Source organism: Cornus florida, unplaced genomic scaffold, assembly GCF_030987335.1.
Source record: "Cornus florida cultivar Cherokee Brave unplaced genomic scaffold, ASM3098733v1 CherokeeBrave_3.0.0_Hap2_Chr07, whole genome shotgun sequence".
Taxonomy (NCBI): Eukaryota; Viridiplantae; Streptophyta; class Magnoliopsida; order Cornales; family Cornaceae; genus Cornus; species Cornus florida.
The window spans coordinates 36,555,322-36,626,278 of record NW_026775577.1 but is presented as its reverse complement, the minus strand read 5'-3'; the positions used below and the strand labels follow the sequence as shown (position 1 = coordinate 36,626,278).

At 35.8% G+C, this 70,957-nt stretch overlaps 7 protein-coding genes and 3 long non-coding RNA genes across 17 annotated transcripts in view; 4 read left to right on the top strand and 6 right to left on the bottom strand.

The window, feature by feature from the left end:
• LOC132267050 (uncharacterized) overlaps positions 1-2,026 on the bottom strand; it is a 2,082-nt gene extending 56 nt beyond the window's left edge. The window contains exons 1-2 of one of the 2 annotated variants that reach the window (XR_009468835.1): positions 1,473-2,026; positions 1-295 (exon numbers count right to left, since the gene is read on the bottom strand). The exon at positions 1-295 is cut by the window's left edge and continues 56 nt beyond it. This is a non-coding gene — a long non-coding RNA (uncharacterized LOC132267050). The remainder of the gene's footprint in view (positions 296-1,472) is intronic. The other variant, XR_009468834.1, reaches the window with a different exon arrangement.
• A 4,123-nt stretch (positions 2,027-6,149) lies between these two features.
• On the top strand, positions 6,150-15,174 carry LOC132267049 (uncharacterized). Of its 2 annotated transcripts, none has more exons than XR_009468832.1 (2): positions 6,150-6,276; positions 14,321-15,174. It is a non-coding gene; the product is annotated as an uncharacterized LOC132267049 (long non-coding RNA). The 2 variants fall into 2 exon arrangements; XR_009468833.1 differs by having other exon boundaries at positions 13,908-15,174.
• On the top strand, positions 8,357-13,897 carry LOC132267048 (agamous-like MADS-box protein AGL61). Its single transcript, XM_059768099.1, has one exon. The coding sequence runs from the start codon at positions 12,256-12,258 to the stop codon at positions 12,868-12,870; it is 615 nt and encodes a 204-aa protein (XP_059624082.1). The 5' UTR covers positions 8,357-12,255; the 3' UTR covers positions 12,871-13,897.
• Positions 15,175-16,729: 1,555 nt separating the features above from the next.
• LOC132267047 (cytochrome c oxidase subunit 6a, mitochondrial-like) lies at positions 16,730-20,984 on the top strand. The gene is made up of 4 exons (XM_059768098.1): positions 16,730-16,909; positions 17,254-17,360; positions 17,591-17,633; positions 20,689-20,984. Exons 1-4 carry the CDS (start codon positions 16,798-16,800, stop codon positions 20,724-20,726), a joined length of 300 nt encoding a protein of 99 aa, XP_059624081.1. The 5' UTR covers positions 16,730-16,797; the 3' UTR covers positions 20,727-20,984.
• A 1,244-nt stretch (positions 20,985-22,228) lies between these two features.
• Positions 22,229-25,880, bottom strand: LOC132267046 (uncharacterized). Its single transcript, XM_059768097.1, has 2 exons — positions 25,610-25,880; positions 22,229-24,434 (listed from the first exon to the last, which is right to left on the bottom strand). Exon 2 carries the CDS (start codon positions 24,353-24,355, stop codon positions 22,403-22,405), a length of 1,953 nt encoding a protein of 650 aa, XP_059624080.1. The 5' UTR covers positions 24,356-24,434; positions 25,610-25,880; the 3' UTR covers positions 22,229-22,402.
• Positions 25,881-27,498: 1,618 nt separating this feature from the next.
• On the top strand, positions 27,499-29,261 carry LOC132267045 (cysteine desulfurase, mitochondrial). Its single transcript, XM_059768096.1, has one exon. The coding sequence runs from the start codon at positions 27,615-27,617 to the stop codon at positions 28,980-28,982; it is 1,368 nt and encodes a 455-aa protein (XP_059624079.1). The 5' UTR covers positions 27,499-27,614; the 3' UTR covers positions 28,983-29,261.
• Positions 29,262-33,025: 3,764 nt separating this feature from the next.
• Positions 33,026-35,724, bottom strand: LOC132316579 (uncharacterized). Its single transcript, XM_059815054.1, has 4 exons — positions 34,671-35,724; positions 34,446-34,522; positions 33,831-34,356; positions 33,026-33,762 (listed from the first exon to the last, which is right to left on the bottom strand). Exons 1-4 carry the CDS (start codon positions 35,722-35,724, stop codon positions 33,026-33,028), a joined length of 2,394 nt encoding a protein of 797 aa, XP_059671037.1.
• Positions 35,725-41,441: 5,717 nt separating this feature from the next.
• On the bottom strand, positions 41,442-50,089 carry LOC132267043 (putative disease resistance protein RGA1). 5 transcript variants are annotated; one of them, XM_059768094.1, is made up of 7 exons: positions 48,029-50,089; positions 47,668-47,747; positions 47,282-47,457; positions 45,364-45,436; positions 43,232-44,392; positions 42,381-42,437; positions 41,442-41,739 (listed from the first exon to the last, which is right to left on the bottom strand). In XM_059768094.1, the coding sequence occupies exon 1, from the start codon at positions 50,084-50,086 to the stop codon at positions 48,038-48,040; it is 2,049 nt and encodes a 682-aa protein (XP_059624077.1). In that variant the 5' UTR covers positions 50,087-50,089; the 3' UTR covers positions 41,442-41,739; positions 42,381-42,437; positions 43,232-44,392; positions 45,364-45,436; positions 47,282-47,457; positions 47,668-47,747; positions 48,029-48,037. The 5 variants fall into 5 exon arrangements, with proteins under 5 accessions (XP_059624077.1, XP_059624075.1, XP_059624073.1 ...); XM_059768090.1 differs by lacking the exon at positions 41,442-41,739 and having other exon boundaries at positions 41,751-42,437; positions 43,232-43,357; positions 44,282-44,392; XM_059768092.1 differs by lacking the exon at positions 42,381-42,437.
• Positions 50,090-50,299: 210 nt separating this feature from the next.
• Positions 50,300-51,471, bottom strand: LOC132316578 (putative disease resistance protein RGA1). Its single transcript, XM_059815053.1, has 2 exons — positions 51,169-51,471; positions 50,300-51,112 (listed from the first exon to the last, which is right to left on the bottom strand). Exons 1-2 carry the CDS (start codon positions 51,469-51,471, stop codon positions 50,303-50,305), a joined length of 1,113 nt encoding a protein of 370 aa, XP_059671036.1. The 3' UTR covers positions 50,300-50,302.
• A 579-nt stretch (positions 51,472-52,050) lies between these two features.
• LOC132267044 (uncharacterized) lies at positions 52,051-66,798 on the bottom strand. Of its 2 annotated transcripts, XR_009468830.1 has the most exons (6): positions 63,101-66,798; positions 62,912-62,970; positions 62,521-62,579; positions 62,041-62,247; positions 57,091-57,391; positions 52,051-52,471 (listed from the first exon to the last, which is right to left on the bottom strand). It is a non-coding gene; the product is annotated as an uncharacterized LOC132267044 (long non-coding RNA). The 2 variants fall into 2 exon arrangements; XR_009468831.1 differs by lacking the exon at positions 57,091-57,391 and having other exon boundaries at positions 63,101-66,796.
• Positions 66,799-70,957: the final 4,159 nt, after the last annotated feature.

Here is a 70,957-nt window from a genome sequence, read left to right as displayed (position 1 = left end):
AATTAAAAACCCTATAGATTACACAATCATGCATGAAAATATTTATTCTCCAATAATTAAATACAATCAAACCAGTGTGCTAAGCTAGAGATACATCACAACCCTAGCAAAGCGTTTAGCCAAGCATGACTAGAGTAGAATTCTTCATGGTTGAGGAAGACATCTTCACCGCCATAGATCGATCTCTTCTTTCTTTTGAATGCTCCCCTCTGATCTCAGCTTAGCTCCTCTGTATATATCCTTCAATGTTATAGAGGACTCCCTTTAAATAATAAAAGATCAGCCCTAAAGTTCCCTTTTTCATATAAAAAACATACATAAAAATTCTGTCAAATAAGGACTCCAAAATTCGTACAGACTTCTAGCCCAATTTATTATAGCATATTGATTTTCTTATTTAAAAATTCAAACAAGAAAATAATTACACAAATTCCAAAGATTATGACTTATTCTGATTATGATTAAGATATTAGAGCTTTACCATTTAGCGTTGTTCTGATGTGAATGATTGTCATAAGCTCAAGGGCCACTAGCAGGTTAAAGAAAGTAAATGTGATACCAAATTCCTTAGTATTGGGTTTTTAATGTGTGTTTTCGTACTCAAGTTGGTGTAAGGTGGATAATAGATTGGAAAACCCTCCACTAAGAAAAATGACTAGAATGCATCACATGGTATGTTGTATATGTATCAGGAATGTTCGCTGTTATCTTTTATTATTTTTGTATAGAATCAAGATTAATTTTTTTTATTTTTTATTTTAAGCCTGAAGAAATAACTGTTATAATGAATGATTTTTTTGAACCTGGGTCGCTTGCACCAACTGGCTTATACTTTGGTGGCTCAAAGTATATGGTGATCCAAGGTGAACCAGAGGGTATTCATAAGTTTTATTTGCCTTCATCAACAGAGATAGGTTGACATGCCCTTCACAATTTTTAAGAAAAATGATTTTAACATCACAATGGTTGAATCTCAATCCCAGTTTATTTTCATCACATAAAAACTGCCCCAACAAAAACCAATCAACAATGCCCATTCTCCATCAACAACACAACAAATATAACAAACAAATTCAAATTCAATTCGGCCCCAACCACCATTCAAAATACACTACTTAATTTTTTAGAAAATTCAAGGACTAGCCCTTCACAGGTTTTTCAAAGAAAAATGCAGCTTCATAGTGTATTGCATTCACAACCCAAGTAAAACTGCCCCTACTCCATTCAACAATTCCCAAACTTGAATTACAGAGTTTCAGCCCAATCCCCTTTTTAATTTAAAATCACAGTCCAACAATCAAGTCCCATTGTTCAATTTCAGTCCAACATTTTCTTTTTAGATTTCAATTTTTCAGTTTTTCAATTTTTTCAATTTTTTAGAATATCAACTCAACAAATATTCATATATATACTGAAAATGAAAAACAAAAATGAAAATAAAAATAAAAGATAAAAGATGCAGATTGACATACCGAGAGAAGAATCAGAGAGAAAGGAGATGGAATTCGACGGAAAACGCAGAGGCTATGGCGCTTGATTAGACAAAAAATGTAGATACGGTTTGATTAGACACCAAAGTGTCCTTCGAATGGGAGGTTGGAGTTCGGGCTTCGAATGAGAGAGGAAGCTAGGGTTAGGGCTTGGAGAAAGGGCAAATCCTCTGGTTTTGGATTCTCATTCGGTTTATCCTCTTTTTTGGCTTCCTCTGTCGGCTTTTCATCTTATTACTTCTCTTCCGGTTCTTTCTTTTCATCTCCTTGCTCTGCTTTCTTATCTTCTTCCTTCTCCGGTGACTTCTCCTCGGCAACAGGCGGCGGTGGAGCTTCCTCCTGCGTTGCTGCCTCCGTATACATTGATTTAAAGAATTTAAGAGGCCATAGACTCTGAATCGTGAACCAGATCGAGAGAGGGGTGGCCGGCTTTTGAGATATATGTTTGTGTTCTGTAAATGTGTTGTATGTGTGTGGTTTCTGTACATGTGAGCAGTATATATATTTTACACAAATATATATATATATATATATATATATATATATATTGACACTAGCGGGAGTAAGACCCGCCAAAAGGTAAGTGTAAAAATTTCACTTTCTACCATGGTTTTAAAATAACACTGTAGAAAGAGCCATCTAAATTGCATGAAAAATAATTCTTTTTCTACCATAGTTATAAAATAACCGTGATAGAAAGACCTGTCTAAATTACATTAAAAATTATTCACTTTCTACCACGGTTATTTTATAACCATGATAAAAGAATATACTTGCTACGACGGTTATTTTAAAACCGTGGTAAAAGAATATTATTATTTTAAAACCGTGATAGAAAGACTAGCCTAAATTACATTTAAAAAAAAAAAAAAAAAACCCATTCAGGAAAAAAAAAATAAATTACATTAAAAATTAATTCACTCTCTACCATGCGGTAAAAGAATATACTTTCTACTATGATTATTTTAAAATTGTGGTAAAAGAATATACTTTCTGCCACGATTGTTCATTAACCGTGGTAGAAAGGGTCTTCTACCATGAATGGTAAAAAAGTGTGATAAAAATCTGTTTTTCTTGCAATGTCTCTCAACCAGTATTCTCTCTCTATATTCTCACGAAACTCTATTATCATTGTTAGATCACCGCCGTTGTCGTCGTCAACCATGGCGTCGTGAACTTGTTACCGTGAGCCATACCATCGTGGTTGTCGTCAACCATGGTGCCTTGAATTAGTCGCCGTGAATCACGTGGTTGGCAAACAGCTGCTGCCATGAACACATTATTGCCGACGTTTTCTAACCCAAAGAGAAAATGGTAAAATAAAGGGAAACAACCAAGAAAATTGATGAAAAATATCAACAATTTGGGATTTGAATTTTGAATTTTCCTGTGGGTGTGCAAGGGATGTGAAGGAACATGTGATTATGGGGTTTCGGATTAGGGATTTGAGAGATACTGTATATATATATGTGTGTGTGTGTGTGTGAATTGGGTTTGATTTATTGTTCCTCTTGGTTCAATTAGGTTCGTCGTGGGTCAAACTGGGTGGTGATTATGGTGGTAGAAGTGGTGCTGGTGATATATATATATATCACCAGCACCACTACTACCACCATAATCACATATGTATATATATGTACAAAGATCGAACTGATCTGGTGACGGCTTCCTCCATCAAAAAGGTGAAAGCCCAGAAGTTTCTAAAGCGAACAAATCGAAGATTCAGATTCGGCTGCTGTTTGGCGGTTGGCTTCTTAGTCTCGGCAAAGTCATCTTTCCATTGATGTTCTTGGAGACAAAAACTCAGTAGTTCGCCGGCGTAAGGGATCCCAGTGAGGTTGTGGTAATTAAGGGGTTGTTTGAGGGTGTGGTAGAGGAGGAGGGAGGTGGAGGGACGCGGTGGCACACGGTAAACTCTGCAGTGGCAAAGGAGAAATTCTGTGTTGATTTGATTTTTTCTTAAATGGAAAGAAAATTAAAGAAAAAATTAAAAAGAAAATTATCAATCTTATAGTTATGCTAGTTTGCTGTTGTTTTTGTTTTTAAAAATAATAATAATAAAAAATTTAAAATTAAGCTCAGCAAAGCGGTTGCATTAGATACAGTTTATTTTTGCATCTTTGTTTAGTAAATAAAAATAGAAAATAAAATAATAAAAAAAAAGTAAAAATTTGTTCTTTATATCTTTGCGACTATCACCTACTATTTTTAATTTATTGCAATTAAAAATTTAAGATGATTTATCCTATATATTCTCTAATTATTTATGCCCATTAATTGATTATCCAGATAATTTAATTTTTTTTCAAATATTATATTTTTTTCTTTTATTCTCTATTAATACCCCAAAATAGAAAATGAAAAATAAAAATAAAAATAAAAATAAAAATAAAAATAAAAAAAATTGTTCTTAATATCCTTGTGACTCTCACGGTCACACCTGCTATTTTTAATTTATTGCAATTAAAAATTTGAGATGATTTATCCTATATATTCTCCAATTATTTATGCATCTTAATTGTTTATTCAGATAATTTAATTATTTCCAAATATTATACTTTTCCCTTTTTCCAAAATTTCTAACTAGCTACACAGATTCGTGAGGAAAGTTATCAAGGGAGGGAATAGATTAGTTGCAAATGGGTTTGATATAAAGTTCGGATGCAAAAACTTTTTTTTGTAGGGGAGGGGTATAATCGTCATATTGAAGGATAATTTTGAAATTAGATAAAAAAAAGTCTGAATCACGTGCATCACCATATCACTGGAAAGAGGATTCCGGCTTTTGTAGGGGGCAAATTGCTCTATTTCAGAATTACTATGACTAAGTTGCTCATTTTTTCACTTCAGGAGGATATTTTACTCGATGGAGTAAACCTCAGGGGAGTAATTTGCACGATTGCCTAATTTATAAACAAACAAACGCATCGCATGCATGTTGTGTTTGTTATCTGAGATAAATAAATAAATTAATAAATAAAAACTGTTGAATCTGATCATTTAAATAACTAAACTTAGTTATGGGATGGCTAATGTCTTTTTAAGCTCTCGCGTTTACGTGGACTTTATAGGCCAACTACTCCCATGAGCTACTACTTTGACGGATTGAATTAAAATTTCATTAAAAATTTTAGAGTGCTGTAATCTCGAGATGTTAAAAAATTTCTCATTAAAACAAGTTAATCATTAAGACAAGTCATTTGTCACATCTTTATCGCTCTCTTTCTCTCTCTAAATCATAGATATAAGACCCATATCAACATATCATTTCAGATTGTTCAAAAAATCAAAACCCATATCTTTTAGTTTCCATCACCCGCTGTTCCAATTCAGGTTCGTTGTTCGCAAGCTTCGGCCACTGTCACTCAACTCTCAAGCTTGCCCCTCTCTCTCTCTACAACTGCTAACTTATGGCTGCGGCGGCAGCAGAAGGCGAGGGACGACGGCGGCTGAGGGCGATTGACAGTTGTGGCGGCGGTGGCAGTAGAGGGGACGGCGACAGAGAGATAGAGAGAAAGAGAAAGAGAAAGAGGAAAGGAGAGAGAAATGAGAAAAAAATATATATATTTATTACGGGTTTCAGATTGGGTTCGGGTTGAGCCCGAGCCTAACCCAACCATGTTTGGGTTTTGACAAAGCACAACCCGAACATGAGCCCGATTTATGAATTTTAAGCCCAAATTTCAAAATTTCTGGGTTGGGGTTGGATTGGGCTGGGTTAGCCCGCCCAAGTGCAGCCCTATGTGGCAATGGTGGGTGTGGCATTGTGGGTGTGGCTGTGGCACGATGGCATGTGGTTGCAGCGGTGGGTGCGGTAGAGTGTGGCAATGGGTGTGGTTGTGGCAGAGTGTAGCAGTGGTGGGTGTAAAGGTTTACAGGGTTAGGGTTATTTTTGTCAATTAACAGGTTCAGGGGTAAATACAACTTTTGAAATCTCAGAGGGTGTCAATGTAAATTAGTGTGTTGACAGTCTACTGAGTGATATTGACTCAAACCTCAGGAGGTGTGAGTGCAATTTACCCTAAAGTTTATATATGTATATATTTTACCATTAAAGTTTAACAAAATAAATTTTTAATAATTGAAGGCTAAAAAAGGTACTTTAGTAGTTTTTAATTTTCTCCCTCTTATCTTACGCACAATTTTGGACCGATGAAAAAACATGAGTCAAGAGAAATGCTTCATTCCTCTTTTCTTCCTCACTTTCTTTTCTTTCTTCCAACAAAGGATGGAAATTATTAAAAATAACCATTTATGTATTATAAATATTAAATTATAAAATTGAATAAATTCAGAATAAAAACAATTACAAAATATAATTTTTTCCTGGGCAATCATAAAATATAATTTATTAAAATATTGTTAACATTTATATATTATTTAATTAATTTTTTTCCAAGCATTATTTATTTTAATCAGTCTCACCCTTTTCAATTAAAATTATGTAAATTTAGACTCTTATATATATATATATATATATATATATAAAGTCTGTCAAGTTAGAATGAAAATTGTTCTATAAAAAATTATATTAAAAGTATTTTGTTGAAAAATGACAATACTAGAAAAAAATAGGGTTGGTTTGTTATTGCAATTGAAAAGTGGGATTAATAAGTAATTTTTGATAGTTTTTTTCTTTGCTTCAGACCATCACTTTGGTATAACTTTGCAAATCAAAGTACATTTTGGGCAAAACCCTAGCTTTTTTCAAACTGATCGTTAAGCGGTTCTGAACTAGTACTACAGAGAGCTTTTCATGGAAGGCTCGCAGCAAACGCGTTATTCAGTAAGATTCACTCTTTTGATACCAATTATCACTCGAAACTGTTAAAATGTCCGTTGTATGTTTATATATACATACACATATATATAGATGATATATATATATATATATATATATATATATATATATATATATAATGCTGTATTCCTTACACTCTCTTTGATCATATATGCATGTATACATATCTGAGAGTTTCGCATCATCTGTGCTTGGAATATACTTTGCAATTTATAATTTTTGAACAATGGGCTTAAAATTGTAGTCCAAATTGGTTAAATCTATAAATGTTTCAATGGCCATTTCCAAATCATTTGAAAATAACTATAGGGTTCAAGGAGATAATATTACCATTAAACTGAAATTTGGGTGGGGGGGGGGGGGGGGGGGGTCAAACTTGTAACTAATAAGGACAATATTGAAATGAAAGTCATCCTAGTTATGTCGGGTGGGGGTTGACCTTTGTTCGTTAGTTAGGAGGTGTTCTTGTTGGGTTTTTATCTAAGAAGCATAGACATTGACACAGGACACGGGCACGATACGACACTGGTATGCTGACACGTCAAATTCTAAAAAAGTAGGACACGGACATGGACATGGACACGGCGTTGACACGGCTAATATAAATATGAATATTCATTTATATATTTATTGATTAATATAGTTATTGAACTTTAATTAATTTATAGTTTCTATACTAAAGTTACATAAATTTAAAGATGAAGCTTTTTAAATACTGTGTTGGATGACATGACACCTTCCTAGAAGTGTCTGTGCTTCTTATGTTTTTATTATCAAAAGTAGAATGGTTCAAGTTTTGGTTAGATTGAGTGCTATATATGTTAATCCGTATTAATCGCCCCATGTTCTAAATTTTCATCCAATTACTCAAGTTTCCATAACTTATTTTTGAATGAATCTTAGTGTCGAGCCCAAAAAGAAAAGAAAAGAAATTATTAAATGTCCTTGTGCAACGATGTAGCTCATCAATGCAATGCCAGACCATGGCATATGTTCCCGCCTTATCAATCAACATTTGACTTGTACTTCACATCATGGTTCAACTCCTTGAATTTTTATCTTTTGTCTTGGCACTGATTCATCTCATTCGTGACACTCAGAAAATTATAAATCATAGGAAATGATGTTGGTGCTCCAAGATAAAGCAAGGCACTCCAAGTGAGAGTGATCAATATGAATTAAGTTAAGATGACCTCAGTACAAGATGGCTGTGGGTGCCTGAAGCATTTTCTGGAGTCTCAATATCATCTTCTTAAATCATATAGTATAACATTTAAAAAGGGAAATAAAATAGTGTGTGATTTATAGTAAAAGCTAGCTACATCCATCATTGTGCTAGATTGTCAATCCTACTTCACAGGTTTCATTAGTAAATGCCAAGATTGTTGCAGAAAGTTTAAAAACCTAAAGCCAAAAATCCTAGATTTGACAAAAATAACTAAACGTATGGTAGAGAATAGTGGAAATCCAACATTCTCTTAGATGCCCAAACATTCAATTAGAAATTCAAATCCATATCGTGTGACAGTTCTATTTCAATTTTGGTGACCAAAAAAAAAAAAGTTCAAATTTATGTGGAAACTTGCTAATACCATTAAAAGGTTTAAGTTCAGTTGTATTTTTCCATGTGTCAATCGACTAGGTTATTCTTTTCGTTTTGAAAAGAAATGAGAGATAAGAAATATCTATTTTGCTACGATCAAATGGAACAATCTTGAATAATAAACCAAGATCAATTTCAGGTCATTTCTGAAAGAACATGATCTGCCATATCCCCTCCAGCTCTGATTTTCCTCCGGGGGTTGTTAGGGCTGTCTTGCATAAACTCCTCCATAGTTCTCCGACTAAGGGGAGACAAGGTGGCCCACTACCACTCTCTTTCTTCCTAGGAAGCATGGATACCGTTACAATTTTGGTGATGTTGCTAGCCACTATATTTTTATGTAGCAGTGGCAAATCATTTATGCACCCTTAAATCAATTGTTTTTTTTTTGAGAGACAGAGAGACAGAGAGAGAGAGAGAGAAGGGGGGGGGGGGGGGGGGGGGGGGGGGGGTGTTGTTTCCAAAAAGGTCTCAATACAATGAATTCTAAAACATAAGGTTATAAACTCAAGTAGTCATAATTATTACTTGTTGGCAGTGTAACTCATTTCTCCAAATTGAGGTAACTCTTGATATGTTAATCATTCTTTTCCCCTCCATTGTGATGCTTTTCTTGCTAGTTTTGGAGGAAAGTATTTTCTTTTTTTTTTTAACGTACAATTCTAGGATCTATTAATACTAAATGCATATCCAACATGATGAATCATGGCCTAGCTCTACAGAACCTTTTTTAATTATTAACCATAATCTCTCCAATTATGTTTCTTGCCGCAAATCTGAAAGAAAAATAAAAAAAAAATTCAAGGGTTACAAGTGGGAAAAACTGTCAACAAGATGTGTCATTTGCTGCTTCCCTCAGTGTTATCTGATAATTACTTGGATGCTTGAGATTTAGAAGCATGAAATCTAAGAGAAATCCTTGTTGGCATCTTGCTTAAGGACAAGGCCCTTTAGGCTCCATCATCATATTTCTCACATACACTGTGTTTGTGTTGTTGCCATGATATTTAACTTATATTTCACGATATGCCTTCTCCAGTATTTTGGAAAAAGAATGGCAAATTGGCTTTAAGAAACCAGTGTTTTGGTTAGAGACAGATGGGAGACAATTACATGATTGAATAATTTTAGAAGATATTACAAAGGTGTCGTATGTAAACAAAGTAACTACCATATCATGGTTTCTCATCTTTATTTATACTCAGAATGTGTTGTGTTTCTCTACTTAACAATAATAGTTGTAATAATATACTCCCTCCGTCCCATAATAGTTGTCCATCTTTCCTTTTTGGGTTGTCCCAAAATACTTGTCCACTTTCCAAGTTTAAACAACATATTTCACATCTTTCCATAAAATACCCAAAAAATTTTAAAAAAATTCAAACTTGATTGTTTATATATTTAAACTTGAAAGGGTATCTTTGTAATTTTCAAAGGGGACAATGCAATATTTACATGTCCCCCTAAAAAGTTCTACTCCCCAAAAGGGACATCTATTATGGGACGGAGGGAGTATTATGCAATTTGAGGAAATTACATTCCGTGGATGTGTTTTATTTATTTATCTGTGTTATTAATTTTTTTTTTTTTTAATTAATTTATATCTTTGGAGGTTATTGTTTGGTGCAATGGTCATCCTCAAGTTGACAAACGAGACCTAAGAAGCATGGACACAGACATGATGCAACCTAGATACGTCAACACTTCAAATTTTTTAAAAGTAGGACATGGACACAGTTTGGACATGGCTAATAAAAATATAAATTTGCATTTATCTATCCATTGAGTAAGACAATTTATTATAATTTCTATACTAAGTTACATAAGTTACGAGATGAAATTATTCGAATATCAAATATAACATGTTATATTAATATATTATAGTGTGCTCTTATAATATGTTTTTTTTGGTTACATAGTGTGACATGCAATTTGAGAAAATTACATTCCGTGCAATGTTAATTTTTTAAAGAAAAAAAGGTTGGACACTTTGATGTATGTTCATAATTGTTTCCAGGACTATCATGGATAGGATGTCCTAGGTGTGTTGGCCAAGTGTGCCAGATGTGTTGGCCAAGTATCCGAAATAATAATAAAAAAAAATTTAAATTATGAACACAACGATGAAGTGTCAGTGACATGTGTAGGAATGTCCATGAAGTGCCAGTGTCCGACACAGATATGACACCTTCATAGAAGTGTCCGTGCTTCTTAGAATGTAAGGATGTGGGCTCAAGTCTTAAGAAAAGCCACTTTGTTCAAAATAATATCAAAGGTTCGATTTATTGTCCTCCAAACATTTTGCATTGGTGGAACATATGCTTGGAAATATCATATTCATTTATTTATTTTTATATTTAGACAAGGCTTGACAGCATGGACACCACTCTTCACTTCAGCACCCACTCTGCTTCTCCAGGGATGGAGTTAGGAATTCTGTTTAGGGGGCCACAATGTAATAAAGAAAAAATTGAGGGGGCAGTTTTAAAATTTTAAAAATTTATACATACAAAACTGAAATTTTTTAAAAGTTTAGAAGAGGAGGGGGGACACATGCCCTCCGGGCCTTAATTGACTCCGTCCACATGCTCCTCCATAGAAGGCAAGATTTGAAATAGGTAAAAGGTAATATATTAGGTTTCTAAGAACACTGTTTGGTAGGACGGAAGGAAGAGGGAGGGAGTAAGTGTCGACTGTTTGGTAAAAGGGAGAGTTAGATGGATGAGACATCTCTCATGGAATGTTTAAGCTCTTGCGGATGGTTAAAGATACAAAGAATAGGAGATAAAATCCACGTTTACAAAAACCCCCCAAAGTAATCTATAGCACACTATATAAAGGATTTCAGATCATACTGTGATTGTCTGAGTGACTAACGGTTAAAGACAGAGAATTGGAGATAAAGTTCACGTTTACCAAGACGTCCAAAGTAATCTAGAGAGCACAATATAAGGGTTGTCATATGATTGTCAATTGTTAGATCAAACTATGATTACTTGAGTGATATAAAGTATATAATTTATTTAAGTGGAAGAAAGTTATTTATTAGGTTTCAGAGAATACACTCTGTTTGGTAGGAGGGAAAGAAACGGGAGGGAGGGAGCAAGTCTCGGTTGTTTGGTAAAAGGGTGAGTTGGATGGATGGGGGTTCATGGGTCATCATTTTCTTTCCTCAAAATTAGATGGAAGAGAGGAGGATGGGAAAAATAAATATGGTATATTATTTAAAGTGACACTATTACCCTTCATCAATTTTTCGCAAAATTATATAATGAGGGCATGGTGTTAAAAATAATATAAATTCCCTTTCCTCTTAAAAACAATTGAAGGTGTCACCTCGTTATACACCATTCCACTCAACCAAACAAAAATGGGGAATGACACATTCCGTTCCCTAGGGATGCCTTGTCCATCCTTTTGTTTTTTTGTGTTTTGGTGGGGTGTGTGTGTGTGTTGTGGTGGGGGGAGTAAAAAAATTGGCAAGTAAAGAAAAATGAAAACAAAGTTAACAAAGTCTTGTCCATCCTTCATATCCACTTTTTCATCCTTTGTGTGATTCAAGGACGATAAGAATCAGGTCTCATTAAATTGGACCCGCCTATCGCGATCATGTCAAACATTGATTGCAAAGATATCCTAAGTGCTTATTTTTGCATGTCAAACACCTAAATTAAAAGAAAATTACAACATGCAAATGTAATATGACATTACTTTACGCCCTGTTTGACAGCTCTAACTTTGATATGTGTATTTATTACTAGAAACATGGACTATCCACGCATAATATATAAATGCATATAATGGTAATGGTTACTCGAAGAGGCTCTACACCTAAAGTCAACATATGAAGAGGACTATCTGTAGCTGTTTAATGAATTAGTAGTTTTACTCAACCCTTATATCGTACTCTCTAAATTACTTTGGGTCTTGGTAAACGTGGACCTTATCTCCTATTCTCTCTAACTTTAAACCGTCAATCACTCAAGTAATCACAATATGATCTGACGGTTGATAATCATCTGACAACTCTTTTATTGTGTGCTCTAGATTACTTGGGGGTCTCTGAAATCGTGGACCTTATCTACTATTCTTTGTATCTTTAACTGTCCCCAAGAGCTTAAACATGCCAACCAAATATATTTAATATTCATAACGTTCATACATGTACACTAGAGGGTAGTCAGATTTCTCAGGATCTAGTGGACAAATATGGTATTATGCACCTACCAAAAATAAATAAAAATTGAAGTTTATATATGGAAAGAAATGGAGCTGCTTAGCCTTTAAATTGGGGCTATTCTTCTTAAACGTTTCACCAAATCAGGAAAACTAGTTTTATATTTCTCTTCAATAATTTTGCAATGGTGAGGCCCGTGAGGAAGAAGAGCTTGGGTCGCAGAAAGATCCAAATGAAGATGATTCCAGAAAAAGATGCTCGCCAAGTTGCCTTCTCAAAGCGCCGATCTGGCCTCTTCAAGAAGGCCAATGAGCTTTGTACCTTGACAGATTGTGAGGTTGCTGTCATTGTCTTTTCACCAGGTGGGAAGGCCTTCTCATTTGGCCACCCTTGTGTGGACACAATAATGAAAAGGTTCCTTGGCGAAAGCCCCATGCCGATTGCTGATAAGCCGGAGCCCTATTTGTCTGCAACTTCTGAAATTAACCAGTATTTCAGTGACTTGAGTGAAGAAGTAGTAGCGGTGAAGAAACGAGGAGAGAATCTGAAGGAGATCGAGATGGAGAGCAACAATTTTGGCTGGTTGGAAGTACCAATTGATGACCTTGGCATGGCTGAGTTGGTGAAATCCAGGGTGCTTATGGAAGAACTTAGGAACAAAATAGCCAAGCGAGTTGAGGAGCTTTCCATTGAGGGTTCTGTCCCAACACCATCTCCATCTGGGAACTCCATTGGAGCTATCGATCTGAATGTTCCTAACCCAGATGAGATGAATGATTCTGTTCATTTTTGGCTGTAGTGAACCAGTCAGTTGGAGAAGGGTCTGTCTTAGCTGTGGTTTTCTGTGGATGTGCGTTTTATTTTATAAAATAAATAATTAATTAATTATATGAGTAGCTACCTGGTCTGTATGTTGTCTCTCTTTGGCTTGGACTGCTGATTAGTAATATCCATGTGTTCTCGTTTTAATGCTTTCAGTTACAGATTAAATAAAATAAACTCTTATCGGTGATTTGATTAGACAGTGGAATGTTCAATTATATATTTCATTGTTTTTGCATCCTTCAAATATTCAATTGCCATTTTTTTTTTTTTTTTTTTTTGTGATTTGGGAAGGAGTCCTTTAGAAATCGTATTCTATTTAAAGATCAAGGCACCTTTGCACTGGTTAAAATTTAGAAAATCTATCGACTGTGCTATGGGAATTGAGTGAATTGACGAATTCGATGGAGTGAAAACTCACATCTTTCAAGGAATATAAGTGCAATCAAACATATTTTAGAAAGAGGGTGGGGGCAAATCCAAATTTAAATTGGTTGTCTGGATATTGAAACTTGAGGAAAACTGTGGCACTTTGTTCCTTTATTAAACTATTTAGTTGATTATGTTCCATGATTGCCTCCTTTAGGGAAATAGTTTGATGAACATACTTCTTTCTTCTTGTTATGCAAATGCATTGAATTAAGTGTACTGACAGTTCAATAATCATGGTACACTTTCAATCTTCTCTTCTTCTTTTTCTTTTTTTTCTTTTCCCCGGTAAGGAACTTTAAATTGTCCATGTTATTTGACGATGAAGAATTTTCAGTCTATAATTAGTGGATGCATGATTCCTCTCTGTCTCTAAACTAAATCAGAGTGTTTGAAAATGTTAAGAAAAAGAAGATCACATCTCAACAACTAGTATTGTTAGGTTTTTCTAAAGCACAGAGATTTAGTTTTGTGGTCATTTTATATTGTAGCAACTAGCAAAAACTTCATTATAAATGGCCAATTTTTGCCATAAAGCATTTGGTCAATTATCGGTTTTTTTTTTTTTTTTTTTTTTTTTTGCAGTTAACCTATCTGCTACAACTTGCATCTTAAGATACCTCGTGTTTCTGAATTATTTCTTGTAAGATTTTCCCTTTATGACTGGAGTATTTAGCTATCTAATTTTCCATGATATGGAAAAGAAAGAATTGTGGGTGTTGATTTAATCCTCAATCATACCTTCTTAGATCACTCTGGTCATATGATCCATACAATATACCCGAAACCAATTGTCAATGCTCTATAGGTTGTCTCTGGCATGCCAGTGGTGTTGGAAATGCATTGGTAGAGCCTACTATGGTGTTTGAAATGTATTGTTAGAGCCTATACGACAGTATAATTTATAAACTTAGGTAAAAAATCTCTTTATGTTCTTTGATTTAGTGTTCCATGGTTTACTTCTGACTTAGCAATTTACTTGGTGAATGGAAGTGGAGGTGGTTGTTTTATACCAACTGTTCAAGCCAACATGAAACATCCTATGAAGATTGCTCGTTGAGTCAAGATTCAAGAATATTGTATTTATACTGCAGTAGTGCTCTTGGCTCCAACTGTGGCTGGTCTGCCTTGCACAGCGCCTCCTGATTCCTCTGTCCACATGAAGAGATGCCCTTGAAGCTCAGTCTTCTGTGAGATACTTTGAGCTATGTTTATCTATCTTTAAGACAGTTGTGCCCCTGTGAGGGGATCAAACAATTAGGTAGTTGTTTGGCAGCCAAGAATGAATATCTATGGCAGTGAATACCTATACAGTACATCCTAAATGTCACTAAACTTGGCATGGACACTACCACAGACAATACATGGATTGAGCAAATGCAGTGAGCAATCTTCGACAGCATCTTGAAGGTTTTCACGCACGGTAAGGACATAAACCTTGGCTTTGATTGAGATTAATGTAATGTCACACCACCATGTACGCAAACTGTTGTGCGAGGAGGTAAAATATTAAAGCTGACATCTCTTACTGCTATGGCTTTCCCTTTCTGTACAAGTGTATTCAGCCTTCAATGTTATTGCCAATCAGGCAGGCTTCTCTGCTTATCCACGGTTTCGAGTATGTCCTGAGCAGCTGAACCTTTAGAAGGATAGCGTCCTCTCAGTTTACCCGGCCTTTACGAATTACTTTCGAACTTATTGTAAGATTATGATTTTATTTCGATTTATTTATCAATTGCTAGTGCTGTTTACACAATGTACTGGGAAGGGAAGACAGATTTTAATGTTTGCTCCCTTTTTGGCACAATTTGGCTGCAGTTATCTTCAATTATGTGAATTTCAAGTTCATTTACATTAGCTGGTGCTTTTCTTTTACAAAGCATTGCAGTGTAGTGGAACTATAATATGCTCCATTTTGACTTGTGCATTTTCTCTTGTTTTCTGTCAGTGTTCAATATCATTACAGCAGTGTTGCACTGCATTTGACAGTTCACAATTCTCATAGGTGTGAGCATGCGTGAGATTTGTGACCGTCAGAAATGCAGCACAACCACTTGTATTATGCTACAGAGGATCCGGATTCATTCTTTTAAAAAATTGACCTTTTGTTATTGAGTAACTAGTTGTTGATGTGGTACTGGTACCAAAGTCTTTTTACTGCTGGTTTGATTTTGTAGTTTATGCTCAAGTAGTAAAGTGTAGGATATGAAAGTAAATTGGATTTAACTTGAGATCCAATATGATTTGAGTCATAATTTTACCGAGTTTTGGACTTCAATTTTTAATCTGAATTTTAAAAATAAATAAATAAATGAAGTGGAATATTGCTGTTCTTGTAAAATATCTTCATTTAGGAGTTGGAGTCAAATTGAAGAACTTGTTTGGATTTTTTATATCCTTTTAATTATCAATTGAAATTCCAAAAGCATAATTAACAAAAGGCCTGGCTGATGTTGAACTAGGAAATATAATTTACATGTCTTCTTCTTAATCTTTCCTTTATCTTTTTTCTTAAAAAGTCTTCCTGTGTAATTGAAATATTAGTTTAATTTTTTTTAAACCATGCAATTATTAATTAGAATTCTAAATGTGTCCTTATTAAAGGACTATTCATTGGAAATATGAAAAATATATTATATTGAAGTAACTTTTTGTTTTTTGTTATTCAATTTTGAATTTACTTCATCTAATAAGAATCCTGTGTTACGTGGTGTGACATGGTTTTTTTATGGGCTTCTTGGATGGGCCTGCTTGAGCCCAATCCAATCTTCTAACAATTTGAACATTTTTTTTCTTTTAAGTTTAGGTTAAAATTTTCTCTACTGCAAATGATTTCTTTTAAATAAAAATCTTGAGAATAAATTTGAGGAAGACTCAGCCACGTCGAAAATTGAATTAAATTTGAACTTATACCTAGAATTTTGTAGGTTGAGTTCAGATTGAACTATTACTCGTTAATCAATTTCATCGATTATTTTATACAATTGCATGAATTACGTTTCTAACTTCACATAACATGGTTAGAGGTGGACAAGATTTAATTTAGTTTGGCTCAGTTTTGAAATGAATCACAACCAACTCCGTTGTAATAGTTCCAAAAATATTATAATTAAATCTAACAATTAAAACTAATGAAATCAAAGACAAATGATCTATTCAGTCGATTTTAATGCTTTGTTTGATAAAAAGGAGTAAAATTTGATGAAAAAGAATGTTAAAAGAATAGTTTATTTTGACTTTAAATAAAAATTAAATTGTTATCAATTGTCATCTTTAATTTTTAAATAATAATTTAGACATCGAATTCTATAATTATCAAATTTATAAGTAGAAAAAGGAAAGAAAAAAAGAAAAAAAAAAAATTCCGGCCCAGCAAATCAACTCTTCACTGTTTCGCACGAGTCAAGCGTGCCAATAAAAGTTCATCTCTCACTTCCGATTAGACAGAGACGAGAGAGAGAGCGCAGAGAACGAAATGGCGACGGCGATGGTGAGATCTATGTTTCGAACGACCCTCCGTGGAGGCTCACGGACTCCTACCTCCAAAAGGACCTTCTCTTCTTCCTCTGGCCATCACGACGACGCCTGTATGAACCATCTCTCTCTCCTCCTGTATATCTATATGCGTATTTATATATATATATATATATATATATATATATATATATATATATATCTTGATACAAGTCTTTGAAACTTGAACTACATGTTATCAATCTGATTTCACTCGTCTATATCATTAGATGAATTGAATATGTATTCTAGGGTTTTCATTTCCTTACATCGCTGAAGCTTTGACTGGATGTGTTTGCTTGACTTATCTCTCTTTCACACTTATTTTTATTTTCAATTATTTTTGATAGATGGCTTGATCTGTATGTTGTGATTCGTTACACGATTTGGATTGATTAGTTTTTGTTTTTCTGGTCAGATGAAACGGCGAAATGGGAAAAGATTACTTATGCTGGCATTATAGGTTGCTCTATTTTTGCCTTCTATAACCTCTCAAAGGGCCATCCCCATCATGAAGAGCCTCCTGTAAGCTTTCATTATGGTACATTAGCTATATATTTACCTTATGTACAGAAGCCTTACCAAATGCCCAATTATTAATCATAATGCATGAAACCATTGATGTTTTTATTACCGATTTTCCATCAAAGTAGGCTGTAGCTAATTCTGTATTATGTTTAACATTCTCAGGAAAATGTGATTTTTTTTTTTTTTCTTCATTTTGTGTTGATCGTAGTTCATAATTTTCATTGCAGGCGTACCAATATATGCACATTCGCAACAAGGAGTTTCCATGGGGTATGTTCTTGTACATTATTGTGGCCTTGGGTTAGATTATTTTTTATCTCATTGTTTTTTGTTTTTTTTTTCTTCATGTCATTGTATTCTGGTTGTAATGTCTATTAGCTGGCAACTTCTATAGACTGACTGCCTTATGAGTTTTAATGCATCATTTGGTTTGTACTATTTAGGCATATTGCTAAACAAGACAAGAATTTAGAGTAATCTTACTATGTGACATATGTCTCAACTGGAATGCTATAACTTCTATACTGTTTGATATAACTTTTTGGCCGATATATTATTAAACCGTTTTTTTTTTTTTTTTTTTTTTTTTTTTTTTATAGGTGTGTGATTCTTGCTCTTTTTCATGTTCTCCTTTAACATACCTGTAAGATTGATCTTTTAGGTGACAGTAATTTCTAGTGCTGTGATTTCATTTTCCATTTGAAATCTGTAAGTTTTCAGTTCATGTTTTAGTTTGAGTGATAGTTAGAAGTAAATGCCATGGACCTATGGTAGGATGTGTGATGTCAGATGTGATGTCAGCTTCTTGGCAAAGTTACAAATTTTGTTGCAATAATTGATTCTTAACTAGTTCAATTTGCAATTTGTCAGTAATATTTCCAGAAAGCTAGTGGTAAACTTACACTATCGTTTATTAGAATGAGGAACTGGAAGAAGAAAGAAGAGAGAAGCGAGGGTGCGTGTGAAAGGTGATAGGGGAGATACCCTGGATGAGGTTTCTCTTCTTCAGTACGCTCATAGGATTTCCGTTTCTTTGATAGGGGCTATATCTATATACAAAAGGAGCCTACAAAGTTGTTAATTTTTGCCCGAAAGGTAACTAAATCACTTGACGATATCATCTCCTTCCATCTTTGTATATAATCAATTGCCTAAGATCAATTACCGAAACCATGAACTCAAGTTCTAGACTACTGTAATCAGTCATCATAAGCCAGCTTTACATACAAGGCTATTTGTAATCATCAGGATTGGAACTATGCTTGTCACCCTTTAATGTGGCTTTATTCCTTTTGTTTTGCTAAACGTATGCTGGAGGAATTGTTTAGGATGGAACTGTTGAGTGAAATGCTTGGCCATGGTATCTCTAAATCACATGCACAATTTTAATAGATTTTAGGTGTCTGGCTATGTGGATGTCATATAGAGGCTCATCACATGGAGTTAGATAGTTGAGTTGTGGCCTGTGGGCAAGAAAAAGTAATACAATGAAACAAGTCATGAAGATGTTGTAGACTCATCCAAATTTATTCTTCAAAGCTTTTATTGATGTACAATAGGTAGTTTAAAGACTCAAGCTGATGGCAGGAGGATTTACTTTGTACTTCATGTTGGGGTTTTCAGATTGTCATTTGTGTTGAAATCTGATGCCAGTTTGCCAAATCATGATTTTCATGAATTCAAAATGATTCCTAGGCATGTAATCATAAAAATTATAAAGCATTTTATCCAAGTGAAGTTCTTTATAATAAATGTGAATCAATATTGAATGTTTAGAATTGACAACTTTATAGAGCTTTGAAAGCTAAAATACATGAGTTAAATGTTTTTTTTTTCAATCCATAATAATTTTATGGGTAAATTACTTTGACCTCCCCTGAGGCTTGGCCTAATTACCCTCGGATTGAGTTTTTAAAATATGAGGGTCAACCTCCCTTGAAGTTTAGTTGACTTAACTCCGAATACCGCTGTTGATAGTTAATAGTTTCACTAGTTGGAGTATGTAAAAAAAAAATTAAAATGCCAAAACTACCCTCACCTAAAATGAATGAATCTACTCTCCCTCTCTCCTATGTATCACCATGACCATGTCTCCATCACCAATGTCAAATGTTTCAACCACCGCCTCTACTCTGTCTCTCCAAGGTTGTGCCGTCGCTACCCCCCCCACTCCCACACACGCACACGCAGCTCTCTCCACACACGCAGCTCTCGGCCTTTCCTTCTCTCGCTTCTCCCTCTCACCAACACCGCTATCTTCATTGTATATACATACATACATGTCCATCCCCTTCGTTGAACCCTACCACCAAATCAAACACGTATACACACACATGTATAATATAGACATATGTGTGTATACGTGTTTGATTTGGTGGTAGGGTTCAACGAAGGGGATGGACATATATATATATATTTGTATGTATATATGTATGTATATAATAGTGAAGATAGCGGTGTTGGTGAGTGGGGGAGAAAGAGAGAAGGAAAGGCCATGATAATAGTGTTGGTTGTGTGGAGAGAGAGGTGGTTGGTGGGAGGGGGCAATGGTGGAGGGATGACAATGGCACGACCTTGAGAGAGAGGAGTGGAGGCGGTGATTGAAAACATTTGAAATTGGTGGAGGAGACGTGGTGTTGGAGAGAGCGAGTGTAAATTTTATGCATTTTTGGTGAATTTTGATTTTTTTTTTTTTTATTAGAAAAAAGACTCCCAACTGGTGAAACTATCAGCCGTGATATTCGGAGTTAAGTAAACCAAACTTCAAGGGAGGTTGACCACCATATTTTAAAAACTTTAATCCGAGGGTAATTAGGCCAAACTTCAGGGGAGATCGGAGTAATTAATCGCAGATATTTGAGGGCATTTAAGTAAATGCACTCGAAACGTCAGTTCGGGGTAGTCTGACAAGGGGGAGTTAATTTGCAAAAACTTTACCTAAGGGTAATTAGACCAAATCTCAAGTAATTTTATTCCTATGTTAAAGAGGGTTTGAGATAGCAAGGAGACTTCTAACTACATAAATTTGCTCATTATGCGTTTTTGTTTCTGAGGAAATAGATTAATGTTTGAATGGCATTGGAATTTGGAAGATGTGCTATTATATCATGTGGCGGTTGTGTTTTGGTATTTTTGACATGCATTTAGAAAAGGCGGCAATTTTTTATTTTACTTAATACTCTTTTCTTTTTCAGTGATAAAATGGTGTGTTTTATGCATTATCCTGCTGTCTTATCAATAATTTGAAGCTATATTTGATAGTTTTTTTATGCTCAATACTGCCAAGAATGTTTGTGTTTCTGAAGAATCTTTTTATGATATTCAGGTCCAGATGGTCTTTTTGAGGTGAAGAAGGATCACTGATTCTTGGGGGACATCAAGGAGATATGTCTAGAAATAATGATTTTTTAGTGCATGATCGATCATGTGTCATCTTTTAAGATTACCTTGAGGATCTCTATGGATGTTATTTTGGCACTTCCCTTTCTGTAGTGGAACCATGGTATTTGGGCTGTATGTGGCTGGTTGTCCATACTTGTTTCATATTCTGTCACTTTGTTTCTCATGCTATGTTTGCCGCGAAATACGATGTGATCAATAATTGGGCATTTCCTTTTTCTATATTTCTTGACTACTCCTATAATTTTGAGCTTGTCTACTAGTGAGCTTATATCATATTATGTTCATTTGATAGGCTGATGAGATATTTACAGAAATTACAGGGCACGGCGGTCTTTTTCTTAGAACAATGCTAGAGCCAAAGTCCCGGAGGCATCGTTGACTAGCAGTTCTCCTTGATCTCTTTTAAGGAGGAATAATAATATAAGGATTGAGTTACCAAATTTAAACTGTGTCAATCATTTTCTGACTGGATTTGAAACTGTTGAAGAATGGTTTATGAATAGTCTTTGTAGTTCAATTTCAACCATTTGGTATTGTTCTCGGATATCAGTCCCAGGAAAAAGAAAGTTGTGTTGGGTCTTTGAATGTTATGAAGATCACTTCAACACTCCCTTTCCACCTCTCAGTCGGTCATCCCCCACAGGAGGGGATCCTGTGCCTTGGTCCTTTGTCGCTAGTATGTTGCACGTGCCCAGCCCAATGCATAAATGATGAATTGTTGCATAAGCAACGTAATGACAGAGACCAGCACAGGGTGAACTCCGGGTTCCATTGGAATCAGACTTCTGACTCCTCCCAACAGCTACAGATAACAGTGGCTATTTTCTGTTTTTCAGTCTCGTATTGTCATTCGGTTCTGTTAAAATCTGCAATGACTTAACTGTTTAGGTATGGAAATTCAATCTAATATTAAACAATATCAACATTTGAAAATACTTCAAATAGGGCAAGAAACCACACCATTAGAACTCATCAAACCAGTTTAATTTTAATAGCTTGGAAAGAACTCAATTGGAGAAAAAGTATGTCACCTAAATAGTCTCTTGGTTTTTTGTAATGGAATTAGTTCATTATATATATATATATATATATGAGTAGTGATATTTAGGTCGATTTCTCAAACCTATTTGTGTAGGTGAAAGGGTTTCAATCCATTTGATGGGTGGATAAGCTAAAAGAGATAGAAAGCCTTTCTGCTAAACAAGTAAGTTTGACAAATAGGTTTAAGAATCATTTTCATATATATAATAGATCAGTGCTTAAAGTTTGACACCTAAATAGGCAACTTTCTTTTTTGCATAAACACAAATCCATTTGATGGCAAGCCTTTGATCCTTCCCACGTAACAACCAGATTACACCGCAAGTGTAGTAGGAACTTCAAAGGAATTGTTCATATAAAATCCCTGGTTTCTCAAAAACTTTTTTGTGCAAAGTTAAGATGATATCTATTACATACAGACCTTATACGATAAAAAGCACAAACCAGCAAATTTCAAAAGGTCATGCATACTACAAATTCGATTGTTTACCTTTGGAATCAAGAACGTAAGAGAAAAAATAAAAAATAACAACAATCTTAATGATTATGAATTGCCATCTGACAATGCAAACTTACACCCAGCTTGTGAGAAGATGTCACTTTGCGACCGCGTCTTCATTGTTGCTGGTAACACCAGTTTGGATATCTGGCAAGGTTCCCAGATCTGTGCGAGCATCTTTTTCTTCTTGTAGGACTGAAGAATCGGAAGAATCAACTGCATCGTGCTGGGAGGCATCGGTGCTTTCATTTGAGTTTGAGGATGCCTCTTTCTCATGATTAGCTGATTCGTTTCTGCCTGCATCTGCATTTTCATTTTCATTAAAGGTTGTCGCCTTTTCTTCTGCTCCTGGTTCAGAATCAGTACCAGACTTCTTGTTTGGGACCACGTCATCATTCTCATTTGTGGTTGATGTTTCGGAACTGTTCTCTGCTTGGACATTATGTCCATTCAAAACAACAGATTCGGCATTATTCGAAGAATCTGTGAATTCTCCATTTGCTGAGTCCGTATTCTCAGTTGTCGTGGAAGGATTTGCTGATTCTGAATTTTCACTGCTGCCAATTGTGTCCGTTTTCTCAGTTTGCTCCTTTAAAGTAGTATGCATGTTGTCTCTTTCAGAAACAGTGTTTTCGAATGTGCTGTCTTGATTTTGAGAAGAATTAGTCATGTCACCTACATTTTGTAAGGATGAATTGAAGTTTCCTGCATCAATTGGCAAGGAGTTATCGCTTGCTTGCTGCTGTTCATTAAAGTCTTCCATTCCTGTTGTATTAGGATGGGAGCTATTCTCTGTCTCCAGTAGAATGGTCTCGTTACCCTTCTCTTCATTGGCAGTTGAATTTGAAGGATTGTTATTTTCAACTGCTTCACTCTCTCTCTCACTGGAGTCCGACTCGTGATTTACATTAATTACTTCTGTGTTACTTGTATTGTTCTCCTCAGAATTGTTGGATTCCTTGCTCTTTAATTGCTCTTCCTCACTTGAGTTGTCTGAAACTTTCTCATGTTCAGTGACGTCAGTCGTATTTTGAGAATCCTGTACCACTTCACTGGAAGAATCATCTCCCTTCTGGTGCTCCTCTGTTGCCTCCTCATTTTTCCCATCATTTCCATCAAGGACCTGATCCTCTGACGAAACAACATTTTCAATCTTACCTTCCTTCTCGTTCTTCTCTATTTCATTTTCCCCCTCTTTGCCATCCATCTCCTTCTCTTTACTCTCTTCCGTTTCTTTCTCTTCATTTTCTGTCCCTCTACCAGCTTCATTCTGCTCAATTTCCTTCGCTTCACTTTCCTTCTCTTTAGTCTCTTCACTTCTGTTATCGTTTCCCTCTCCCTTCTCTTCTTTCATTTCCTTCTCTTCACTCTTATTCTCTACATTTTCTCTCTCTTTGTTTGGTTCACTTTCCTCTCCACTCTGCTTTTCTTTCCTCTCTTCCCTATCATCCTCTTTATTTTCCTTCTCTTCATTCTCTTCTTTGTTCTGTTCACTCTCCTGAGTCTCCCCTCCACCTTCTTTCTCCTTGCCATCTTCACCTTCCTCTTTATTCTTGTTCTCAATGTTTTCTTCCTTCTCCACCACATGTATTTCCTTCTCCTTGTTCTCCTCCATTTCCTTTTCTCTATCTACAGACTCCTCTCTATGCTCACTTTCCTCTCTTTCTTTCTCTTGATCATCACGCATTTCATCATCTCCAACCGCTTTTTCTTCACTCTCACCCTCCTCGGGCTTGCTTTCTTCACGGTACAGTTTGTTTTCTTCTTCTTCTTCTTCCACCTTGTGCCTCTCATCCTCAGTGGTCTCTTCCTCCAAATGAGGATGGAAATGAGGATGAATATCCTTCCTCCCTAACTTAACGATTTCATTCCCATTCTGTAACTTCTGAGAGATTTTGGTGTTTTCTTCAAATGCTGCCTTCTTGTTACGGGAATGTTGGACTTGGTAAAGCAGCCAGATACAAACACCAACCAATAGCGTTATCTGCAGAGCATGCTTTACCTTGAAACCTTTCGATCTCTGGACCCTACGGGGTGACATCTTGTACATGATGAATTTCCTTAAATCTTCACTTATATGAGAGTGAACCACTTCTGGGAAAATCTAATCTTTATCAATAATTCAACTTCTGTTCAGGAGGAAAAAAGAAAAAAAAAAAAAATCAATAAAGGAACTCTAGTTCTGGAAAATCTAATCTTTATCAATAATTCAACTTCTGTTCAAGAAGGAAAAAGAAAAAGAAAAAGAAAAAAGAAAATCAATAAAGGGACTCCAGCTCTGGAAAATTTCTTGCGTTAGGGAGATATATATAGTGTGAAGATATAAAAGCATGAATTTTGAACTCGTTGGCACGCATTAATCATCTCCACTGCATGATCTTTGTTAAAATAATCAATTAAGATTGTGAAAAGAAAAGAACAACTAATCACCTAAAAACAAAACATATCATGGCAAGTCTAAATAGGAGTACTAAATTGAGACACAATCAACTTATGAAATGTGACTAGGATTAACTCCCCTCTCTCCACTAGCCACTAAAAAAACAAGTTATTGGTCGCAAAAACAGCAAAATCCTTAGATTTAAACCGTTAACTAATCAAATAAATGCAAAGGGCTGGCCTAGTGCATGAGGCTTCTGCCATTGCGGTGCCTAGGGAGGGTCAGATAAACGCAGCCTTTAACTCCGCATGGAGAAGGTGTTTCCGGTTTTGAACCGGTGACCTCCACATCACACAATAGAGTAACCATACCGTTATGCCAAGGCCCGCCCTCAACTAATCAAATAAATCTATAGCTCATTACTTCGATTTGTATATACTCGAGCTGATCTAAACCAGAAAGGTTGAAAATTTGAACATAATCAACAGAAGCACGAAAACCCTCACTTGCATTCAAATTCTAGTGTCAAGCAACAAAGCAGATCTCAAAGTCCAATATGGATTACAAAACCCAAACTTAAAATGGGAACCAAAAAGTAAGAAATTTTACCTACAAAGCAAATATACAATTTCATGGAAGATAAAAGATCTGCAACTCTAGACCTCCACCACCAAAACCCACCTCAAATCAACCACTCATACTCCAAAATACAAGCCACAATCACATTTTTTCATCATTCTAAAGAAAACCCATGAATGGAAAGAACACACACACACACAATAATAACACCACTGTTCACACATTGCTCAATTTGTATAGATCTGGGACTTGATTTCAAGATTGGATCGAAAACCCACATAGAGAAATTGGTTTGAATGGCTAAAAAACATGTGAAAAAAAGTGTTTAGAGAGATGTTATCTTACCTGGTACAAGAGAGATGAGTCCTTCAGATCCTGAAATAATGATGCAAAAGTTGCCTTTTTTTATGACATTGGGAAATGATTAGCGACAAAGTTGAAGATTTTTTTAGATTTTGGGTTCAAAAGGAGAAGTTGCTTATATGATACTCCTCAAATAAACAGTTTTTGAGGTTTGAAAAAAGAAAGGATTAAGGTGAACGCTATTGTCAAGAGAAGTAAGAAGTTCGTGTTCTTCTCTCTTTTGGATCTGCAAATAGTGGTAGTGTTCTATGCTTCACACGTATTGAACTTCATATATATATATATATATATATTAATATACACGTGTATGCGCACATGTAAGAGTGAGAATGAGTGGAGTGGTCAGTCTCTATCGCTTCATTCTTATGTGTTGTGTACACTTTCTTTAATGCGCGTGAAGAACTACAATGTCGGTAATTCGTTTTATCTATTTATTTATTTAAAACTATTATTATTCTTTTTTAAAAATGAAATGAAAATCCAATACTTGCCGGAGAAAAATAAAATAAAATAAAACCCAATAGATAAAAATGTCTAAACTTTACCAATTCATATAGGTTTTGTGTATATTGTTGTTATTGATTAAGTTTATTAAAAAATATTATTTAGTATTAGTAATTATATTAATGAAACTTATTCAACTCCATTTTTATGGCTTAAATTGAATTATTCTCTCTATTTTATAATTTAACATTACCATAATACTAATGCAACGTGTCAAAAAACACTAAAAATTATATTTCTCTCAGGAAAATGAGGATCAGAGTTAGAAAAAGAAACATTTAAATATATTAATAAATGAAAAAAAAACTTTAATTTGTTTTTTAGGAGAGAGAGAGAGAGAAAAAAAAAAAAAAAAAAAAAAAAGGCCGAGTGCAAAAAATACCCTAAAATATGCTTACAATACATATCATACAACTCACGTGCAAAAAAACACCATTAAAGTTTCAATTTGGTGAAAATAAATCCCTCTGACAAATTTAAATTAAGTTGACTAAATTTCCTTACTGAACTATTTTATAAAATATATAAAAATAAATAAATTTGTAAAATGATCAAAAATTAAGTTGACTAAATTTCCTTACTGAACTATTTTATAAAATATATAAAAATAAATAAATTTGTAAAATGATCAAAAAGAACACTATTATAGGATTCGCCTCTTGTGCAAAAAACACCCTTAAGTTTCAATTTAGTGTAAATAGGTCCATCTGTTAAATTTAAACCATAAGTTAACTAAATTACCCTTAACCATTTTATAAAATATATAAAGATAAATAATTTTATCTAAACTCTAAACCGACAAACAACTCCAAACAATCCAACTTTCAACTTACAACAAAATTTGTTAGAATTTAAGAGTGATGAGATATAAGAGTGACATAGATATGGTGTTGGTCATTTGGGAAGCTTGAAGTGAAAGAAAAAACATGAAAATTTTGGAGAGAATGTGAAAAATGGTGATCTATGGATATGGTGTTGTGATGAGGGGTCGAAGGGCAGACATGAAAATAGAAATTTTTTTGTGTGGTCTTAGAACTATTCTGTAATTTTATTTTAAGAAAATTGATTAGTGGTGTGCAGAGTTTGTGGGTGGAGCACCAATATCACTGGCTTTAAAATAAAATATATAAAATATTATTTTTTATTATCATCTAAAAATTTTCAAACATTTTTAAAATTAAATTCTTAAAATTTTCAATGCTTAATTTTGCACCTGAGTTAAATAAGTTACCTTAAAACGGCGTCGTGTGCTAGAAACGTGGCCATGCTGTGTCGTTTTTAGCTCTATAATCATTCTCATTTTTTAGACGATTTAACAATGCCACGTGTTCCCTCACACGTGATGAGTCGATTTCCTCTCCAATGTCCTCATTTTCCACTCCACCCCCATCTCCTTCTCTCTCCAAAATTATCATTCACTGTTCTCTCTCTCTAGAATTACCCTCCACCCCACACTACAGCGGACCACACAACACAAACAACCATGGCCTCGAAGCTTATCGCCTCCACACTCCGCCGGACCTCCCTAAGTAAGTTCCCCATCCGTCACCTCTCCACCGCCGCCGCCGCCTTATCTCCGCCGTCCGCGACGGAACCCTACGACGAACCGTCCGGAATATCCATGAAAGGCGTGAAGATCTCCGGCAGACCTCTCTACCTGGACATGCAGGCCACCTCTCCGGTGGACCCCAGGGTCCTCGACGCCATGCTCCCCTACAACATCTCCCGATTCGGCAACCCCCATTCCCGAACCCACCTCTACGGCTGGGAATCGGACAACGCCGTCGAGACTGCCCGCGCCCAAATCGCAGCCCTAATCAACGCCTCCCCTAAAGAGATCATCTTCACCTCCGGCGCGACCGAGTCCAACAACATCTCCGTCAAGGGCGTCATGCACTTCTACAAGGATAAGAAGCGTCACGTCATCACCACCCAGACCGAGCACAAGTGCGTTCTCGACTCTTGCCGTCACTTGCAGCAAGAGGGTTTCGACGTCACTTACCTCCCCGTCCGTCCCGACGGAATAATCGACCTCGATCAGTTCCGGTCAGCGATTCGCCCCGATACGGGTCTGGTCTCGATCATGATGGTGAATAATGAGATAGGAGTGATTCAGCCGGTTGATGAAATTGGGGAAATTTGCAGGGAATTGAAGATTCCGTTTCACACCGATGCAGCACAGGCTTTGGGGAAGATTCCAATTGATGTGGAGAAGATGAATATTAGTTTGATGTCGTTGAGTGGGCATAAGATTTACGGGCCGAAAGGGGTTGGAGCTCTATATATTCGCCGGAGGCCGAGAATTAGGGTTGAGCCCCAGATGAGTGGGGGTGGGCAGGAGAGGGGGCTTCGGAGTGGGACAGTCCCGACTCCGTTGGTTGTTGGAATGGGGGCGGCGTGCGAGCTGGCAATGAAGGAGATGAAGTATGATGAGAAGAGGATTGAGATGTTGAAGGATAGGATGCTTAATGGGATCAGAGCTAAGCTTGATGGAGTGGTGGTGAATGGGAGCGCTGAGAGGAGGTATGCCGGGAACTTGAACTTGTCGTTCGCATATGTTGAAGGAGAGAGCTTGTTGATGGGTTTGAAGGAGGTGGCTGTTTCGAGTGGGAGTGCGTGCACAAGTGCGAGTTTGGAGCCATCTTATGTGTTGAGGGCATTGGGAGTGGATGAGGACATGGCACACACTTCAATTAGGTATGGGATTGGGAGGTTTACGACGGAGGCAGAGATTGATCGGGCGGTTGAGCTCACAGTGAAGCAGGTTGAGAAGTTGAGAGAGATGAGCCCACTTTATGAGATGGTGAAGGAAGGGATAGATATTAAGAACATACAATGGAGTCAGCACTGATTTTGCAGACACATGTAATTGTGACTATATTTGAAGACAAGCTTGCGAACTACTACAGGTGCTCTGTTATATGGAATGCCAATGAGGTTTCATCCAGGTTTTCATTTTGCTTGTACATTCTTTTGAGAGCATCTAAATAGTTGTGTTTTTTAGGTTTTGCAAGTAGATGAATGCTTCCGATAGTCACACTGGTGGTAGTGTAATATACTTCAATGCTCTTGCAACGAACATGAGAATATCATATTATGGCAATGGGAATAATTTATGTATTTTTCCTTACTTTTTCTATCAAAAACTATTCTACATGTTGGACCTTATTTGTGTTACTTGGACTAATATGGTGTGTGATGCAAATTATATTGCTAGTCTTCCTGATATATTTTATTGCGAATGAGTGTGTACTATGATTTATATCCATGTATTTTAATTTTATAATCAATTAAATTACATTAGTCATGGTCTTGAGTGCTTCCATTTTTTTTATCTGGGAACAAGTTCTGAATTAGAGTTTCTCCATTATACCGAGTGCCAACGTGGTTTGATTTAGGTTTTCATTTGCTTGTTCATCCTGTTGATAATTACTAATACTTGTATTATTGTAGATGGATGTTTTCGACAGTCACACTGGTTAATCTAATATAGGGGCATGCTCTTGTGACAAACATGAGAAAATTAAATTTTTTGCAATGGGAATAATTGTTGCTTGCTTCCACTTTTTCTATTGATTTTTTATCTGCATTTGTGGATATAAGTCTGCATAGTCATACATTTTATATCTTAATTTTTTTGCAATGGGATTGAATTTTTAGTATAAATTTCTATATGATGCCTTTTTTTGGGTTGAGTTTATTATTATTATTATTGTTGGTGGTGGTGGTGGTGTTATTTTGTCTTTAGAAATGTAATATAGGGCAATTTCTTTCATTCAAATTATCTTTTGGGTTTTGCATTGTTGTGTTGTATTCAAATCATATACTTCATAACAAATGTGTGGTTCAAAGATCACACTCTAGCATTAAAAACCAAGGATTGAGTCAATTGACTAGTATTTCTAGGATGGAACATGATTCTTGCAATTTAGTGGAGAATGTGAGAAGTTATATGGTTAGGTACTAGGTTTGCTTGGAAGGAAGGAGAGACTGAGCCAAATTTATGATTCAGTGTAAGGAAGAAGGGCCTCACACTTCAGGAATAGGGTTCCGTAATGAATGGTGGAATAGATACTCTCTAGAGCACTTGGTTACTAAAACAACTATGGGTTGCATTATAATGATCGGAAAACTAAAAAAAGGTGCTTTGGAAGTTCATCCATGAGGGTTTTCAACCGTCGATGTTGATACCATATTTTTCATGGGTTTGTGATATAGGTTTGTTTTTTGGCAGGGCCTTTGGTGGGGAGAGAATTTTTGCATTATCCTCATCGTGATTGTCTTTGTAGAGCAAAAGTTACCTCGAGTGCTTAATTGAGCATCCCCATCTCCAATAAATTGTTTCCTCATCTCCAATAAATTGATTTTTGTTTTTGTGTTTTCCCTTCACTGAACCTCTATGACAAGCCATGGTTCCATCTGTCATCTGTGGGTGCTTGATGGTGATATGACCTGCCCTCCTTTGTCTTACTGGGTTGTACTTTCTTGATGCAGTCTGAACCTAGGTGATGTACCTTTCTTCTAATTAGAAAACCTTGCTTGTAAATCCTTCTTTCCTCTGTAATCGTTGCTTGTGAACCTTTTTTTTTTTTTTTTTCTTTCCTGAATGGGGTATTTTATTTATTTATTTTATTTTATAAATTGAAATCAAAGAGTACAATTACAAAAGGAGTGAAACTCCAATACAGCAAGAGGAATGGATAAACTCCACTTCCAAGGGAAAAAACCTAAACAAAAAGAGAAAACAAGCAAAACAAACTGAACTTCAACTTCCAAAAAGCCATCCGCAACTGCTTCCTTCATTGACAAATGATCAATAAATCTTCCAGCCTAAGCTTGAGATATTGAATCACCTCCCAAATAATGCTTCTGGCAGCATAGTCAGAAGAATCCTTAATTCCCTCATGTAAGTAAGAAGTCCTGCTGGACCAAATTTTCCAAATAGTAACAGCAAAAACTGCCCCTAACACCTTGGACTTTGTACATTGGACAGTAGAATTCCTAAGAAACCAATATGTCATGTGTAGCATAGAAGAAAAACTCGGCAGCTCCATATGCAATAAACAACAAAGTTCTTGCCAAATAGCAACAGCATAAGTACACTCACAAATAGATGATCATTAGAATCAATATTTACCAAACAATTATGACAAATGGGGACAAGGATCAAGCCACGTTTCTGCAGATTAACAAAACTGAGATTCTTATTGTGAAGAATAATAGTGACTCCCACAACAATTCTAGGTCGACAGCAACCCCAAAATAACTTACTCCACTGAACTGGTTGTTTTTTAAGTCTACAAGAACTCCAAGCTGCTTTCAGAGTGAATTTACCATGCTTCCAAGCGATCATATCAGCACCATTCTGCAATTCCACCCTTTGAATAGCAGTATAGACCTCAGCAGGTAAATCAATGGAGTTATTCCATACTCCATTCTGAAGTATAGCAGAAACCATAGAATTTCTGTCAATATATCTGAACCTGGTAGCTCCAAATTTCTGAATTAATGACTGCTGATTACACCATGGATCAGTGAGCAACTTGAACTGCAACCCATTTCCAACCTTGAAATCAGAATTCTCCAAAAGCATCTGTCGAGTCTCCAACATTTGCTTCCATATAGATGAATCACCCAATTTTGGTGTCACAGTCCAAAAACAAACTTGTTTAAGATAAACAGCCTGCAGCCATTGAATCCACAACTTCTCTTTATTTTGAACAAAATCCCAACACAAGGTCATTTTAGCTGCATAATCAATATCATGAACTCTCCGAATATTAAACCCCCCTTCAGTCACAGGAAGAGTTACTTGACACCACTTTACTTGAGCCATTCTCTTCACATCTTGCTTTCCACTCCATAGAAACCATTTGAACCTTTTTACAAACTGATATTTAATTGCCCAAGGAATTTTGAGCCCAAACACCCAATGATAAAGATAGGAGTACAAAACTGATTTAATCAACTCAATTCTTCCTGCAAGAGATAGATTAATAGTATTCCAATGAGCCAATTTCATATTCACTTTATCAAGTAACACACCAAAATCACCTCGCCTCAGTTTATAATTTGACAAAGGCAAACCCAAATATCTAAAAGGAAAAGCTTCAGTCTGAAATTTTAGAATTCGGGACAGCCTTCTTCGACCTCTAACAGCTTTAGAGAAAATGATAGAGCTCTTATCTTGATTAACTTGAAGACCAGAGGCAGCAGAAAAATTCTTAAAGACAGTATCCACATTTTTTGCAGTTGAAATATCAGCCTTAACCACCATAAGAAGATCATCTGCATAGAAAGCGTGGGAAATGTTCATACCAGCAGCAGCCACAGCTTTGCACACATGAATACCTCCAGCCTGAATCCCATTCGACATTAAAGTACTGAAGTACTCTGTAACAAAAGAAAACAAGAGAGGAGATAAGGGACACCCTTGTCTGATTCCTCTAGTAGCCCCAAAATACCCAGCTGGCACTCCATTACACAATATAGAGAATTTAGAGGTAGTGATACATTGAGTGATCCGCCCTATCCACCTGCTACTGAAGCCATGAGCCCGCAATCTCCACTGAATAAATTTCCAATTCACTGAGTCATATGCTTTCTTCAAATCCACCTTCAAAGCAATAGTAGGATCACCTTTCTTCTTACCAATATCCTTAACCAAATCAGAGACCAAAAGAATATTATCATGCAGCCGTCGACTCTTAATAAAAGCTGATTGTTCAGGGCCTATTAGAGAGGGCAGAACCATACTCAACCTGTTTGCTAAAATCTTGGAAATAATTTTGTATATTGTATTGCAAAGAGCAATAGGCCTGTAATTAGCTATCTTGTCACCATGATTAGCTTTTGGAAGAAGAGTCAGGAATGTAGACCTTGAGGGAGCTGGCACTATTCAAAGAAGTGGAGCACAGCTGCTATAACATCTTGACCAACTACTCCCCAGAATTTCTGAAAAAACCTAGCAGGAAGCCCATCTGGACCAGGAGCTTTATCAGGATGAAAATTCACAACCACGTCTTTGATTTCTTCACCTGTAATAGGACAATTCAAAGACATACTCTCTGCTGGAGTTAAGGTTTTTCTAGGAATAAAATCCACTTGAATCCCCTCTCCCTGCTGAGTATAAAGTTCAGAATAGAATTTGATCAACCATTCTCTAATAACCTTAATATCTTCAGACTTTTCTCCAGTTGTATCCTGTAGCTGAGTAATAGCATTAAACCCTCTCCTTTGTTTGACTAAATTGTGAAAAAATGTAGTACATTTATCCCCCTCCTTCAGCCATTTACTTCTAGATTTTTGGGCCCAGACAATCTCTTCAAGAGCTAAGACATGTTGCAGGTTCCCACAGGCTTCCCTTTCTTTAAGAATATAATCTTCATTCATAGTGTCACTTAACATTTCCATTTGTATTTTCAGGAAATTATCCCTAGCAACTTGAATTTGCTCTGAAACTGTACCCCTTTGCTTATTCCAATCTTTGACAGCTTCCTTCACAGCTCTCAACTTTTTCTGCAGCATATGTAAAGGATTTCCAGAACCTGTAACCTCCCAAGTTTCGGCAACCACTGTATCAACTTCCCTTTGGTCACACCATATCTTAAGAAATTTAAAAGGTTTAGGACCTGCAGAGCAGTCCACATGCCAATGAACAGCTAAACCACAGTGATCATATGTAAAGGATTTCCAGAACCTGTAACCTCCCAAGCTTCGGCAACCACTGTATCAACTTCCCTTTGGTCACACCATATCTTAAGAAATTTAAAAGGTTTAGGACCTGCAGAGCAGTCCACATGCCAATGAACAGCTAAACCACAGTGATCAGATAATGAAGCTGCCGTGAAAGAAGCTTTAACATCATTGAAGTGTTGAAGCCACCTGTCATTTGTCAACACCCTATCCAACTTGGCATTAATCTTCCTCTGAAGACTCTGTTTGTTACACCAGGACCACTCACCATTGTTAATAGGAATATCATCCATCTTGATGTCATAAAGAACACTATTGAATTCATCTAGTCTACTTTGTGGAATTCTCAATCCACCTTTCTTCTCCATATTGTATCTAACCATATTCCAGTCCCCCAAGGCAAGCCAGGGTCCTTGAATTTTAGTATATTGAACTTTAAGAGACTTCCACAACTCCCTTCTATCAGAAGCTCTATTTGCAGCATAGACAGCAGTAACATGAAAACTACTCCCAGAGCCTATATGTTGAACCTGTAGAAGCATAGATTGAGTATCTTCTAGAATCAACATGACCTTGAAAATAGACTTTTTCCAGCCAAACCAAATTTTTCCCAAAGTACTAGAGTTATAATTAGCAAACCAAGACCACTGAGATCCAAGTTTTTTCTGTATTCTAACAGATTTCCCTTCCTTAATCCTAGTTTCCACAAGGACAGTTAAAGCAAATTGATTATCAATGAGCCATTGCTTTACTTCCTTGCATAGGGGGTCGATTAAGCCCCCTCACATTCCAGGCACCTAACATTAATGAGAAAGAGGTAGTGTGCCACTACCATTCAGTTTACCTCTAGTCACTCTGTCTGAAGGTTGAATAAAAGGTTTCTTGCGCTGCCTTGGTTTCCCTCCTCCTTGATCTTCTATTGAAGCACTCTGAATATGATCAAATTCAGCCTGCTGGACTCCTTCATTAACAACACCAACACCCTCTAAGTCCTCCTGTGATGGAGGAACATTAGCAGGAATTGTATCAGTAGTGATTGGATCTTCAAACACATGTAAACTCTCCACTGGGTTCTCAGTAATAATTTCCTTATTGGTTGTATCTACTGGCAGACCAGAATTAGTAACACTAGCTATATCTTGAACACTATCTGGACCATCGAGATTTCCATTAGCAGTCGTACAAACATTGGAGGAATTCTGTGCTAAATCAATAATCTCAATAACCCCTTCTGTCAAAGCCAACACAGCAAAACCATTCAAAGTAGAAACAATATTTTCTGTTTGAGATTTCCTCTGTGGCATTATATCAAGCACCTTCTCTGCATCCACAACATCAACCAGTTTTCCTTTCTGTTTAATCACCCATTTATCAACAGTTTTCTCGGGTTTAGCCTGGACAATTTTCTGAGGACATTGGGCTTCCAGATGATCAATGCGTTTACACAAATTACACACTATTGGTTTCCATTCATACTCAAAATCAATAGCACAATCACAGCCATGAAAGTCCACAGTCATACAATTCGGCAAGACTTCCTTGACATCAACTTCCACCATAACTCTCACGTATTCTCCTTTATCACGATGAGACTCCGGATCATCCATATAGATAGGATTAGCAAAAGAAGAACAAATCTTGGACACAGAGCTTTCATTACGACAATGCATCGGCAAATCATGAATCTTTAACCATATCGGCACTGTCTCCATCACTTCCTTTACCAGATTCACATTCTTATCCCATTTCTTCAAAATTATTGGCCGCCCCTCAAATGTATGAATACAAGATAATACCAACTGAATATCACTTTCATTTTTAAATCTCACCATAAAAAACTTAGACCAATATTTCGCCACAAACGCTTTGAAATATGGATAATAAGGTCTTTTTCCCATAACATATCCCACTACTGAGGTCTTTCAATATGCAACTTCCTCTGCAACGTCTTCCTCAGTAATAGAAACCTTCTTCCCTCGACACTCTTTATGGAACTTAAGATTTTTGAATAACGAAGGTGCAGAATTATCAAAGAAAATACTGTAAGTAGGTTGTGTTGGGGTTGAAATCCGGCTGGAATCAATCGCCGGCATCAAGGGGGAGGAGGTTTGGCCCTCCTCCATGGTGGCCGTACCCCCTTCACGTGTACCTTTCTTCTTTCCTTTTAGATGCTACCGTACAATTGCTTTGGTACTTGTAGATTATTTTCCTTCTCCATGATTGATGATTCATCTTCTCATTGAGTTTTTTCTTTCATATTAAAAACTAGAGTCCCTTGTTCTTAGGTTGGGTGTTTGCCATTGCCCCATAAATAGGTCAACACATGTAACCTGCTCTAGATTCTAAAATTATAGCAGTGCCCCCACTAAATCTTTGGTAAAATCCCTTCTACATACTTACCCCAAAGACCTACTACAGCTGTCCTCTCTCTAAACTTCACAATATCAACTCATCTACTTTTGAATCTCTCACTAAACTCACAACTCTGTAGCCTCCTCTTTCTAAAATGAAGAGTTCGCTTTCTAAAATTTTATGAGTGTACATGATTTTTTTCTAGAATTCCTTTAATTTGGATTGCTTTTAATATATCAGCTTCATAATAATTGAAATTGAAGTATTTACCCAAAAAATAATTGAAATGGAAGTATGCACAATTTCCAATGAAAATTTAAATTAATATTTAAGTTCTTTTGTTTATTATGGTAGTTTGAAAAATCCTCCTCAAATCATTTTCTGGCTCCGTCAATAGAGGCGAGTACCAGGAGAATCTTAGCCTCACTTATCAAAAATAAAAAACCTTTGAATCTTAGCTTCTTTGGTGTAGAATTCTAGCTTCTTTGTTGTGTTGTAGTTGGCATGGATAGAAAGCACTGCTAGAATTTTTGTGGAGGAGTTGATGATTCCTGGGTAGAGTTAAGTCCTGTGCTTTCTCTTTAGTTTCATCTCCAAGCAATTTGCTGATATGCCATGGAGGCGTTTTCCCGAGTGACTGATGGCAGTGTTTTTCATTGTAGATTCAAAACTATCAAATAGTGGCCCATTGAAACTTAGACATTGATGGGCGCTCTCGGTGTCACCAGCATTGGGCAATATGGGTGGGAGAATGATTAGGACTGTTATGGATAGAGGAAATATTTAATTTTAAGCCAATTCATCAAGAATTTTCATTAGAGTGGAGGCTTTTAGTGTTCTAGAAAGCCTTTAAGAAATTAAGATGCAGCTTCTATCTGGTTAAGGTACGTAAATAGCTCATGGTGGTGAATGATTAGGTATTTATGAGTTGGGTGGAGCTAAAATGATGGGGCATTGAGCCATTCATTTCAGTTGTAAGAGACTTAGCAACCTTATAATTTGACCTTTTGGAACCACAGAAATGCAAAATTGAAAGCCGTTTTTTGGGCCAAGAGGTATCTATTGGTGAGGTATCACTTCAGGACGGTTTATATCAATCTTGCTGGTGTCTTTTGTGGGTGTCTGTAGGAGCTGCTATTGTGGGGGTTCGTTCATTTATTTTTATTATTATCGTCATCATCATCGTCCTACATGATGTGTGATATTAATGCAAATCGACAAATAGTTTCCTTGAGAGTGGGCCTTAGCGCAACAGTAAGATTGCTCCATTGTAGCCTTGGTTCAAAACTAGAAACAACCTCTTCGCATGAAGATAGGGATGTTTGCGTCTTACCCTTCTAGACCCCTCAATGATGCGAGCCTCGTGCACTAAGTTATCCCTTTTCCTTCACGGTAAAGTTACTTGTCCATCATGGCAAAAGCTTCTTATACAGTTGGTATTCTTGGACAGCTCCTTGCATATGTTGGATACAAATTGAATTGTCTGGGCAAGTTTAGTAAAGGCAAGTGCTGGGAGAATCTTAGCCTCACATATCAAAATATCACGTGGGAATCTTAAGTTTCTTTGGCTTAGAATTTCAGATTATTTGCTTTGTTGTAGGTGGGAGATGTCGGTTTCACCAGCACCGGGCAATATTTGAGTGGGAGAATGATTAGGGACTGTGACGGATCGTTGATATATTTTACTTTAAGCCAAGCAAATAAGAATTTCATTAGAGTGGAGGTTCTTAGTGTTCTAGAAAGCCTTTAAGATGCAACTTCTATCTGGTTGAGGTAGATAAATACCTCATGTGGTGGTTGATTAGGTATTTATGAGTTGGGCGTGGAGCCATTCATTTCAGTTTTAAGAGACTTGGCAACCTTTTTATATTTGACATTTTGGAACCACAAAACTGTAAAATTGAAAGCCGTTTATTTTATTTTATTTATTTATTGATTATTATTATTATTATTATTTTTGCCAAGAGTGGTATTTGTTGGTAAGATATCACTTCAAGGGTCTGGCTGGTGTCTTTATGAGCTGTTATTACGGGTGTCCTTTCCTTTATTATTATTATTATTATTGGGCTGCCTATATGACTGAATGTTTTATTTATGAGCTCTAAACAGTATTTTGTGTTGACTGAAGCTATGGCCTTTAGAGTTGAATGGAAGTATAGGATTTATGTATCCGACCCCAAATAATTGTGAAAAATGCCAATGTATTACATGGAAAACAGATTATGTTGAACATTGAACTTTCATGCTGGAGTTGACGGAGAATACTTTAGTACTGCAAATGGAAACTTAACGGATGGGGGAGACGACAACCTTTGTAAACCATGTTTGGAAGGGGGTGTCTTCTAGCCACAAGTAATTCCAAAGTGAAATAGGATGAGGCACTGACCTCGAGCTTTTGGTGAGCCTGAGAAAACAAACTTGAGGCTATTTGGTAGCTGAATTTGAGTCCCAAGTACACTCATATGGTTGGTGACTTCACTTTCTGTGGCAATTTATGGTCGATGATAAATTTTAAACTGATATGAGGGAAAATATTATAATACCATTTTGCTCCATTCTAATTTTTATAGTAGCTGATTACCTTAATGACATAAAGAAAGTCTGTTCCATATGGCAAATATTATGAGACCCGCTAAAGTTTTGGGTAGTGATTCGAAGTTCTAGTCTGCTCGGAAAAAATCAGTGAGGATGTCAAGAAAACTTTTCTTCAACGAGGCACCCTCAAAGTGAAGCCAAAACCTACCACCTAAAGCTAATGGAATCTATGGAACAATAGAAAGACAGCCAATTGTGATGCCCCGCCTAGCTGTGCAGGGAGGATACAGTCACGCAGGCAACACGACATGAGTTGAGAACGACTTTGCATGGGGTCTGCATGACATGAGTTGAATGAACTTTTAGAGCCTTTTAGAATTGTGTGAAGAGAACTCTACCCGGCTGCATGACATGAGTTGAGTTGAATGGACTTTTAGAATCTTTTAGAATTGTGCGGAGATTATAGAGTACTATATGGAGAGTTGAAAGATTTTAGAATGTTCCAAGCTTGTAAATATGAAAAGATTATAGAGGGGAAGTTTTGTAGTGTTGTAGATATTTGATAGAGAATTCTATAAGGTGGATCTCTATAAATAGGTGTAGAGAGTCATTTGTAACCAAGAAGCTATAAGAGTGAGATAGCCTTGCACAGAAAGGTTATGCCATATCAGCAATATGCAAGGGTTGCAGAATACTTTGATTCATACTTGTATAAATCAAACTTAAGCAATATGACATAAAAAAGAAATGCCCAACCCAATTATTGTTCTTCACAACAAAAACCCAATTCAAATAGTGGGTTTGGCTAAGAGTGGTAGAATTTATATTAACTGCATCTCCTTTCATTTATTATTATTATTTTTTCACATAAATGGAAAATGAATTGTTTTGGTTTTGGGGAGTTAATACAATTCTCGTTTTCTCCCAACAATTTTACTAAAAATTTGATTGAAAAATAAATAGTTTTAGAACAGAGCTTTCTTTGAAATTGACATTATATTTGATACATACGATTCCATATCATTGTCTGGGAGTTTGTTATTAAACTTAATTAATCTGTTAAGAGTGTTACTAATTAATTTTTTTTGTTTTATAGTGTGACAAAACCAAAACTCTAAATTCCAGCGCTCAAGGCCCATGTGGAACTTCGGCCACATATCGATACCAAAATTAGAAAGGAAATAAAATACGATCACACAATGAGAAAATAAATGGTCATAAGTTTAGGCTTTTATTATTTTTTATTTTTAATATTCTTCTCTTTTCTTTTAGATGTAACTTCTATTTATTTATTTATTATTATTTTTTTTTTCGGTGGCTTAAAAGATTGATATTCTGAAATTTATTTAGATAAATACCATTCTTGCTGATTGCTGAATTCCTATTATTGAGAACTTCAATACCGATTCAATCCGAGCTCTTGGAAACCATTATCGCATATTTATAGAAATTTATTTTTTATTATTGAGAATTGTTTTTAAAGAAAATATGAAGTAGAAAATTCAAAAAGAAGGGGATATTCAATGAAAAAAAAAAAATCATTGTATATATATATATATATTTTCAAGACAATAAACACACTCACACACCCACTTTTCGCTCCTATGAAAACTTGAACCATCTAACTTTGATTTTGAAAACTTGAACCATCTAACTTTGATTTTGAAAGGTGAACAGAGATATCACTGGGCAACACAATTCTTAATAATTTCATTATAATTTAACATGAGTATTTTCCAAAAAAAAAAAAAAAGTTTATTTGAATTATTTTGTTTTGGTAACAAATAATTTTTTTTTTCAAAAAAAATTTAGTAGTTACAAAATATTGGAAATAGAGAAAATTTAAATTTTAGTGAAAAAATGAGGCTCTAATGCTAACTTAGCAATAAAAGACACTGCGAACTTATTTTTTAAAAGTAGTATTTTATTTATTTATTTATTTTTTATCTTTGTGAAGATTTTCATAGAACTTATTTGTCTTTCGAACTTAAAAATAGGACTAATTAATAATTTTTTCTATTATTTCTTTCATGGAGTGCAACAACTTTGAATTCAAAATGTTTGAAGATATTTATACATCTAAAAGAGTTTATAAGTAGGGAATTATATCTTTGGTTGATAAATCTTAAACTGATATCTTATTGGAGAATGGGGTGCAATTACAGGATTGCAATCCATTATGACAAAGAAGTGAATGGATCCTCTACAGTACCACAACTGATGGCCACAAGTACTCAAGTGTGATCGTGCACACCTGTAAGTAATCATAACCAGTCATACGTGTAAGTAATCGTAACGGTCGATATGATAAAGTACGTATGACACCTACTAAAGTTTTGAATCATGGTTCATCGTATCTGTCGATATGCAATGTATTGATCAGTTCGTAATCATTTTTCAAGTGTTCGATACCGTCACACACCTCTATGAATGGGCTGATTCGACCGACTTACACCGGTATTTATCCGAATCTGTTACACTGCGACCTCGAACATTGCTGCTACTGCGAACCTTGTTTTGGCTACATACTACAAAGGCAGTGAATTGAAGTCATAATCTGCAGTAAAATAACAAACTATGATCTGAAACAATCAGTGAACATGTCATGAAAACACTTCTTCCAATATTGCCCTTCAAAGTGAATACAGAACTGTACATAGCACCAAAATGGAACAAACACACAAGCAAATTGAGTCTATGGAACAATGGAAAGACATACAATAGTTACTGCCCAGTCAAAAATTAAATAAAATATAATCGTCAGTAACAAATAGAATGTACACTAACTTGAAGCAAAGCCCCCAAAATAACCGGGGAAAAAAAAAAAAGAAAAGAAAAGAAAAGAAAAGAAAGAAAAAGAAAAAGTAGCAAACTTATATTACACAAGAATGTCGAAAATGTGATTCCCGCGATAAGTATTGCTGTCTAATAATTTGTGATTTTGAAGATTCTCCATGTTGCCCGAGCCTCGAGCGTACACTGGCTTTGATTTTCTTCGTCGCCGCCATCTCCTCCGTTGAATGATCCTGATTGACCATACCATCGTAAGAGTGATTAAATTGAGCTAATAGTTTAATTTATATGTAAGATCAAAACTTTTGATTGCTTCATCAAATTAAAGCAAGGATCATATGGCAAGTGAAAAATATATTTTGCATTTTATGAACTAGTAAATGTGTTAATAAAAGTCGTTTGAAAAACATTTGTATGAAATATTGAAAGGACAGCACAGAGGAGACTATAACCAATAAATAGTGTAACGACCCAAGCTGATGCCAAAATTTTAAAAATTTCGCATAACCTCCCTTAAAAATGGTCCTTTAACAACCTGTCCCAATACACAAAACACATAGTATAATCCAACATTCCATTCATCAATTCATTATACCTCAATATAGTTCCTCTCATGGTGGAACATCCACACACCAATTAATCTAACTTATCATAATTACAGTCCCAAAATACATGGTTAAGATCTAAAGTCCCTGTCTTACAACGTTACATGATACAATTGCATGGAAATATATACCACAATTCCATTAGTTTCATTTACATCAAACAAAAGATAAATTCGTTCTTAAGTTACAAGGCCATGAATACTAACTTAGTTACATTTCCACAACTATGAGTATACATAGAATGGTCAAAATACAAAATAGCAAACAACCTTCTAACAATTTTCAAGCTTGAGGTGGATTGTTGTCCACCGGTTCATTTCCAAGACCTGAAAAAATAATATAAATAGTAGGGTGAGCAAATATGCTCAGTAGGTGACCACCTCTTGAAGCCCCGTTAATCCAAACAAAGCATAGACCAATGGGGATATGGATCATACAACGTAGGGGAAGGATACAACATGGTTACCAATCTCAACACAAATGACAAGATGCAATGGAGATGCAAATGCATGCCGATGTTGCTCCCCATTTTCAAATTCAAGATCATCACTTTCAAATTGTTAATACAGCCCGCCCTTTGGTGACCCCGCAGCGACACGATAGGAGGATTGGCTAGTGTCCCTGACCCTTGGTAACCCCGCAGCGTCATTATGGGCCCAGCTAGCTCAACCACACTAGGGCAACTCTCTAGTCCCCTCCAGGCTATATTAACCTCCGACTCATTGGTAACCCCGCAGTGACCGGGTTTGCATAAAACCATTTCATCAAAAACACATCCCCAAAATTCCCCGTTTCCATTTCAAAACATTTTTCCATCATGCAACCCCGTGATTCACATTTACAGCTCATGCCTTTAATGTTAAATCAATGAGGGATTATCATAAAACACACTAAAGCATGCTTTCCTACATCATTTATAGCATAAGAACAATACAATACGCATAAACTCATGGTACAACATGTTTCTCATATAACAACATTAAAACAAGCTTCCACATATTCACATAGGTACTAATCATGGCATTCAAAACAACAACTAACACAATTAAGCATGCTATATCACATATAAAGAAGAAAACTCACAAGGGTGCAAGAAAAATGTGAATTAGGAAGCCCCTACCTCAAGATTGCACAAAACCCTTGAAATGGGTCTTGAATTTCGAAATCCAAAGGGTGCACAAAAACTGAAATTGATGGTATGGATGCGTAGAGCTCGTCGTGGGCTTCGTTTTGCCTCAAACGGCACCTTAATCCGATAAGAGATGAGGTATTAATCAAGACTTGAATTTGTAAACTAAAAAAAAAAAACAAAAAGCCGAGAGAGATACAGACAGAGACGGGAGAAGAGAGAATGAGATTACAGAGCTTTCAAAAACGTGGTCTTATGACCACTTAAAACATTAGTGGGTCCCACCTTTTTTTTTTTTTTTTTTTTTTTTTTTTTTTTTTTTAAATTACAGACATTACAAATAGAATGACCTCAAAGAAACAAAAATGGAAGCCATTAAACCAAATATATGGTGCTTTGTTTGTTACCCGTAACCTGCAATTCAATTACAGCATGCATAGTGAATACTATCGAGTGAATTCAATGGCTATAAGCATTTCATAATCAAATGCAAACATAAAGCAAATGCCCTGAAGCATTCCATACATGGTTAACTGCATAGAGCTCGGGTGAGGAGACAATAATGTAGAAATCAGGTGAATCAAAGAAACAAAAATGGAATCCCATTAACCAAATATATGGTGCTTTGTTACCTGTAACCAGCAGTTCAGTTGTAGCATGCTTAATGTTTGGCTCAAGTGAAGTAGCTTATAACTCCTAATTGATATTCATTGCATCTCAAACATAACCCTACTCACGAAAATGGCTTCCTTTTTGTGTTACATGCCACGCATTAAGAATGCAACTATTAGGATAGTTAATAACAATAATTCTTTGTTTCCTGTACCTTGATTTCATGTATTTCAAGATGCATAATGAATAATATCCAGTGCATTCAATGGCCATAAAATCAAATACAAACGTAAAACATTTGTTCTCAAGCATTCCATATATGGTTTTTTGACAGTATAATCTTTATAATTGTTTTCTTCATTTGTTTAACCAACCATGACAAGAAGTTCTGCAATATCCTGGAGACATCTATAAGGTAGGTTCCGTTACCATATTCAACAGCTGAAAAACTCGTACTCCCGAGAGAGTCTAGATTTTTCCGTACATAACCGTCTTTTAACTGTTGAATGTTGTCTTGAAAATGATCTCAATGTCCCATTTCTGCATGTACATATATATGGATTCAAATTAATATTCATATGTATTTATAATAAACAGTATGGTCCTTGATTGAAGTTTGATTTTTCTCAAAGGTGCTAAAATTGATCTAGTCGGAGAAACTTTATCGAATAAAATGTGCAATATTAATGTATAGGGTTTCAATTTGAATGTACGCTAACAATATTATTTCAAGAAATAACTACATGATTTCGGGATCATTAATTAGTTTCGGCCAATTACAAAATAATACATACATAAAAAATCGATTGAAAATAACATAAAGTTGATACGTTTACTTTATCTGCCATTTCATGATTGGCCCGAAATCAACTTTAAACACTGACAATGTGAAATGGAGTGTGGTGGGGTTCACTTATATGTGTCACATTTTAAGGACACTCAACGGACTCGTGGGGTCACTTACATTACATGACTCACATTTGAGGACACTCAGATTGAGATGGTTGAGCTCATTTGTTGCCACTACCAAAATAGATGTTTCTTGATGTGGTTTGATTGGAGCAAAAAAATAGCAAATTGTACTACTATCAATATTCTTGCTAAACTATTTTATAAAATTATTACAAAGAAAGTTGATATCCGCAATCCACTATTAATATATATATGTGTGTGTGTGTGAATTTGTTTAGAACAAATGATTCTAATCTTGAGATTATCTATATAAATTTCCATCCACACGTCTAATTACAAAAATACCCAACTCCATGTTAAAATTTCAAAGATTGAATTACAAATTTAAAGTAATTTTTTTTAAGAAAGTCTCTCTCTCTCCGTTGATCTCATCCTAGCTCGTCATGGTTATATATATTTTCAATTAATAATTGACTGATGAAGATCGAGAATATTAAGTTATGCTTGATTTGTCACTCAAAAAATAATTCTACAGGAAACTATGGCATTCAAAGGACGAAAACTTCTCTCAGGAACATAAATAATGACAAAGGACTCACCCTGCAACCAGATTCTTATCAGACTTGGCATGGAATTCGCAAACATAGAATTTACGTCCGAGAAATATTAAACCTGCAAAGCACATACACCAAACAACACTTCCTAAATAAAGCAGCCAATGGAAGGACTCTCAAAGAACCAAATGAAAGACACAGAAGCCCTGGAAATTTTGTAGAGAATAGATACATAGATGCATGAAACATTATGCTGCTTAAGTTATCAAGAAAACAGTTCCAACACATCAGATAAATTAAATCACCTAATTTAATTGACCACTTGTTCTTCACCATAATCAGAGAAAGTGATTTATCACTATTGTTATTTCTACTATTGTTTCTATATTTTAATTCTGGCAAAGGACTATTTTCATAGTTGTGTTGGCTCCATTCACAACCCCATGCATCACTCATATTTGGAATCCATATTTGTGAGTAGGATGATAATAATGCACCCAAAAATGCTGCAAGAATATTACTTTTCTCATTTAATTACCAATAAAGATAGAGACCATGGATTTTTGCAGAACTTCAAAAACCAATGATGGAGACCATGAATTATGATCACTGGCAATGATGGAGACCATGAATTATGACAGAAAGAAAGATGAGATTTGGCAATGAAAGAGAAAATTACCAATAAAGATAGAGACCATGGATTTTTGCAAAGGAGATGACTGCAGGCAAAGCTCAAGTTCATATTTCTAGTTTTTGATATGTTGGATGCTAGTCTCTTGGTTTGGGCATATCAGAAAGTTGGGAGATTGGTTATAAGTTAAGTGACCATAATATTATTCTTCATCCTAAGTCAATGAAGGTATTTAAGATACAACAGAAGGTAGGGAGATTAGTTTTTCACATTTTACAAACCCTGTACTCCAACAAAATTAGAAAATGAAAAAGCAATTGATTGACTAGTTTATATATTTGGATGAACTAGAAAGAGAAGCCTAATTTCATAAGATGAGCCTAAACTAAGTATGAAATTTGATCAAGATGAACACGCTTGTGAATGTCATAGCAACCAGACCTAGTTCATTTCAAACAGGAAAATTTATTAGGGAATGGACAAAAAGGCGTCAAAGCAGCTCAATTGAGTATATGACCCATCAAGGCAATTAAATTTAGGCACTTGCAATGGGAATAGGGTCACTGTCGAGGTTCTGAAAAGGACATATATATATATATATATCAAGGCAGCACAAGAATAAAGTCGATGAACAACACTTGGAATTGGAATGAAGAAACTTGGTTTAAATTTCGAACTGTCAATGGGAATAGCATATTAACTCTTCACTATCATACAAATATTGTGGTATGTTTTTGTTTATGTGGATAAAACATTTAATGGAGGGATTTAAAGATTGTAATCCCAGCAAAAACCAAATTCCCCATCAATGGCTATCATCCAGACCTCTGTGTGTGCTTATAAAATGGAACAGATTAATTCAGACACTAATCAACTCAAATGTTTGGAAGGAATTCTTAAATAACCTACATTATTCAGAAGCTTTGACTAGGTTTTTTGATCATCTGGTTTACTGGTAATAACAATAATAAAAAAATCTGCTTTATGTATGGGCAATTGACTAATATATCAATTTTAAATATATGCATAAAACAGATTAATCAGAGTAAGTCTGCTCGCCTTTAGAAGAATCTCCCACCATTCCCCAATAACCCATATGCTACCGCATTCATACAAACAAAACCAAAAACAAAGCAACCATTAAGAAGCTATTTTTACGTATATCGTTATACTTATATAGTATTGATAAATAGCCCTGTACATAAACAACTATAAACATCACAAAACAAGCTCGGAACTTAAAATGGTAAAGAAAATCAGAGGTCGATGATCCGTTACTGTGACATTCACAAAAAAAGAAAAAAGAAATAGCAACTTGAATTTAAATCTAACCTTCTGAAGGAGATAGAGTCTGTGGAGGGGATTAGATTCTCTCTTTCTATCTGTGCATATGGCTGCCACTAAATAGCTCCTTTGGTTCTCAACAATGGAAAGATCTTTGGGTGTCTTCCGTTTCTTTCTTTCAATTTTCTATTTCTCTATTATGATTCTCTCTTTCTGAATGCTGCCTATAAAATGAAGAAACTATAATGATAAGAAGGATTGGAAGTCTGAATAACTGGCTAAATTAAGGTTAGTATTTGTTTTAGAAATCATTATACTATGTGTGTGAGAGAGAAGAAAATTGTTATATGATGACATTAATTATCATGATACATATGGTTGTTTCACTTCCATGTCAATCATAAGCTAAAAAGAAAAAGGAAAAAGGAATTTACCAAATATCCATGGCATAAAATCCCACAATTTTCCAAGCTACTCCAAAAACACATGCACAAACTGAACAGCCAACATTTCCCTAAAAGATGAGAACCACAATCAAATAATTAAGGAAGACAATTTTAATAGTACCAACTGAGAAGAAACAGTCTACATAGAAGGAAATTACAAAAAGACAAGTAATTTGAACCATTATTAATGGTGCAGATTGAGAGGTTCACTAGAAAGCAATAATGAACAAGAAGAGCAACGACAAGATTAAAAATTATATGGTCATTGAAAAACTCGAATTAGAAAGTATATTTTCAGTACAAGCATAATTAAGAAACAAGAACATCTGGAGTAAGAGAACCCTCTTACCTTATGGCATCAATGTCGTAAAAAATTGGGACAACAGCTGATACGCAGTTCTTGTGATGTAGTAAGTTGACGCATTCCTTCAGGCAGTGATGTTAATGAACAGCATTCGGACCAGACAACTTTCTGAAGTGATGTGAGGTTGCATATCCACTCCGGTAGACTCTTCAAACCACACCGACTAATCTCTAGGGATTGTAAGGTGGTAACATATTGAAGCCCTATGGGAAGAGACTCTGACTTTTGAATTGAACCAATCGTGAGAGAAGTTAGGTTCTGAAGGCCTTGAAATTGCATGACATCATCATCACTTGACAAATCATTACAATCATAGAGCTGCAGCCTCTCAAGGGCGGTGAGATGTTGAATACGTCTTGACAGAGAAGTTAGCCTCCTACAACCAGAAATTTTAAGATACCGGAGAGAAGTGAGGTTTTGAAATGCTTCCTCCGGCAGACTAACCAGATCCACAACGTCCTCGATGCACAAAATCTTTAATTTGGAAAGAGGAACAGGTGAAGATGATGAGGACAGTGTTTTTACTGTTGTTGTTGTTGTCATAGGGATTGTTGCGGTTGACATCATCATTAACTGATGTACTAGCTTCCAGCTGACCCATCTGAGTCTAAGTTCTTCAACATGGGGACTTAAGGGCACTGATGTCACCTTATTACAAACATTGATGAATAATGTAGATAGACGAGGAAATGATGGCAGTATTGGCAGTGAAAAAAGATGTTGCTGCTGCTGGTCTGCCGCTGTTGTCATAGTTATTGGTTCTTCTGCTTTACCACTCCACCATCCCTTCAGACTACCCAACTGACAGAGTGAGAGAAACCTCAGGGATGGGAAGAATGTTGCACTTGATGAATATGAAACAGAACAAAGGGACATGTCGACACCACCACTGCTGCCGCCATTGTCTATATATTCCAGGGAACAGAAACTAAGTTTAAGAACTTGGAGAGAAGGAAGCTGCCCAAACTGTTGAAGATATTTCCATCCGCACCCTTTTATATCGAGTTTGACAAGATTTGGGAGGGACAATCCAATGTTGACCATCATCCAACTTGGAAACTTGACACCAATGTACCCACTAATAAACAGCTTTTTCAGATTTTGGTGTGGCTGGAGACCTTCAAGAACTGACTCGTAATAATCATGAATGCACTCCCTGCCAGGACAGATACTAATTAACCAACATAATTCCAATGAGTCGAGGTATTCCATCCCCTTCAAGTAGTTTTCTTCTTCAGTTTGTTCTGATGTTGCGCTTTTCAAACACCGTGATCCCAAAGAGAGAATCTTTAAATTTCCCCTTAGATTGTTTAGGCCTCTAAGTTCACTCAACCCGCCATTGACTGGAATCATACCATCACGTTCTTCACGCAGTCGGAACATCATCAAAGTCCGAAGAGAAGTCAATTCACCCAGTCCAAACGGCATACAAGTCAAATCATAACATTCCTCAAGCTCAAGATGCCTAAGGCTGACCATTCTTCTTATATCCCTTGGCAATTCTACAAGCTTACTACAACCATTGAGTTTTAGGGTCCGTAAATTTTGCAACTTGGTAACGGAACTTGGCAAAGTCTTGATTTCAAAATTTCTAGAAAGATCAAGATACCTTAATTGTTTCAGTTTACTTATGCAACTCGGTAAAGTTGTGATCCCTAGGTTATGCAAATCTAGTACACGTAACCTTTTAGAAGTTGGTGATCTTAAAAAAGTTGGAACGGTCACTGAAACATGTAGCTTTCGAAAATGTCCTTGATATGGCAAAAAGAATGTTCTTAGTTTGTTAGCTTTAAACAATGGGATTGGAATTTCCCATGACGAATCTCTGGGGACATCAAATGACACATGACGGATTTTTGGAGGAACATATTGTGCATCCAAATTCACAATGGAGCTTTGTGGACCAGCAACTAGGTTTGCAAGGTCATGGATAAGATCATGCATTTTACAACTTATTATATTTCCCCATACATTCATTTCAACATCTTGAAAGAAGGACCTCCTTAGCAAATCCATAAAATATAAATGTGCGACATCCTCCATTTGTTCATTTTCATCCAACAACCGAATAAGTCCATGAGCAATCCACAAACAAATCAACTCTTGCTTATCAATTATATGATCTTTTGGGTATAAGGAACAAACTGCAAAGCATCGCTTTTGATAAAAGGGAAGGTAATCATAACTCAACTTTAGTACTGGTAGAACAACATTTTCCTCTTGAGCTATTTTGGGCAAATCGTTATTTTTGAAATACAACTACTCTTCCTCTGTATCTTTAGAGAATAATAAGCTTCCAAGAGCCCTCAAGGCGAGTGGAACTCCACCACACTTCTCTGCGATTTCCTTTCCAATTGCTACTAGATGTGGACTCTCCGGTTCTTCCCCTTGTTTGAATGCCATTTTCTTAAATAAAGACCAGGACTCATTCTCAGACAAGCCTTCTAAAAGATATGGTGGCATTGTGCCTGTAATAGTTGCAACCAGTGTAGTGCGGGTAGTTCTTAAAATTTTACTTCCCCTTGCGCCACCCATCAACAGATTTCTCAATTTCAGCCACCCGTCACGATCTTCATTCCATACATCGTCCAATACAAGCAAATATTTCTTCCCACCAATTTCTTTCCTAAGTTGATCTTGCATCCCATCCATCTGAAGATTTTCAGGTTTCTTACAGGTTGCAGATTCAATGATTTTTCCCATGATGACTTTTACATTGAAAACATCAGAAACACACACCCACATCTTCATTGTAAATTGTTGAGTGACCTTCTCATCATTGTATACTAATTGTGCAAGTGAAGTCTTTCCTAGTCCTCCAATTCCAACTATTGGAAGGATCGAAACATTTTCTTGAAAGCTGAGGCCATTGTCTAACAACAACCTCACAACTGCCGCCTTATCCTCTTCTCTCCCAATAACTTCTTCTGCGCACACAAAAGAGTGAGTCTCTTCCCTCTTATTACTATTATGATTCACAGGTTGCGTCCACACAGACCGTTCAACTAAGTGAAATTTCTTCCTATCTTCGTCAATGACATCTAGTTTTTTTCGATGGCACTGATTTGATCACCCATTTTAAGACTAAAAGCAAGCTGGTTTGAGCTCGAGAAAAAAATGAGTACCTTCTTGGCCCACTTATTATGAGCCATCACTTTGCGAGGCAGAACTTCAGTGGAGAAGTCATCGAGCAAGTCATCAGAGTCGCAAACTACATCGTCGAGCTTTTCGAGCCAGTCTGCAATCTCATGGTTGGTGACTTGCTGCTGCTCCGCGTCAAGAATGACAGCTCTGATGGTTGAGACAGTGCCTCTCAGTTTGTGAAGCTCTTCGGCAATCCCCCAAGCAAGACCCATCTCTTGGAGAGCTGCTGAACCCAACTTGTTCAACATTTCGGTTGCCATCTTGTACAGAATCGTCTCCGCCATTTTTGAATGAGAGTTTGTGAGAGTGAAAGATCAGAGAAAACTCAGGTACTGAATGAATGAAGATTGAAGACTTCAGTTATGCTCTCTCCAAAGTCTTCTGATCATCTACAAATCCATAATAAACAAATAATTTTGTTAGATACAAGCTAGAAAGGAAAACTCAACTGTTTATTTTATATTATTTTGTTAATGTGCATGAATCGGTTTGGTAGATAAAAGTTGGAAAGAAAAAGGTATTATCCAATTATCGAGAAGTCACATGCAAGCACGTGATTGCATCTTGTTATTGTTCCAGACACATGGGTTCACTTGTTTCTTGGGCCAACACCTACCCAGGATTCACTATCATCTAGAAATCGGTCAACTTACAAGGCGGGGAGCTTGTGACAGATTCATCCAATTGAACCCACACTCGAAAGAGAAGGCAAGAAGATATAGGTGAAGCAAATCACATTTCCTATTTCACCAATTTGACCAAAATATTTGAGACCTGTTTTGTTTTTACCACGAGCACATACTTACTGCACATAAGTATCTCACACGCAAACCATCATTAATTTGCAAAACCACACAACAAAATTTCATAACCACCAAAAGCTTCATTCATAGTATTCAAATTCAAAGTAAATTTTACATCCAAATTCGTCATGTATTAATACACCCACATTAATTGAAATAAGAGGTTCCCATCCTTTTCACATAACATTGCTCCATCCAGGTTCCCATCCAACAACTCAAGACTACGGATAAAAGAGGTTTTCTTATCTCACTCAGGACTATGGCTAAATTTGATCTTTTTCCTTTGTGCCAGTACAATCTGAGTCGAGCGTGAGCAAGTAACCTAGCAGCAAGTAGGCTAGAAGTAAGGAGAGGGCAGCTAGAACAATTGAAAGGATGGGCGCAAAGGGCTCTTCCATCCACCAAGCTTGAGAGCATCTTGTAGGCCTTCTTAATTAGTTCTGCAACCAGCAATCCTCTGAGAGGAAATAAACAGATACACCTACAATAAGAAAGAATTGTTGATTAATTCCAAGGAACAATTACACTTCTCAAAATAAACAGAAGTGGTGTTATAATCTTGTGTGTCACTAGCAGGAACCGTATAACCAGGCGGTTGGTCCTTGTAAACTTCCTCTTGTGGGTTTCCATGTAGAAAGACATTCTTTATATCAAGTTGATAAAAAGGCCAGAACAACAAACTGCAACAAGCAGGAGGACCGAAACTGAGTTGAGTTGGGAAACTGAGTTGAGGTGGGCCACAGGAGAAAAAGTGTCACAACCCACCCCACACCGTGTAGATATTGTTTGCTTTGCACACTCTTTTCTCAGTGCTTACAGTTTTGCTCAAAACGCATCTACATGGTTAAGGGGTGTCCACACATATAAGTGACGCAGGACAAGTAATAACTTATAGTAACTAGAAAGATAGAAAGGGATGAGGATGAGAAGATAAGATGAGGCTAGACGAAGGAGAGAAGACGGACGAATAGGGATGAGAATCAAATTGAAGGAGATAGGATAGATAGACGAAGGGTTTAAGAACAACAAGAACAAAGGAGAAGAGACACAAAGGGAGTTCGCAAACTCAACGATAATATTCAATTTCTCAACAGTGAGTTCTCAACTTACAAAGGAGCCTTTAAATAGGCAAATTATTAAGCAAACCCTAACCAAACATAAAAATACCAAAATAATCCTAAAATTCGAACATGATCAAATATAACAATAAGCATAAATAAAACACTAAATTACTAAAAAGTAAAATCCCCAATTTTATTTCTCTTTCCCTCTTCTCCAAAAGTAGTGTTGGAACACATGTAGCTCATGTGTGCGAATCACACCCCGTTCCCCACCAATTCTCCTCAGCTGAGAAGAACTCTTCTTCAAAGAGTTAAACGGAAAGTATTGCTTGAAATAGCTCGTATCAACATGGCAAGACTCAACTGTAATCCATGAAACGTCTAAAACTGGATAATACATCCATTGTGACTCACTCTGACCATCGATAATACCCTTAATCCAGTTCAAATGTGATAGCTGACATGATGGGAGGACAAATGTTGATGCCGAAGAAAATGCAATTCCACCTGTAGAAGCACAAGCTAACACCACCAGAGGCTCAAAGGTACCTCGGTTAGGCATCAAATACTTCACTTAAAAAATTGGACTAATACTATTATCCGATGTCAAGTCAAATAAATATGCATAAGGTCTATAATTGGGAGTGATGTGGAGATATCGATTGATTTGGGCTTGCAAAGTCTCAAAGGAGCTATAAGGTTGTGGTGATGCACAAATAAAAATGTAATCTCCATTAATGAACTTCTGATTCCTAATATGAGCACATGCAATAAATTCATAATTTTTATTACTCAAAATAATTTGTCGTCTTATATTGGCATGAAACTCATGGACATACTCAATTGGACTTGATACTTTACTCGGACTTGGATCTTTTGCTCTGATACCAATTGAAGCAGGACAAGTAATAACTTATAATAACTAGAAGGAAAGAAGGGGATGAGGATGAGAAGATAAGATGAGGCTAGACGAAGGAAGAGAGAAAACAGACGAATAAGGATGAGAATCAGATTGAAGGAGGTAGGATAGATCGACGGAGGGATTAAGAACAACAAGAACAAGGGAGGAGAGACACAAAGGGAGTTTGCAAACTCAACGATAATATTCAATTTCTCAAAACTAAGTTCTCTACTTACAAAGGAGCCTTTAAATAGGCAAATTATTAAGCAAACCCTAACCAAACATAAAAATACCAAAATAACCCTAAAATTCAAACATGATCAAATATAACAATAAGCATAAATAAAACCCTAAATTATTAAAATTCCCAATTTTATTTCTCTTTCCGTCTTCTCTAAAAGTAGCGTTGGAACACGTGCAACTCATGTGTGTGAATAACACCCCGTTCCTCATCAGTAAGTGTCATCAAACCTCTCTCCCCAGGCGATGTGGGACCCAGCGTCCTCGCTAGTGTGACCCTCGTGGGCTTGTGCACACTCCCCACATTTCCGGTTAGGGATTGATTCTAATACCATTGTCACGACTCGCCTCACACCGTGTAGATATTGTCCGCATTGCACTTTCTCCTCTTGGTGCTCACGGTTTTGCTCAAAACGCGTCTACATGGACCTCTCCCCCAAGCGATATGGGACGTCACAAAAAGTCTCTAGGTAGTCAACCCTATTGTGTATTCTTTGGCAACTAACTGTGCCTCAAAGCGCTTAACGGAAACATCAAGAAGATATTTAATGGTATAAACCCACTGACAACCAACAGTCTGTTTCCAGGTGGAAGAACAATAAGCTTCCAAGTTTGATTCTTGTCAAGGGCACTCATTTCCTCATCCATAACGTGTTTCCATCCAAACAAAGATAAAGCTTGCTGATAGAGAAAGGGACTAAAATAAAGGACAACATAGAAGCAAAAGATTGCGAGGCAGAAACATGATGAGCAAATGACACAAAATTAGCAATAGAATGTTGAGTCAACAACGTTTACCTTGACACAATGCAACGGGTAAGTTATTTGAAGTGGATGGAGAAAGATGAAATTATGGTGGAGAAGATGTCATGTCCGAACCATAAGAAACATTGGGTCGAGAGCTAGATCACCGATAAACTTGCAAAGGAGGATTCGAAGGTGGAGCTACTGGCATCGTAGGGGTCAAATTAGAAGGTGGAGCCAATGGCATTCGAAGGGTAGGAGAAGATAAGGAAAGCTTCCTCTCACGAACAAAGATGTGATCAGGTACAAACTCTAATGAGATGACGAAAAGAAAGCAATGGACTTAAAAAAAAAAGGTAGCAACGACACTAACATTTTTAACTCAAAACTCTCATTTTCTTTCAAAGTTTCTAACTTTATACATTAAAACACTCTCATGACTTCAAAGTTTCTAGATTGTAACAATAGTACCCATTTGAGTGTGAGAATCTCCAAGAAAAACACATTTACGAGCACATGGAGACAATTTGTCCTGACCAGGATCTAAGATATGAGCAAAGGTTACAGAGTCAAAAACACAAGGAGTGAGCTGAAAAGGAGAGACGCCAGGATAGAAAAGAGAAAAGGGAGTCTAGTTATTTACAACAGCAGAGGACATATGGTTAAAGAGATAGCATGGACTAAGAACTGCATCAGCCCAAAAATGTTTTGGCACTTGCATATTGAATAACAAGGTACAAGCAACATCCAACAGATAACGATGCTTTTGTTCAACAACACCATTCTTCTGTAGAGAAGTGTGAGCACAACTAGTCTGATGAATAATACCACAATAAAACAAGAGAAATTCATGTCAGACTGTGGATACTCCAACGCATCAGATCTAAGAAACTTAATACGTTTACGAAATTGACTAAGAATTTCATTATAAAATTTAGTAATAATACAAGGTAACTCAAATTTCTCTTTCATCAAGAATAGCCATATCATTCAAGAATAATCATCAACAAAGATAACAAAATATCGAAATCCATTCAAACTAATAGTTCGAGAAGGATCCCATATATCTTTGTGGGACTAAATCAAAGGACTCGGTTTGACAACTCTAAGTACGACTTAGGAAGGAACTACGATGATGCTTGTCTAATTGACAAACTTCACACTCTAAAACAGGCACACGACTCAATGTAGAAATAACTAACGGCAACTTTGCCAAAGATGGGTGACCTAAACGAAAATGCCACTGAAGAAGAGAGACGTAGCACTTAAATCTGATGACAAGAGATAGTTGTTAAAGGCTCAAGGTGCACTAAGGCACCAAAGGCCTTCCGGAGCCTAAGCGCAAGGTGCAGTATAAGGCATGAGACTGATCGAAGTAAGGCGTGTGTATATAATAATACATATTTAAATATATATTATTATATATATTCATAATTAGGCAGTAATTGTAGTTAATGTAAGTAGTGAACCATAAATTTATGAATTTTGTCAAATATTTCATAGGGTTAAACAATACGATATATGATATAGAACCTTTTAATTTAGTAGTCATTAAGTAAAAAACAAAATGTATTAATAAATGATTTTAAAATACAAGGCACGCCTTTTTTGAGCCTGGAGCCTACTAAAAAGCGTGAGTTGAGAGCTTCGTGTGAGCCTGATTGAAGGGGTATGCCTGTAGTAGGTTGAGACGCTTTAGCCGAGCCTTGACGAGCCTGGAGCTTTTTTGGAGCCTAGGCGTGCCTATAACAACTTAGACTCAATTTGAGGTTTACCAATATCCAAGTAATATAACTCGTCCTACTCGTGTCCTGAACCTATCATTTTTTTTTGTACTAAGGTCCTAAAGAACACATGTAGTGGGGCAAAATGTTATGAAACAGTGTAATTCTCTAGTTAATAGACTTGAGAAATCAAATTAAAATGAAAATTAAGAACATAGAGACTAAAAGATTATGATAATGAATCGGTAGGGTGAAGGACACCTTTTCCAAGAACAGGCCAAGAGGAACCATCCGCTAAAACAATGTGATTCTTAATCAGTTTCAAATCAGAAAAAAATAGATAATGTACCAGACGTGTGAGCTAGCTCCAAAGTCAATGACTCATGACAAAGAAGATTGAATAGGTGTAAGTAGAAGAAAGAGTACTTACACAATTTCTAAATAAGCACTCTAAGTTGAGTAATGAGTGCATCTTGAGAATCAGAAATGGAAGCTATATGTCTAGAACTGATACGATCGACAGCCTGAAGTACAACATTTGGCTTGCCACAATTTTCCCAACAAGAAGGTTTAGTATGATTTGAACCAACACAATGCTTACACTTCTTATCACCACGTCCACTAGGACAGCCACCATCATGGGAACTACCACAAAAACCACGGCCGCCATGGCCACAACAAGAACCATCCCGAAAATAAGGTTGTGGTATATACTCAGCCATGTGGAAAAGCTGGACCAGAAAAGGAAAGAACAAAAACAATTATCAACAAATGTCCAATAAGGCAAAACAAATGTGAAACCATATTGAAAGCTTACAGCCTTAGCAAGAAATACACAACCAAATACAAATTAGACCAACAGTGAAGTCAAATAATTTGTTCTAGATTCAATAATCAACAATTAAAGTCTTTCCCATTCCAAATAAATCATATAGGATGAATCTGCACATGAACAGTAGCAGTGCTGAAAAACAACCAAACAGTGCTTAGCAATATCCAAACAGTAGCAAAAGTGTCAAACAATGCTGAACAGTTCCAAACAGTGTTGAATAGTAGCAAACAGTATTGAACAATAGCAAAACGTAATTCCAATGCTGAAACACCCAGTCCCAGCCCAGAAAATGGCTAAAAACCTATGCAAGTCTCTGAATCTTGCTACCAAACCCAAGACAATGATATCCAAATCGCATTCCCGTGTTGGATTGAACAAAAAAACAGCCTAAAATCCCAGAACAACAAATCGAAACAAAATGGGCTGAAAATGCAGTAAATGTTTTGAAATGCATGTTAACATAGATCAAAATCAAATCCATGGCTTGAATCAACATAACAGACATATGTAACTGTTAGAATCATAAGAGTACTCAATAAATGAATGTTTGTCATATAACCTAATAAGACCATGCATTGGATAGCCTTCTTAACAACCGTGGGATCATTTTGAGGAACATAATTTTGTTACAAATGGGACTGGGTTTGACTGACATAATGAAAGTGGTGGAACTATGTTCTAGCTCTATTTCAACAGTCCAGGCCCAATCCTATCTTGATTAAACCTTAAATTGTAATAAAGCAAATACTAATAAATAAGAACTTGCATGAGGAAAATTCTACATATGGGCCCATGTCATTTTTTCAGGTGCTTCACAGACCATATGCATAATGGTGGTTTCATGGGTGTTACAATCCAAACCTTTAAATTGATCAAGGATTTCTTCTAACTACATAGAACAGTGCTTGCCTTCAATCATATAAGAAGATTCTTTCTTTTAACATTAAACTGACAAAGCATCCATTAAAAAGAAAAGAAAATAAATCACACTTTATAAACTTATTTCTACTGGGATCAAAACTGATCTAAGATATTTAGGAGGGGAAAAAAAAAACTGATCTAAGATTCTTTAACCCCTTTTTAAGTACATGTTGTTTAGAGGCAACTGGCAAGTAGATACACAAACAAATATTAAAACAAAAAAAAAAAATCATCTAATTCTATCCCATTGAAAACTAAACACTACATAGAAAAGGATTAATTCTTAAAACAATTAGCTTCACAGACCATATGCATAATAGTGGTTTCATGGGTGTTACACTCCAAACCTTAAAATTGATCGAGGATTTCTTCTAACTACATAGAACAGTGCTTGCCTTCAATCATATAAGAAGATTCTTTCTTTTAACATTAAACTGACAAGCATCCATTAAAAAGAAAAGAAACTAAATCACACTTTATAAACTTATTTCTACTGGGATCAAAACTGATCTAAGATATTTAGGAGGGGGGCGGCCGGGGGGGGGGAACTGATCTAAGATTCTTTAACCCCTTTTTAAGTACATGTTGTTTAGAGGCAACTAGCAAGTAGACACATACACAAACAAATATTAAAAAAAAAAAAAAAAAAAAATCATCTAATTCTATCCCATTGAAAATGAAACACTACATATAAAAGGATTAATTCTTAAAACAATTAGCTGGAAAGATCTATCACTTAGCGCGCACACACTATTAAACTTCTTTCATCAAACTCAATCCAACAATGATAATACTTCATCCACCCTCACCACACTAAAAATTCGAAGAAAATTTAAATCAAAGCAAAGCGATTAAGAATGAGCCTATTGCTCAAGGAAAAATCTTACATTCATCTGATACAATCATAAGCAAGTGCAGAAGGAACCAATTCAGACTATAACAAAGCAGGCATAGCAAATAAACCTCGGAATTAAGATAAATTGCTGCCAAACATAGTTGTAGACAACATCTACAAATGCCAATTTAAATAGCACATTAGCATAGGTAAACATTAAAGAAATAACCAACTCCCAGATATAACATGGCAGCAAAACGAAATGCATTCAATAGGCAAACTGCAAAGTCTTTGAAACCCAAGATTCAACAGCAATAAGATAAGCACGTACTAAATTTCAAAGCTAGAATCCACCAATTTACCAATATTCATGCAATGACTCAAATAAAGAAAAATGGTTGACACCACACCCTAGATGTTTGTCCTATTATCAATAGTTTCAAAAAAAAAAAAAAAATTAATTAATTAAAAGCTCAAAACAAGAAACTTTGAGCATATTCCTCAAGAATAAGAACATGAACATACATGGACCAGGACCTAAATCCAGCTAATTAACTAGGCAACATAAATTTTAACTCGTCAAAAATAACTTGCATTCATCTCATACATATAAGCCAAAAATATCATATCTCACATGTGAATATAACAAACTAGAAATTCTGCTGGTACTTCAGAGAACATAGACAAAACTTATCGAACATGCACATTGCAGATCGGAACATAGAAGCGAGGCTGTACCTCCAAAGCACTTTTGCGTTTAGATGTGTTATTGTGTTTGGTTACTATTAAAAGCACTTTTTATTGATTACCAATTTTAGCTCAGTAGAGCTTTTGATTGAAGCTAAAATTTCCAACTTTGAAAACTGCATTTTAAGTAGAGGTTGCAAATTTTAGGCAACTGTTTTTCATTATACGATTTTATCCCCTTTATTTTTTATAAAGACAATTTCATCCCGTCTTTTATAAAGTCATGCTATTATCAAATATAGTAACACTCTGTTAAAGGGCATTATTGTAAAATTAGTAATAGAAGTGCTTTAACCAATATTGTTACCAAACAAATTAAAAAGCATTTAAATAGTGAAAAGTACTTTATATGATGTATCACCAAACACCTAACATGCTTCTTACTAACAGCAATTTATGACAGCTCTACTAATAAAAGTGCTTTTTTCATTTTAACAGCAACGCCAAACAGGCATTTTATTGGTTCTCCATATACAATTTCTTTTTTTTTCTTTTTTTCTTTTTTTTTTTTTTTTTTTTTTTTAAAGTAAAAATATATTAGAAAAACGTTCAAAAGGGGAACGCGTCCCTAATACAAGAAAAAAGGTCTAAGGACCAATAGAATCCAAGAGATCAAAGAAATCATCAATCGAGGAGCATGTACTTCCTCTTACATGACAGAACAAAGAACGAAGAATATGAAATTTTAAATTAGCTAAAGACGATTCTTTTCCTTCAAAGGATCTGTTATTCCTCTCACGCCACAAACACCACCAGAAACAATGTGGAACAATCTTCCAATAATCGCGAGCTTGTTCTTTGACAGGACACCTTTTCCAAGTGTTAATCAATTGAGAGGAGTGTTTAGGCATTACCCAAAAAACACCAAACATGCTAAAAATAAAACTCCATATACATTGTAAAAGGATAATCTGTTACCACGATCTTTGCACTTGATCTAGATATGATCACTGGCAATGATGGAGACCATGAATTCTGACAAAAAGAAAGATGAGATTTCGACAAAGAAAGAGATCATTACCACTAGAGATAGAGACCAGAATTTTTGCAGAGAAGATGACTGTAGGAAAAGCTCAAGGTCATATTTCATGTTTTCGGTCTGTTGGATGCTACTGCTAGTCTCTTGGTTTGGGCATATCAGAAAGTAGGGGGATTGGTTAAAAATAAGTCAAGTGAAAAATGAAGGGTATTTAAGACGAACAACAAAAAAGATAAAAGCTAATCCTCCCCAGAAGGTGGGGGGACTAGCTTTTCACATTTTACAGATCCTGCACTCCAAAAAATGTAGAAAATGAAAAGATGATTAATTGATGAGTTTATATATTTGGATGAACTAGAATGAGAAGCCTAATTCCATAAGATAAGCCTAAACTAAGTATGAAATTTGATCAAGATGACCATACTTGTGAAATTGTGAATGTGTAATAGCAACCAAACCTGGTTCATTTCAAACCTGAATTTTTTTTAGCAAATAGAATAAAAGGCATCAAAGCAGCTCAACTAAGTTTATGACCCAGCAAAGCAATTAAATCAAGGCACTTGCAATGGGAATTGGGTCACTATCGAGGTTCTGAAAAGATCATATATATCAAGGCAGCACATGAAGTAACGTCAACAATGTAAAACACTTAAGCTAGGGTTGGGTGCACCATTGTTCAGAAGCTTTTACTAGCCTCATCTGGTCTACTGGTAATAACAATAAAATGTATATATATGCTCTATCTATGGGTTTCTGACTAATATATCTGTTTTAAATATTTACATAAAACAGATTACATCAAAGTAAGTTTGCTGGCCTTTGGAAGAATCTCTCACCACTCCCCAATCTACTCTAGAATGAAAAGGCTAAAGACAGAAGCCCTATGTCACACAAACACAGACACCACGTTTATGCATACCTTTATGTTGACGAAGGGAACAACTATAAACATCACATAACAAGCTCAGAACTTTAAATAGTAAAGGAAATCAGAGGTCGACGATCCTTTATTCTATGACATTCACAAAAAGGAAAAAAGAAATAGCAACTGAAATTTAAATCTAACCTTCTGAAGTAGATAGATAGGAAGAGTCTTAGATTTGTCGGTGGAGAGGATGAGATTCTCTCTTTCTATCTGCATATGCCTGCCAATACATAGCTCCTTTGGTTCTCACCAATGGAAAGATCTTGGGGTATCTTCCGTTTCTTTCTTTCAATTTATTACTTCTCTCTTATCTCTCTCTCTATGAATGTTGCCGATCAAATGAAGAAACTGGAATGATAAGAAGGATGTAAGTCTGAATAACTAACTAAATTTAAATTAATATTTGTTTTAGAAATCATTATACTACGTAAGAGAGAAAAAAAGAGAATTGTTGCATGATGATATTATCATGATATTTATGGTTATTTCATTTCCATGTCTAAAGAAATAGCAAATGGCACAAGGAGGCCCTTCATCAAAAGTTAAAAATAAATAGGAAGAAGGAATTTTAGTGAATATTCACAGCACAAAGTCCAAAAACAGAACGCAGTATAATCATACCCATTGATGATTCATCCAAGCTACTCCAAAACACATGCAGAAACTGATTCAACATTTCCCTAAAAGATGAGAAGAAAAATCAAATAATTAAGGAAGACAATTTTAATAGTACCAACTGAGAAGAACAGTCTCCATAAAAGGAAATTACAAAAAGACAAGTAATTTGAACCATTATTAATGGTGCAGACAGAAAGGTTCACTAGAATGGCTTGGTTTGCTCATCAGTGAACGACTTGCTTTTCTCATCCAATGACCAAGAGAGTGATCAATCATGTCATCACCTTGTTATATATACAATAATTCTGGAAGGTGTTTATGTAATATATTCACATAATTCTATGAAGAAACAGATTCAATGAGAATTAGATAAACAAAGCATGAGGATAATTACCTGCTGCTTATTGGTGATAGTTGCAGTATGAGTTGTGAATATATTTTATCCACTGAGTACTGTGTGCAGAAAACAAAGGGAGCATCAAAAGATCAATTGAAATTTGACAAAGAAAGCAACAATGAACAAGATGAGAAACAGCAAGATTGGATTTTAAGGTTATTGAAGAACTCAAATTAGAAAGTATACCTTCAATATCGGCATAATTAAGACACGTGGACATCTGGAATGAGAGAACTCTACCGCCTTATGGCCTCAATGATGTAACAGTTCAGGACAACAGCTAATACGCAGTTCTTGTAACGTAGTGAGTTGAGCATGTCACACCTTCAGGCAGTGATGTTAATGAAAAGCATTTGGAAATGACAACTTTTTGAAGTGATGTGAGGTTGCATATCCACTCTGGTAAACACTTCAAATCACATCAACCAATCTCTAGGTACTGTAAGGTGGTAAAATGTTGAAGCCCTCTGAGAAGAGAGACCAACTTTTGAATTGAACTTGATTGTGAGAGAAGATGGGTTCCTAAGGACTTGAAATTGCGTGCCATCATCATCACTTGACAAATCATAGCAACCCAAGGGCTGCAGCTTCTTGAGGGCAGTGAGATGTTGCATACATCTTGACAGAGAAATTAGGCTACTACAACCAAAAATTTTAGGATACTGGAGAGAAGTGAGGTTTTGAAATGGTTCCTCCAGGAGAGTAACCAGATCCTCAATGTCCTCAATGCACAGAATCTTTAATTTAGAAAAAGGAACAAATGAAGTAGGTGATGAGGACAGTGTTTTTACTGTTGTTATCATAGGGATTGTTGTGGTTGACATCATCATTAGCTGATTAAGTAGCTTCCCAATGACCCATCTGAGTTTGAGTTCTTCAACATGGGGACTTACGGGCATTGATGTCAGCTCCTCACAAACATTGATGATTAATGTAGATAGACGAGGAAATGATGGCAGCATCGGCAGTGAAAAAAGATGTTGCTGCTGCTGGTCTGCCACTGTTGTCATAGTTGTTGGTTCTCACCATCCCTTCAGACTAGGCAATTGACAGAGTTCAAGCTACTTCAGGGATGGGAAGAATGTTTCGCTTGATGAATAGGAAAAAGAACAGAGGGACATGTCAACACCACCACTGCTGCTGGCGCCATTGTCTATGTACCCCAGGAAAGACAAGAAAATAAGTTGAAGAACTTGGAGAGAATGAAGCTGGCCAAACTGTGGAAGATATTTGCACATGTGACAATTTCAAAGCAGTTTGACAAGATTTGGGAGGGATAAACCAATGTGAACCGTCATCCAACTTGGACACTTTACACCATGGTACTCACCAATAAACAGCCTTTTCAGATTTGGGTTTGGCTGGATACCTTCAAACACTAACTCGCAATCCTAACTGTACTCATTGAAAGCATAGCTATTTAGATCGCTGCCATCAGACCAATATAATTGTAATGAGACGAGGTAGACTATCCCCTTCAGGTAGTTTTCTTCTTGAGTTAGTTCTGTTGTTGCACATTTTAAACCCTCTGGTCCCAAAGAGAAAATCTGTAATCTTCCCCTTAGATTGTTTAGGCCTTTAAGTTCACTCAACCCTACATTGACCAGAAATATACCATCAGGTTCTGAACCCAGTTCGAGCACTGTTAAAGTCCGAAGAGAAGTCAATTCACCCAGTCCACATGGCATACAAGTCAAATCATTACATCCATCAAGCTCAAGATGCCTAAGGCTGACCATGTCTCTTATTTCCCTTGGCAATTCTATGAGCTGACTACAACGATTGAGTTTTAGTGTCTGCAAATTTTGCAACTTGGTAATGGAACTTGACAAAGTCTTGATTTCAATATTTTTAGAAAGATCGAGATACCTTAATTGTTTTGGTTTACTTATGCAACTCGGTAAAGTCGTGATCCCAAAGTGATGCAAATCTAGCATACGTAACATTTTAGAAATTGGTGATCTTATTAACGTTGGAACTGAGACGTGTAGATTCTTAAGTCAACCTTGAGAAGGCAAAAAGAATATCCTTTTTTTTTAATAAGTAATAATTCATTAAAAAAGCGTTCAAAAGGGGAACGCATCCCATGTACAAAAACAAAACAGGAACCTATGGACCCAATGGGTCCAAGAAATCGACAACATCATCAGAAGGAAGAGTAGTGTATCCCCTTCACCCAACTGAAAAATGGAGCAAATGATATGAAGTTTCAAAGTCGCCGTAGACACCTCCTTTCCTTCACAAAATCTGTTATTCCTCTCTCTCCATATGCACCACCATACGCAATGTGGAACGGTCCTCCAACAATCGCAAGCATGACCCCCCACATAGCATCCCCTCCACGCTTTAATCATGCCCCTTGTGGACGGGGCATCACCAGAGAAATGTCGAATAATCCGAAGATAAGATTCTAGCAATCGTGCACCACAGGGCAATGTAAGAGTAGATGATCTGGCAAAAAGAATATCCTTAGTTTGTTAGCCTTAAGCAATGGGATTGGAATCTCAAATGACGAATATCTAGGGACGTCACATGAGCAATCCACAAACAGATCAACTCTTGTTTATCAATTATGTGATCTTTTGGGTATAAGGAACAAACTTTAAAGCATGGCTATAGATAAGAGGTAAGGTAATCTAACTCAACTTTAGTATCGGAATAATAACATTCTCCTCCTGAGCTATTTTTGGCAAATCGTCATTTTTGAAATCCAACCACTCTTGCTCCGTATCTTTAGAGAATAACAAGCTTCCAAGAGCCCTTTAAGACAACAGGAACTCCAGCACACTTCCCTACAATTTCCTTCCCAATTGCTACTAGATGTGGACTCTCTGGTTCTTCCCCTTGTTTGAATACCAATAAAGGCCAGGACTCATTCTCCGACAAGCTGTTTAAAAGATATGGTGTCATTGTGCCTATAATACTTGCAACCAGTCTAGTGTGGGTAGTTACTAAAATCTTACTTCCTCTTGAACCACCATTTCTCAAATTCAGCCATACTTGCAACTAGTCTAGCGTGGGTAGTTACTAAAATCTTACTTCCTTTTGAACCACCCATCAACAGATTTCTCAAATTTAGTCCCTCGTCACGATCTTCATTCCATGCATCATCCAAAACAAGCAAATATTTTTTCAACCTTGCAGATTGAATGATTTTTCCTCCAACCACTTTCGGTTCTTCCCCTTCATGGTAGAATATTGAGTGACTTTCTCATCATTGTATACTAGTTGGGCAAGTTGCAACATTTCCTATTCCTCCAATACCAACAATCAAAACAATCCAAACATTTTCTTGAAAATTGAGGACATTTTCTAACAAAACCCTCAAAATTGCCATCTTATCATTTTCTCTCCCAATAACTTCTTCTAAGTGAAATTTATTCCTATATTCGCCAACTACATCTAGTTTTTTCCGAATGACACTGATTTGATGACCCAATTTAGAACTAAAACCAATCTGATTTGAGCTGGAGAAAAAAATGCGTACCATCTTGGGCCATTGATTCTGACCCATCATCACTTTGCGGCAAAGAACATCGATGGAGAAGTCATGGAGCAAGCCGTCTGCGATCTCGTGGTTGGTCAATTGTTGCTCCTCCGCGTCAAGAATGAAGGCACTGATGGTTGAAACAATGGCTCTCAGTTTGTGAGGTTCATCGTCGACACCCCAAGCAAGATCCATCTCGCGGAGAGCCGCTGAACCCAACTTGTTGAAGATTTCGGTTGTGATGTTGTTGTACAGAATCGTCTCTGCCATTTTTGAGTGAGATAGTTTGACAAGTGGAAGATGACTGAAAATATGAAGACTTTTAGTTATACTCTTTTGACCACCTACCAATCCAAACTAAATAATTTTAGGGTTAAGTACAGTGTTGCCACTGTTGTTTTTTTTTTTATTTTTTAGGATAATGAAAGTTTTTAAAAAGTTAACAGAGACATTCCGCAGCCTGGTATAACACATCCCGCCTATGGGTTTTGTCCCTACCTCTTGTGCGGGATATGGGGGGTTTGTTTTTCATCGGCAGTCTTGTAGATGCAGTTTTGGAGCAATTGATTTGACGATGGTCTAACTTGTGAGTCACTTTCGTTACTGCTTTTCTTTCTTGGTGATTTCTGCTGGTGTGTTGTTTCTCAGAAAATCTGTAACCCTTTCTTCAGTTTTATTCTCTTATTTTATGATTTGTTTTTGCTATGTTGGTTGGTGCAGAGGCTTCTACTCCTTCTGAAACTTTTTAAGCTAGGGTTCTCATGGCAGTGGTTGTCTTAGCTTCTTGTTTAATTTCTTTGGAGTTTTTGTTTTGGCTGCTTTTGTGGTTCTTGTTTGTTGTTGTTTGCTTCCTGATTGTTTGTTGCTGTTCTTGTTTAGGCCGGTTGGCTCTTTGTTTGCTCTTTAATTATTTAGTGGACTTTTTAACTTTACAACTTTATGAATTAGACCAATTTAACCTTCATTGAAGTGCTTAGTTAGCGAAAAAAATCTGCACAACCGTGAATAAAAAATTCGTTTGAAATCGAAACAAAGCAAACAAAAATGTTTTGGAAAGTAGACTCGTGAAAGTATAAAAATGAAAGGAAAAAAAATTGGCATGAGCCGATGACTAGAAGACTGTCAAATAAATTAATTAAAGATCTAATTTCAAAGAGTGGAAATTTCCCGACAATAGCTTTTGTTGAGTTTTTATAAAAATATCTATTTGGCCAAAAACTACGAAAATTTTTCAGAGAGTAACCAGATATGGAGAGGAACTTATGGTAAAACTTTCATATCAATCGAATATTACAATAACTTGAAAAAATTAATGAATTTAAACACAATATATTAGTACTATTTTGTGGCTCATATTAAATCAAGGGTAATTCTGATATTTTAATATATCTAATATTTTACAATAAAACTGATTTTAATATTAAGAAACAATTTTCATATTAATGTTTTGTTTGGATGAAAATTCTAACTAAGGTGTCTGTGTCTAAAAATTAGTCAAATTTGCTCAGATGGTGTCATTATACTTTATCCATAACTTTAATAAATTTTACGCAACAACAGCCATGTAAATATATTGGGCCTCCCTTGTATGGCCCTTATTGGGCTTCTTTTTGAATCCTAATTTTTTGGGGTATTTTGGGCCAAAAGGCCCACCATGTAATTACCAACTATGTAAAATGTAAATATGTTAAATTTTTTATTTAAGGATGTTGTTCCGACTCCTTATTGGGCTTCTTTTGTATCCCAGTTTATTTGGGCTGTTTTTGGCCAAAAGGCCCACCATGTAATTACCCACATATTTTCAGTTGCTTAAAATTTCAAAAAAAACAACTGAGTATGTATAATGTAAATATATTAAATTTTTTTATTTAAGGTTGTTGTCACCCTAAACTATTTGCATCCAGCGGAAGTCAAATCGCAAATTTGATACTTAGTGAAGTACCAACGTCAAGTGATTTTTTTGTCACTAAGCCAACCTCTTGGAATTGTATCAGTAACCACTCGGGTTATATCCGTCAATGTTACATCTTATCTAGCATATTATTGTTGTAGAGGGTTGCATGTATGCTTTTTTTCACGTAATCATGTACAAATTTTTAGTTGTATCTAACCATTTGAGCTTATATACGTTCAAAATTTTGTACAATACCATACCAATTAGTCAAACTTTTATACTATGACATTTTGAGCTTTTTTTTTTTAAACCGTAAGATTACTTTAATATGGGCGGCTATGTTATTATGTAATTTTATTACTTTTTGCTCTAAAATTTGCTAATTGACAAGAAAGTTCATGACAATTTTTTTGAGGTCAACCTTATTATAGCATTACCATGATTAAAAATGTGTCATGTCATTTTTTTTGGTTTTATTTTTGTTTTTGTTAATGTGTGGTTTAAAAGAGTTATGGGACCATTTAGGGGTTCTGGATGAGGACGGAAAATGTAATTTGGATAACTTACTTTGATATGTTGGAAACTTTCAAACATGTCAATGTTAATTTTATTTGGTTAATTTGGTTAGAAAGAATACTTATTTGATTTATACTCTTAAATTTGACTTTTTAAAATTTGAGTAGGAAAATTTGAGAAAAAAATTGAGTTGGAGTTTAAAGGGGACGGGAAGGGTAACTTAAAACGGGGAATGGAATTAGGGGTAGACAAATAATCTATAAATACGCGAATTCGATTTGATTCAATTCATGTAGATTGGATCAAATTGTTACATTCACGGATTGGTGGTATATTCAAAAAAATTGAATTCGTAACTCACGAATCGAATCACGGATTGATTTATCAAACTTCGCAACAGTTCTTGTCTCATGACGAGCATAAATGTAACCTTAATATTTCATGGTATGCGACGTTACAGCTAGAGCCCAAGATGGGTTGTAATTTAGGATTAACTTGATTCCATAAGATAGGATTTTGAGTGTATTAAAAAAAATACAGTATTCTTAAAAAAGTGCTAGTATTATAAATTTAGAAATTATTTGATTTAAGAATGATAATTTAGTAATTTCTTTCATTCAAGAGAGTTGACTTATGTTTTCCTAAATTTCTTGACTGAATAAATTATTAAATTTAAGAAGAATAATTTAGTATTTTGGATTAAGAACTATGAGGTCATTCTAGACTGAATAATAGTTTTCAATCAATATGTAATTATTTTACCTAATTCAATCAAAGTAAAAATTAAAATTTTAAAATATATCACTTTATTATTTGTAACTCCAAACTCAACCTAAATGTAGTTTTGCCTTATTTATTTTATTCATGTGCATCTTAAAAAGCTTTTTGCTAGATTTGGAGTGATGTTGGCATCTATGCTACACAGTACACGGAAATTTTTTTCTATCTAAAGCATCCTCATCTAATACTTTTTTTTATTTTAAATGATAAATAATTCCCTAATTTATTTGGTTTAATCTAATTATTAATTAGTTTTAAATTTGTATAATCTAACTTAAATAGTTCAAGTTCCCAATACAAAAACAAATTTAATTCATTAATTTTTTACAAGCAAGACTTTTTTAGTTTGTTGAGTCCTAAATAATTTGACTTATTAGAAAATTAGTAATAGTACTCGCGGAAAGAGAGAATGAGGATACAGTAGAATGCACAGTAATGAAATTTAAGGGGGTGCTTGGAATGGAACTCCCTAAATAGTTTTCTGTTTTGGAAGTTACAAAAAACTATTCTTGAGATTTTTGGTCTGCTTGGAATTATTTTAAGAAAATAGTTTTCCAAAAGTGGAGTTTTAAGAGTAGCACTTTTTAGAAAATAACTTTGAGTTGTTTTTGGTATTTTGGGAGAACATGCGAAGAACTGTTCTCTACTTAAAAAAGAAGCGGTCAGTGCGTTATAACCCTATCGTTTATAACAACCTTTTGCGTGTCCTTATCGAAAATGCAACACCTTTCTCACCTGAAATCACATCTCCCTCCTCTCTACGAGATCTTTCTGCAACGCTGCACTTCTCTCCTTTACGTCTAGACTTCTGCTCAGATTTTTTTGAAGTAAACACAAATCTGTATTCTAATTAAAACACAATACGCACACTCTTTTTTATCTATAGCAAGTTTGTGGTTATGAATTTTGTTTTTTTGAATGAATTTGGTTATTGATTTGATTGGTTGGATGAGTTCGGTTGCAAAATTTTAAAGTTGGGCAAAGAATGGTGAAAAATGTTATAACAAGAAAGAAGAAATAATCTGGAAAAAAAAAAAAAAGAAAAGAAAAAAAACCTAAGGGTCAAATCAATAAAAGACCCAATAACGACTAATAAATAAGCAAATAGGAAATTCATATTAATTCAAACGGACAAAACGTGCAGAATTTTGAATTCCAAGTTCCATGTCATAAGTTCCAACAATTACAAATTTTAAAATTTTAAAATTTTAAAGTTGGGCCATAAAAAATAGGCCCACAAACACTATGACCCAAAACACTGATTTAGATCATTTTGGCCCAACTACTTTAAACTTTGAAATATCAACTTGTGTGGCCCAAGAAACGTTTAAAACTTCAACACCATCGTATGTATGAAAAACTGGAC

Excerpts from the sequence above, each read along its gene's own strand:
- LOC132267045 (XM_059768096.1), top strand. The coding sequence starts at position 27,615 with ATGGCCTCGAAGCTTATCGCCTCCACACTCCGCCGGACCTCCCTAAGT.
- LOC132267046 (XM_059768097.1), bottom strand. The coding sequence starts at position 24,355 with ATGTACAAGATGTCACCCCGTAGGGTCCAGAGATCGAAAGGTTTCAAG.
- LOC132316578 (XM_059815053.1), bottom strand. The coding sequence starts at position 51,471 with ATGGCGGAGACGATTCTGTACAAGATGGCAACCGAAATGTTGAACAAG. Across the intron at positions 51,113-51,168 it reads ATAATAAGTGGGCCAAGAAG|TCAAATCAGTGCCATCGAAA; the intron begins GTACTCATTTTT and ends TAAAATGGGTGA.
- LOC132267043 (XM_059768094.1), bottom strand. The coding sequence starts at position 50,086 with ATGGAGGATGTCGCACATTTATATTTTATGGATTTGCTAAGGAGGTCC.
- LOC132267048 (XM_059768099.1), top strand. The coding sequence starts at position 12,256 with ATGGTGAGGCCCGTGAGGAAGAAGAGCTTGGGTCGCAGAAAGATCCAA.
- LOC132316579 (XM_059815054.1), bottom strand. The coding sequence starts at position 35,724 with ATGGGAAAAAGACCTTATTATCCATATTTCAAAGCGTTTGTGGCGAAA. Across the intron at positions 34,523-34,670 it reads TTCAGACAGAGTGACTAGAG|GATTAAGGAAGGGAAATCTG; the intron begins GTAAACTGAATG and ends TGTGGAAACTAG. Across the intron at positions 34,357-34,445 it reads GTTTGCTAATTATAACTCTA|GTTCAACATATAGGCTCTGG; the intron begins GTACTTTGGGAA and ends ATGCTTCTACAG.
- LOC132267047 (XM_059768098.1), top strand. The coding sequence starts at position 16,798 with ATGGCGACGGCGATGGTGAGATCTATGTTTCGAACGACCCTCCGTGGA. Across the intron at positions 16,910-17,253 it reads TGGCCATCACGACGACGCCT|ATGAAACGGCGAAATGGGAA; the intron begins GTATGAACCATC and ends TTTTCTGGTCAG. Across the intron at positions 17,634-20,688 it reads CAACAAGGAGTTTCCATGGG|GTCCAGATGGTCTTTTTGAG; the intron begins GTATGTTCTTGT and ends TATGATATTCAG.